Below are 72,089 nucleotides of genomic sequence, written 5' to 3'. Positions count from 1 at the left end.
CCCATATTCCAACTTCACCTAAAGCCACCTATTATTAGCATTTTATCACATTTCCTTTATTTCTCTCTTTCTCCACATACACACTTTCTTTCTTGCTATATGTTTGAGAGTAAGTTGCAAACACACGAACCTACATCCCTAAATATTTTAGTTTATAGCTCATAAGAACAGGATATATTCCTACATAACTATCATACAATCATCACATTCAAGAAATTACACATGAAATGATGTTATCTAACATATGGTCCATATGCAAACTTCCTCAGTTGTTGTACTGATTTCCTTTATTACTTATTCTTTTTTAAATCTGCGATCTAATATAGACACACACATTTAGTGTCCTTTAATCCTCAACGGGTCCCCTGCCTTCTTTGTCCATGACAGTGTAGAAGGGTCCCAGGCAAGCTGTTTGGAGACCACCTCTGAGTTTGTCTCATCATGTCCTCATGAGTAGAGAGTCAGACATTTTGTGCGGGAATACCAGTGGTGAATGGTGATGCCATGTGGCTTCTCAGTACATCGCATCAGGAGGCACGAGATGTCAATTTGGCACATTCTTGGTGATACCAAGCTTGACCACGTAGTCAAGGTGGTTTCAACCAGGTTTCTCCATTGTAAAGTTATGCTCTTCCCCTTGTAATTAATAAGTAATCTGTGGAGTGATATTTTGAGACTGCCATCTTCACTTTAGCAACTTTTTGGGTATTTGGAGAACACAAATTGAGACACTGGTACAGGGGTAACCAGATGCCTGGGTTCTCAAACACTAATCTGAGGCCAGCTGCTTTGGAACCCCTGGGGGCCTCAGCAAGCTGCTGGCCTCTGAGTCTGAGGACTCTGTAAATATTGGAACTGGGGACTGTGCTCTTCACAAAAAGCAGAGCACTGGCAGTCTACAACACGCATGCAAACCAGCACAAACCTAAGCTCTCTGATGCAGCTCCATGGGGAAGAGCCCAGCCACTTTCTTCCACCTGGTCTCAGTTTCCTTCTCTGTACAGAAGATTGTATTACATTATTTCCCAAAGTCCATTTCAGCTGTGATTTTTTAAAAAATGATTGAGCATCTACTGTGTGCCATGAGTTTTCCCATACTGTATCTCATTTAAGTTGTCAAGAGCTCAGGTTTTACATATGAGGATTTGGAGGCTGAAGAAGGGTGAGTCACAAGCCTAGGCAACAGGTGAATCAAGGTTTGGGGGTATTCCTGAGTACAAGGATAGTGGGCTTTAATCCATACAGGCAGAAAGCAGATTCGTGCTTTTAGAGTTTGGGAGGAGTGCAGGATAGAAAGGGACTGTGTGACGGGTACAAGGTGATGAGAATATTCTGGAAGTAGACACTGGTGATGGCTGTACAACATTGTGCATGTACCAAAAGCCACTGAATTCCACACTTGAAAATGGTTAAAATGGTGACTGTGATGTTTTGTGAATTTTTCTTCAATAATTTATGAAAAAAAAAAGAGAAAAGTATGCTTTTCTCTAAATTATGTTGACTTTCTGGTCAAAGATAAAACTAAAATTCAATCAGAAATGTGAGCAGATTGTGGACAGATTTTTCTCATTATTCTTCACTAAAGTGAAAACTTGGAAATAACCTAAATATCCAACAATAGGAAATTAGTTAAATAACTTGTGAGATAGCCAATGAGGGAATGTTATGGAGCTATTCCAAATTATGTCTTAAAAGAATTTTTGATGACACAGAAATGTGCTCATGATATAATGTTAAAGGAAAGAGAACAGGATGCAGCATCATACATAATTACATACAGTGCACGTGTGTGTGCTTAAAAAAGAGCTTTGTATGGAAATATGCCAAACTCTTAACATTGGAGAGCTCTGGGTTCGGGGATTATGGGTTATTTGTTTTCTTCTCTATACTTTAGTGCATATTCCAAGTTTTCTCTAGTAAGCATTTGTTACTTTTATAATTAAAAAAAGTACAGTAAAAGTTATTAAAACAAATTTAGCGAAATTTTCCCTGTACTCTCTCTGGCTCTGGGCATAGTTCCCAGGACCTCTCCTCTCCCCCGCACCCTGCCCAGATAAATAACAAGCAGATAAATATTTCCAAAGGTCCCGATCTCAGATGCTGCCCAGTTCCAGCAGCAAATTAAAGGGACACTGCCCCGCTCCCAGGCCCAGAACTAGTTACAGCCCTGGAATGCCCTATTTTTCTGGTTGGAAGGCCTAGAGCTCCCCTCAGGGATCCAGATGGGCCCTAGGGGAGGCAGCTAGTATCCAGAGCATAGAAAGGGGCGTGGGTGCAGAAGCCTCCCCCCCCCCAACCCATCACCTCATGTTCAAGGCAAGGAATGTCCTGTCAAAAGGCTAACACAAGACTGATCTCAGTCATTGACACCTCAGTGTGACTAAGCTTGCCAGTTTCCTGAGAATGGGTGGATAAGAAGAGACGGAAGACATATCCCCAACAAAAATGACAAAATCCAAGTTAAATTTCTTTAGCTCCTTGGGCAGTGACTTTTATAAACAGGCAAAATTAGCAAGGATTGAGGTCATTTCAGAGGCAGAGATACTCAGCCCTAACTGCGCACAGAAAAAGCTGGGAAGCTTTTTAAAAAGACTGATGCCCAGCACCACCCCCAGAGGGTCTGATATGATTGATCTCAGGTGGGACCAGATGGTCAGGACTTTTTAAAATGCACCTGAGACTCCAGCCAGGCTTGAGAAGCACTGGATTTTTCTTCTTCTAACCACTCTTTATCGTTAAGAATAATTTAAAGAGTGCTGCTAATAAGAGCATTTATAGCACCTGACAATAATTGACTCCTTTTCTGAGAAATAATTCAAGATGGGGAAAAAAAAAAAGAAAATCTATCTTGCACTTGGGCATAATCAGGATTCATAGCCTTAGACCCAATCACCCTGCTGTTACGAAGAAAGCCAAAGACAACATCAGAGATGCAAAGAAAGACTTATTTGAAAATACGTTATCTGTAACATAAGCATTTTGAAACAGCATTATCTGTTGTTTTTGATTCCTTGAAACCTCGTTATGTGATGTGAATTTTAGTTTTATCTTTGACCAGAAAGTCAACATGATTTAGAGAAAATATACTTTTTTTGTAAATTATTGAAGAAAAATTCATATAACATCAACCTGTATCAAAAACAACATTATCTTCTGTTGTTTTTGATTCTTTGAAACCTGGTACAAGTTGAGGTTGGTCAAGAAACCAGGGAGACAAATAACCTTAAACTTAATACTGAATTTTTAGACTTGGCATGGAGGGTAGGTTTATACCTCTCTTTAGTTTAGGTCCTTCTATTTGCAAATAGAGGAGACATATTTAGGCTTTTCAAAAACCTAACAGGAAAAAACCTCAAATGAACTAAAAAGCTAAGTCTCAGGGAGCCTGAACCATCCAATGGAAAATATTTCACTGTTTAGGATACAACATAGCTACAGTGACATGATCATGTAGCCATCTCCCTGGCAAGGCTGCTGAAGCTCCTCGGTCAAATGCCATTATTATGATGACTGGGCCACTCTCTGTCCTCTGGCCATATTGACTTTCTGAGGCTTTCCAGGGTAGAATCCAAGGAAGGACTCTAGCAGGTTCTAATCCTTTTCTAACTCATTCATTCAGTAAACACTTCTTAAATACCTACTTTGTACCAGGCTCTTTCTAAGCACCAGAGATATAGCAGTAAGCAAAATACACAAAGTCTCTGTGTTCAGCTGCTAACATTTAGGAGAGGAAGACCAAAAAAAAAAAAAAATTACACCCTCACATACATCCCCTCCCACACACAGGTATGTATGTATGTATCAGATATCATATGGTGCTACATGCAGAGAGGAATAAAGCACCATAAAGGGAGAGAAAATGAGAGGAGGTACCATGTTCCATAGAGCAGTAGGGAAGACTTCTCTGACAAGGTGAACTTCAAGGTGAGATCTGCAGACATTAAGGGAGGGAAGCAAGATGACAGCTGGGGAAGAGCTTTCCAAACAATGAGAAGAGTAGTATAATACCAGGTTCCTTGGCTGGGGAGGCAAGGAAGTGTGTTTGCTGATTGGAGGAAAAGCAAAGAGGCCACTATGGCTGGAGCATGGCCATGAAGTGAGGGAGAGGCTGAGGATGAGGCTGGAGACCCCATCTCAGGGGGTCTTGTGGGCCATGGCAGGGGCTTTGCCTACCCACTTCCCCTGCTGTGAGGTGGAAGTTCCTGGATGATATAGAGCACAGACGTGATTTACTTTTCTCCCTAAATAAATAGACCATTTTTTAGAGTGGTGTGAGGTTTATGGGAAAATTGATTGCCAATTACAGAGTTCCTACATACCCCTTCCCCAAATTTTCTCTACTGTTTACTGCTCATATTAGTGTGACATATTTGTGACAATTGGTGACCAAAATTGATACATTATTATTAGCTAAAGTCCAAAGATTTCAGTAGGGTTCACTCTTCCCATTTTGACAAATGTATATCATGATCTACTTGTATGTTTTAAAAGGGTCTGGCTGCTGGGAGTGAAGCATGGGGACAGGGACGGGGATGGAGCAAGTAGAGCAGTGGTGGGGGCAGGGGGCTGTTGCAGGTCTTTGAGTGACTTGGGCAAGCCGATGGCTGTGAGAATGGTACAAAGTGGTTAGGTAGAGCTAACAAGTGTTGCTGATAGATTACAGGTACAGAATGAGGGGGGAGAAGAATCAAGTCTTTAGCTTGAGTAATTGGAAGAATAATGTTGCTAAGGTAGAGGTAGAGAGATATTCAAGAGAGGGGACAGGGGATGTCAGGAGTTTGGTTTTGAACATTTTTAGTTTGAGATGCCATCCAAATGGACATTTTGGATGGGTATTGAATAAATGAATGGTATTTAGGGTAAAAGTCTGGACTGAAGCATACATTTGGGATTATCGGCATATCCGTGGTTGAATGTGGGGCTGGATGAGCTCAGCTAGAAGGCAAGTATGGATGGTGAAGAGAAAGTCCTGAGGGTAAACCCGGGATCTTCAACATTCAAAGATCAAGAAAATGAAGTGAATCCTGCAAAAGAGATGGAGAAGGAGCAGCCAGTGAGATTGGATGAGAACCAAGAGAGAGTGGTTTTGGACATCAAAAGCCAAAATATGTCCAGGAGGAACAACCAACTGTGTCACCTACTGTTGAGAAGTAAAGGAAGATAAGGCTGAGAACTGACCATCAATTTTGCAACATAGTGGACAGGGGTGGCTCTTTCAAGAGGGGAAGGATAGGGGCATAAGTTGAACTGGAATGAGTTTGAGAAACTGGCATGAGTTTAAGAGAAGTTTATTCCTATGTATTTTATTCTTTTTGACACAACTTTAAACAGGATTGTTTTCTTCTTTCCCTTTCTGGTAGTTCATTATTAGAGTATGGAAAAGCAAAGATGTCTGTACATTAATTATGTTTTTGCAACTTCACTGAATTCATTTATTGGTCCTAATAGTTTTTTGATGGAGACTTTAGGGGTTTCTATATATGGTATTATATCATCTGCAAATAGTAACAGTTTTACTTCTTCCTTTCCAATCTGGATAAATTCTTTTTCTTGTCTAATTGCTGTGGCTATGACTTCCAATATTATTTTAAATAGAAGTGGCAAGACTGGTTACCTTTGTCTTGTTCCTCATTTTGAAAGAAAGGTTTTTCACCATTGAATATGGTGTGTTAAGCATGAATTTGTCATAAATGGCCCTTATAATGTTAAGATATGCACCTTCTATATTCACTTTAATAAGAGATTTCCTCCTCACAGGGGACAGTGAGTTTAGTCAACTCTTTGAAGGAGTTCCGAAATAAAGTGGGGCAGAATAATGAGGCCATGGCAATTCAGGGTTGTGGGGTGGAGAGAAGAGTTTAGAGACGGGGGTAGACCTACATGTGTTGTGGATCATTTGGTCAGCATGCACCAGTGCACGGCCCTGGGGGGGGGGCAGTGATTTCATACTTTCTACTTTGCCAGCCTAGGGTTGCTGACACTTACTCCTTGTACTTTCAGCTGTCACCAAAAGGAATATCACATGGTAACAACCTGATGACCCCCTAGATGGGAATCTCTCAGGGCAGAGCATGGCAGAACCAGCACCTTGTGTACCCAGTCTGGAATAATCTCTTTCTTTAAAGGAAATGATATGCTTTTAAATGAATACAAAGAAAACACCTCTTCATTCACAAAATTGGATGTCTGGAGGGATTAGAGCCCCCCCTTCACAGCTGTATAGTAATATCAATATTGGTCATAACATCTTGCTCTTTATATTCTTCCAAGTCCCTTCACCATCATGTGCCATTAAAATCTCTCAACCTACATAGGGTTGTAAGGGAAAATATTACTTTCCTCATTTTATAATTGAAGCCTAGAAATGTCAGAGACTTGGCCAAGGTCACACAGGAAGCTGGTCTTAGGACCCAGGTGTGCTGACTCAAGGTCAGTGATCTTGATCTTATCAGGTTGCCTGGGTGGCTAGCCTGCTCCAAACTCTGAGGTGCATCAGAAACTGTTTTGTCTACACTTGGATTCCTGGCAGAGTCTGGGCCTCAAGAACCACGTATATGGTCCGTACACGGTGGTGGGATTGATGTCACTGGGGGTCAAGTCAGTCATCATCAGGAAGCTTCAACCCAGGCAGAAGATCCTACCCAGGGCTTGAAGAGCCTGAGAGAATAATCAGATCAACACCTATGTGACACATGGGAACTCTGAGGCCAGGGAGTAGAGTGACCAGACTAGTGTCTCTGTTCCAAACCACCTGCCTCTCTTCACAAATTCTCCCCAGTCTTACTGTGGAGTTTCTCAAAATTTTGAGAGCAGAAGTGGTAAGACCTTGGTTATTTATTTATTTACTTATTTATTGGTTCTTTGGGCCCTGTCACTATCTCAGGCCTCAAATCTCACTCTAGGGAGTTTTCCTCCCTCACAGGGGCCCAGCCACCTTCACACTCCACCCTGGATGACTTCTAGCCTCTGGTGTTACCTCCTTCCTTCTTCTATTTTCCAGGCCTTTCCAGCTTGCTTCCCAGGACTCTGGGAACTCAGGACCTTCCTTTTGCCCTGAGGTCCTCCTGCCCCAGCTAAGAGCAGCTGCTTTTTCTCTTGGAGGAAATCAGTGCTCAAAAGGGAATAGCAGCTCGGCAAGGGCATACTTTCTGAGGAGGGCACTTTGGCTGGCTCCCAGGGCTCCTTGGGGGCAGAGGGCCTGCGCTGTAGGCTTGGCTACACTCTCCACCCTCATACTTCCTGGACCGAGTTCTCCTCCTGCTACCCACCCATCATTTCTGAGCTCTCTGTCTCTCTTTCCTCTCCTCTCTCTCAAGCTTTCCCTGGCACACCAACCCATCAAACTAGCTGAGTCACTAGGAAAATGTGAGAAATCACTTCATAAAGAACTGCCCTGGGGAAATGGACAGGTAAAGGCTTTAAATAAATGATTTCATCTTACGCTTAATTTAATAAGAACTATGCCCACAGTATCTCCACTAGTAAGGAAGATAGATGGCAGATAAGTGGACAGGCTGAGCAAGCTGTCAGCGCCGGGGCATGTAATCTCCACGAGCCCAAGTTTCCCTCTCGGGATGCAAATGGGGCTGTGCCAGGGAAGGCGGCTCTCTGCCCTGCCCTGTGGAGAGGAGGGCCTGGGAATCAGGCCAACCTGATGTCATCCAAGATCTGTGTGACTTTGGGAAAATTGCTTAACTTCGCTGAGTTACATCCAGGAAGTGGGGCTGAAAATACATGTTTAATTTTATCTATTTCACACATATCTCTATCTGTATATCTATCTAGATATCTATACAGGTAGATATATATATACAGATAAATACATGCCAAGTGCCAGGCCCGCTAAATTTGCAGATAGGGTTACTCAGTAGGACCAGCATGTCCAGGACTGCCACAGGCAGAGGTGGAATGGCAAGCAGACTGCCATGGTAATGCAGGAGCCAGCTCACAGAGGGGCTGGTCAACCTTCACCGTCAAGAGCAAAGAGGTGCTGTTGGCAATTGATGACACTGTGGTTAGGAATCCTGGAAAGTCAGAATCCTCCTCTATCATTTCTTTTTCTCTCTGCCTCACAGCCCCAGAAAGTTCCCATTGAAAGGAACAGGAGCCAAACAGGGATCAAAATGACAATTATTAGCTGTACCAGTGCAGATCTTGAACAAAAGCTGTGTTGAAGAATGACGCTTAGACTCTAAGCTGAAAAAGACTTTTTTGCTCCTCCCCTAGGCCCAGATTCAAAGTTTGTAACCTCACCAACTTCTGTCTTCTTCTGCGGTTGTACAGAAGAAGTCAAGGACAGAGAGGAAAAAATTGTCCGGGTTTGTAAAACAAGATATGGCCTAATCTACTAAGTCAATGCACCTACCCAGCTGTATGGAGAAATACAAGCCGTGCACGTGACCCATTAATACTCAGCACCTCTGCCCTCTTCTCCGTGCAGCCAAGTCAGCAGTTCTCCACTTTAAGCGCTCAGGATTGTAACTCTTCTCAGCAGAGAGTTAGGAGGAGGGTAGACATGGAGGTTATAATTAATTCTTCCTTTTCCTGAGTCGAGTTAGGAATCCAGAAGCCCAATGGAAAACCACTAAATGCTCTTCTGCCAGATGAGGGACAGAGTAAGATTTGCATCTCCAAGGAGCACCACTGCTGACTCTTTTCCTACAAGATCAACTCAGAAGGAACTGTGAGATAGAAATCAGTGAGAACCCCCTGGGACAATAGGAGCTATTTTTATTTGTTGTGTCTGGTGGTGACTTTGGCCTGAGGCTTATAGCACACCATGGAAGGATCAAAAAAGCAGGAACTGTTGGCAGCCTGCTCTTGCTTCTCCATCACAGTTCCCTTGAGTCAGACGGTGCCTGTCCCTATCCCGGTGACACCAAGGTCAAATCAGGGCTTTGCAGGAGCTGTGGGCTTGAGAGGGGCTGACAAAACCAGGTGGGGACCAGCTGGCTTCCTTTCTTATCCCATCTCCTTCCAACCCCCAGGACTGGTAAACGACTTTCTAAGGAGTGTCTTCTAATGCACTTCTGTCTCTGGGGCTGGAGGGGAGCATGAGGAGTGATTGACTGTGTTTTATGGGATGGAGATGGAGCTGCATAAAAACTTTGGTGGGCCCTGGTCACCTCTCTTCATAAAATATAGTAAAAATTATATTTGGTGACCACATTAATATAAAGATGAACATAATTCAAGTTAGACTCATTATTATGTAGTCATTATTATTATATTCATTTTTTTCTATTAAGATAAATTAGAAGTAATATATTTTCATGGGCCCTTTAAATATCATGGACCTTAGGCACCAGGCCTGCTGTAGCTAATGCATAGGGAACTGTGGTTTTCTGGTATGTGAGGCTCTTTCCACTGTAAGGTTTACTCATTGGCCATCCCTTGAACCTTTGGAATCTTCCTGGACTACCCAATACCCCTAGGAGAATATGAACCCCAGCCAAAACAGCTGGCCATTTGAATATCTCATAAAAAAAAAACTAAGTAGGAATATTAGTCATGAACAGAAAATGTTTAAATTAAAGAACACAACAGATGGATAAACAGCAGGATGGTTACAACTGGGAAATGAATTCACAAACCAGAAAATGAAATGGAAAAAATAAAGAAAATGCCCAAACAGAAAAAGCAAATAAATAGAAAATATGCAAAGAAGGTTAGGAGATACAGAGTCAAAAAGATACATGCATCCCTATATTCATTGCAGTACTATTCACAGTAGCCAAGACATGGAAACAACCTAAATGTCCACTGACAGATGAATGGATTAAGAAGATGTGATATGTACATACAATGGAATAGCACTAAGCCATGAAAAAGAATAAAATCAGGCCATTTGCAACAATATGGATGCACCTGGGGATTATCATACTAAGAGAAGTAAGTCAGAAAGAGAAAGACAAATACCATATGATATCACTTATATTTGGAATCTACAATATGGCATAAGTGAACCTATCTACACAATAGAAACAGACTCACTGACATAGAGAACACACTTATGGTTGCCAAAGGGGAGAAGGGAGGGAGTGGGATGGATCGGGAGTTTGGGATTAGCAGATGCAAACTCTTACATTTAGAATGGATAAGCAATGAGGTCCTACTTCATAGAATAGGGAACTATATCCAATCTTCTGAGGTAAACCATGATGAAAGATAAGAAAAGGAATGTATATATGGCTGGGTCACTTTGCTGTACAGCAGAAACTGGCACAACATTGCAAAACATCTATAATTAAAAAGTAAAAAAAAAAGATTTAAGATTATTAAAGACAAAAATTGTAAAAGCCTAGAAAGTTGATAAAGGTACCTGGATATACTCAAAAGTCAAATACTCAAAATCAGCTGCATTTCTATATACTAACAGTAACTGACTAGCAAATGCAATTAAAGGGAACCTATCATTTACGATAGCATTAAAGAACATCACATTCTTAGGAATAAATCTAACAAAAGATATTGTGCACTTATTTGCCAAAAAAAAAAAAAAAGATTCTCACATAATGGTGGTTACAAAAAAAGATATTGAAGACTAGGACAATATCATTGAGAGATATTTAAAGAGCATAAATAAATGGAAAAAATACTATATTTATTGACAGGAAAGATGATTATCAAAAAGACCTCAATTTTCCCCAATTTGATCTGTAGATTAAATATGATTTCATTGAAAATCCATTAGGAGATTTTTAGGGAACTTGAGAAAATAATTCTATTTGGAAAACTATATGGCCAAGAATAGCCGGAGCAATTTTAAAGATAATCAGGGAGGGATTTACCTTACTGGATATCAGGACTTATTTTAGAGCTCTCATGGCTGACAGTGCAGTTTACCTGTGGGTCAGTGTTGGAGAGATTGATTAATGTGATAGAACCAAGAGCTCAGAAACAGATCCATGCAGCATGGGACTCTGGTATGTATGTGGTGGATGTCAACTAGTATGGAAAGAGGGCTCCTCAATAAAAGAAACTAGACAAAAATCTATTCTAATCAGAACAGATCAAATCAGATCCCTTCTTTATAACTACACGAGAATAAGGACTTCAGTGTCAAAAACAAAACTTTAATATGCTTAGCAAAAATATGTGTGAATGTTTTTCAATACCTTGGGGTAGGGAAGGATTCTTAAAACAAAAAACATTGGCTAAAATATGAAATATTTCAATATAATATATATTAAAATTAAGAGTTTTTGTTTTTCAATATTAAAGAGGGTATCGAAAAAAGGGAACACCCCCCCACACACTGTTGGTGGGAGTGTAAATCCTGCAGCCAATATAGAAACAGTATGGAGCTTCCTCAAAAACCTAAAAATAGAAGTTCCCCTTGTGACTCAGTGATAACGAACCCAACTAGTATCCATGAAGATGTGGGTTCAATCCCTAGCCTTGCTCAGTGAGTTAAACATCTGACATTACTATGACTGCAGTGTAGACCAGAGGCTACAGCTCTGATTTGACCCCTAGCCTGGGAACCTCCATATGCCACGGGAGTGGCTCAAGAAATGGCAAAGACAAAAAAAAAAAAAAAAAGCTAAAAATAGGCTTGCCACATGATCCATCAATCCCACTCCTGGCATATATCCAGAAAAAAATTATAATTTGAAAAGATACATGCACCCCTATGTTCATCCCACTATTCACAATAGCCAAGATATGGAAACAATCTAAATGTCTACTGACAGATGCATGAAGATGTGGTATATGTATACATACAATGGGATTACTCCTCCATGAGAAATAATGAATTAATGCCATTTTCAGCAATAGGGATGGACCTAGAGATTCTCATACTAAGCCAAGGAAATCAGAAAAGAGGAAGATAAATACCCTATGATGTCACTTATGTGTGGAACCTAAAATACAACACAAATGAACTTATCTATGAAACAGAAACAGATTCACAGATACAGAGAACAGACTTATGGTTGCCAAGGGGAAATGGGGTGGAGGAGGGTTGGAGGGAGTTTGGGACTAGCAGAGGCCAACTATTATATATAGAATGGATGAACAACAAAAGTCCTACTATATAGCACAGGAAATATATTCAATATCCTGTGATTAAACCCTAATGAAAAAATATGAAAAAGAATATATCTATGTATAACGGAATCCCTTTCTATACAGCAGAAACTAACACAACATTGTACATCAACTACAGGTCGAGAAAAAAATTTTAAAAAAGAAATTTTGGTTTTTCAAGAGACGATCTAAAGAGAGTGAAAAGATTTTACACTGGGAGAAGATACTCGCCGTATCACAACGGACAAGGGTTAGTATTGAGAATATATTCATATATAATACGAAATCATGATAAACCCAGTCAACCCAACAGAAAGATGGACAAGAGACATGAACAAGATTTCACAGAAAGGAAGCACCAATGGCCGATAAAGCCAGGAAGAGATGTTCGGCATCACTGGGGGTGGGGAAACACAAATCAAGACCGTAATGAAACACCATTTTGCACCTATTGGACTATTTTTTAAAAGTCTGGCGATACACTTTTTGGAGTATGTGCATCCACAGCCCCATGGTCGCTTGTACCCTGCTGGTGGGTGTGGTGAAAACATTCTGAAAAAAACAGCCTTGCATTATTTCCTCAAGTTGAAAATTAACGTAACCTATGCCCTAGATTTTCACTCACACACATGTACTCAGGAAACACGTGCAAGAGTATTCATAGCAGCCCTATTCACAATAGTAAAAACTTGGAAACAAACCAAACATCCATCCACAGAGAGCTGAAGATTATATATTGTCTCCCTATGGGAGATGATACTGCAGTCTAAATAAATAAACTGCAGTGACAACGATATGAAGAAAAATCAGCAAAATGACATCAAGCGAAAGAAATATGTCCCCCAAATCACATGCAGCATGACTTTTTACAAAGTTACAATTTTTTAAAACAGCATTTTAGGAATTATAAGGTACAGTTAAGACTCTTATAAAGGAGTGCAAAGAAATGAAGAAGGTGGGATTCAAGATTATCACCGAAAGGGGGAGGGAAGAAAGAAAGTTATTTTTTGAAAGGAACCATATCATTAGATGTAAATTCATAGAGACAGAAGTAGATCAGTGCTCACCAGGGACCTGGGCGGGCGGGACGGAGCAGGGGTGACTGCTAATGCATACAGGATTTCTATTTTTGGTGATGAAATGTTCTGGAATTAGACAGAGGTGGTACTTATGCAACTCTGTGAGTACATAAAATCCACAGAAATGACTACTTTAAAAGTGAGTATTATAATGAGTGAATTATATCTCAATTAAAAAATAGGAAAAATCTTATAAAACTACAGTAATATAATGTGTATTGGTTTAAAGATTGACAAATAAATCAATGAACAATGTAGAGTCCAGAAATAAAAGTAAATCCACAGAGAGGAGGCCAATTGATTTTTGACAAAGGTGGAGAGAGAAGAGTGTTTTCCACAAATGGTGCTGGGAAAACTGGATGTATGTATACAAAACAAAACTTTGAACCTTATCTTGAACCAAATATAAAAGTTAACTCAAAATGGATCATAGGCTTCAATGTAAAATCTGAAATTATTACGAAAGTTCTAGGAGAAAACATAGGAGAAAGTCTTTATGATCTTTAGGCATAGATTAGGCAAAGATTTTTTAGTTACGACCCTGAAATTGGCAAAGATTTTTTAGTTACAACATCAAAATCATGATTGCTTTTATTTTTAAAAAAAAAAAAACTATTTTAAAGGGAGAAGAAGAAAAATTGGACTTCATTAAAATTAAGAACTCCCTTGAAAAAAACATTTAAAAGTATGAAAAGATAAGCCACAGTCTAGGAGAAACTATTTGCAACATTTCCTAGGTGAAACTTTTATGCAGCATATATGCAGGACTCTCAACACTCTAAAGAAGTAAACAACCCAATTAAAAAAAAAGGCAAAAAATTTCAACAGACATCCTACCAAAGACAACATATGGATGGCAAATAAGCATATAAAAAGATTTATACTTCATTAGTCATTAGTGAAATGCAAATTAAAACACAATGAAATGCCACTACTAACTTCAGTGTGCCTAAAATTAAAAAGTCTGATCATATCAAGTGCTGGTGATAATGTGGAATGAATAACTCTCCTATGTTGCTGGTAGGAATGTAAATTAGTACAACCACTTTGCCAAAGAGTTTGGCTAGTTTCTAAAATATTAAATACAGCCTATCCTATGACTCAGTCATTCCACTACTAGATATTTGCTTAAGAGAAATGAAATCATATGTATACACAAACGCTGTACGTGAATATACATACCAGCCTCATTTGTAGTTGCCCTAAACTGGAAACTGTAAATGTCCATCAACAGGTGAATGAATAAACAAACTATAATATATATATCTCCCTACAATGGACTACTACTCAGTGATAAAAAGTAATGAACTGGGATTTCCCATCATTGCTCAGCGGGTTAAGAACCCTATACAGTGCCCGTGAGGATGCGGGTTCGATCCCCAGCCTCACTCAGTGGGTTAAGGATCTGACATTGCTGCGAGATGCAGCTTAGGTTGCAGATGCAGCTCAGATCTGGTGTTGCTGTGGCTGTGGCATAGGCCAGCAGCTGTAGCTCTGATTTGACTCCGAGCCTGGGAACTTCCATATGCCGCAGAGTGTGGCCCTAATAAGAAGGGGAAAAAAAAGAATGAACTATTGATACACACAACAGAGACAGATTTCAAAATAATGAGGTTGAGTGAAAGAATCCAAAAATAGGAGTGCATACTTTATAGTTTCATTTACGTAATAGTCTAAGAAATGTAAACAATTTTATAATGACAGGAAGCAGATCAGTGGTTGCCTGGGGATGGGCTGAGGTGGGTGAGAGGTAAGGAATAGACTTTAAAGGAGCACAAGGAGACTTTTGGTCATGATAGATGTGTTTGTTAGCTCGATGATCCTATGGGCACCAGCATAGGTCAAAACTTATTGCATTGGGCACTTGGAATATGTGCAGTTCATTGTATGTCATTTATGCCTCAATAAACCTGATACAAGATATTGGCCTAGTTTATAATTATTCACAATTAGTTTTTGGATGGTGGGTCTATGAGGGTTCATTATACATTCTCTTTGCTTTTGCAAATGTTGTATATATTTCTTGTTAAAAAGAAAAACTGCAATGGCTTTAAAATATTTTCACAAATTTTTCGATACTCTTTCCTTCCACAGGTGAAGTTTTCCATAGGTGAAATTTCCCTCCCCTTTAAGTGTGGGCTGTGCCGAAGAGTGGCTTCTAATGAGTAGGAAAAGCAGAAGTGATAGCGTGACTCATCAGAGACTAGGTCATCAATGGCAGTGCAGCTTCCTCCTTCCATTTGGGGGAAACCAACCACCACATTGGGAGGATGCTGAGAGGTACACATGGTAAGAGACTGAAGCCTCAGGCTGACAGCTAGTGCAGAGCGGAATCCTCCTGCCAATAGTCATGGCAGAACTTAGAAGTGAACCCTCCAGCCCAATCAAGCCTTCAGATGACAGTGTAGCCCTTGACAACTTCATGAGATCAAAGCCAGAACCAGCCAAATAAGCCCCTCCAGACTTCTTGACCCATAGTTTCTGTTAGATAACAAATGCCTTTTTTTTTTTTTTTTTTTTTTTAATGGCCACACCTCTGGCATATGGTAGTTTCCAGGCTAGGGGTTGAATCGGAGCTGCAGCTGTTGGCCTACGTCACAGCCACAGCAACGCAGGATCCAAGTTGCATCTGTGACCTACACCACAGCTTGTGGCAACACTGGATCCTTAACCCACTGAGGGAGGCCAGGGATCGAACCCACATCTTCATGGGTACTCGTTGGATTCATAACCCACTGAGCCACAATGGGAACTCCCAAAATATCTCTTGTTTTAAACCATTACATTTTGGCATCATGTGTTAGGTGGCAATAGATAATTAATATACTAACATCAAAAAATCAAAAGACAAGCAGAAAAATCACTCATATGAAACATGGCTGGACATCTTAACCACTCAAAGCTTCGTTCAAGTGTCAGCTTCTACGGCAAGTGTCTCGTGGCTCCTCCAGGCCTCCTTGGTGCTCCCCTTTGATGAGCTGGTGCAGCCCCTGCCCTCTGGCCCATGCAGTTAGTCCACATTGCCCTGGCCCATGCTAAGGCACAATCCTGTCTCTACAGAGCCAACCTTTGTGTTTCCAGGGAGGCCTAACCATGCCAAAGGCCCTGCTTCCCTCATGACACACAACACTGGGCGGAGCTCATAGAAATCAATATTGTTTGAGAGATAGAAATCAGGGAACCCACCTCATTCAAATTAGAGGAAGAACAGACATTCCCCTTGAGAAGACTATCTTAGCCCGAAGAATGATGAAACAGAAAGTAAACAGTCTTCAGAGATAAGACTTTTCATCACTGTTTTACAAATGAGGAAACGGAGCCTCAGAGAAGAGAAGTAACCACCCCGAGTTTGCACATCTAGAAAATGGCCATATCAATCCCGGAGGTCAAGTGAGGCTACGGTGCGCTTCTCTGCACTGGAGGGGGAAGTGAAACCCACCAGTTAGGGACCGGTGTCTACAGTGTCATCACCCTGACCGCGTCGCTCCGCCCTGCCAAGGGTAACCTACCTGACCCCCTGAGCCTCGCCCTGCTGAACTGCCACCACCACTTCCTCTCCCTGCATGGCCTTCCCAGAGCCCTCTGACCCTCCACGCTCTTCCCTCTGAACATAATGTGGCGCCGCTGGTATCCAAGGACCGCTTTCAGAATTCATTACCCCTCCCCTTGTGTGAGCCCACTGGGTGCGCTAGCCCCTCTATCCACCGGGCAGGAAAGGCCTTGCAGAGATCTCGCCCACCTCGTGTCAAGTGCTTACCGTGTCCTTGGTTATTTGAGGAAGCTGCAGAGAGCACGGCCCACAGCCCCCACCTCTGGCCCTCTCAGATGGTAGGACTCTGATTTCAGGTCAACTGAGACGTCACAGTCCAGGCCCTGTGGCTGCTGTCAGGCACCTCCAAGGCGGCTCCCAGGTCCAGACCATCCCGCTAGGCTGCCCTCAGGGTGGTCAGCTCCACCTGGTCCCTGCCTCTGTGGGGATGGGATTTCTGAACTTATAGGAAGGACCACATCGTTTTTCACCAGCGCTGCAGAGGCTGGGTGGGAAGCCCTCCTCCTTCCCACTTCCTCCCCACCCAGACCCGCAGAGCCCAGGGCCCCAGTTGGGGAGGAGTGTGTCGATGGGCAGGGGGCCTCACCAGAATGCAGGCCCCAGGAGGAGGGGCAGGGAGCTGCTGCCTCTGCATCCTCAGGGCTGGAGAAGCCCTTTGGGATACCTAGGCCAGAGGCACAGGCTCCCCTGAGCGTCTCCCAAATCAAGAAGCTCTTCTACAAGGAGGAAAGCTCCTCCAGGTCACACTAGGCCATCACCATGACCTTGTTTTCCAGGAGGCAGGCTGGGAGCAGCTGTATGCAGGGGGCTCACTCACTACCAGCACCATTTCCATCCACCATCATCACTGCCACCATCAGCATCATCCTCGACAGTAACATCTTGTTACTGAGCCATGAGGAACCAGAGAAACAAAGGGGTGAAAGGACAGTCCCTACCCTCAGAAACACACAATCTAGCTGGGGAGGTAGTTATAATTTTTTTAAGGTTTTTTTTTTTTTTTTTTAGGGTTTTTGTTTTTGCTTTTTAGGGCCGCATCCGCGGCATATGGAGATGCCCAGGCTAGGGGTTGAATCAGAGCTCCAGCTGCCGGCCTACATCACAGCCACAGCAGCACCAGATCCTTAACCCACGGAGCAAGGCCAGGGATCGAACCTGCGTCCTCATGGGTGCTAGTCAGATTTGTTCACGGCTGAGCCATGGCAGGAACTCCAGAAAGTATTTTTAAAGTATTTTTTAAAGTAGTTATATTTTTAAGACAACAGTTAGGGGTATAAGTTTAGATGGCCAGGATACCCACTAGGAACTCAGAGCAGGGGGAGTAACTGAGCTGCAGAGGTCAGAGGCTGACCTGAGGTTGTGAGCACGGGAGCCCGAGGGGCAGGCAGATCCGAGGCCAGTCCTGATGGTTTCGGTCAGCTAGCGGGGCATCGTGACCTTGGGCAAGGTCTCAGACATTTCTGGCCCTTGGTTTCCTTGTCTCAAAACCTGGGATGTCACTACTGCCTACTTCGTGACACTGTTGTGAGATTTCCATGAGATGGTGTGTATGATTAGTGTCTAAACACCAGAGTCCACCACGTGAGCAATCCATGCTTCTACCACGCTGGTGCCCAGGGAGCACGCAGTAGTAGTGGGTCGCTGTCACTACTGTTCATAGCAAAGGTGGCCCTCGGTTTTGAAGGGTGGGAGGGCAGCCCACAAGAGTGGCCTGAGCAAAGGGGTGGAGACAGGACCGGACAGAACTTGTCTAGCAAAGAATGAACAAGCCTGTCACATTCCACGTGGGGCAGTCTTTAGAAGGGTTAGGGATCTGGCTGGGGGCTCCCAGGGATTCCCAGGCAGAGGGAGCCTCAGCCCTCAGGTAAGAGCTACGCCCTTTTCCCAGGGCCTTGCTGGTGCCAGAGGGGCCCAGTCTGTCCTTCCAGAGAAGGGAACGGCAGAAACAGAAGGTTAGGAGGAGGGCTGGGCCCAGCACTGATCTGCTCGCTCCTGAGAAGTAGTTCTGCGCTGCTCTGCTAAGGAAAGACTTCACAGAGCGTGGGGTCCACTGGGAAAGGAGAACAATTAGGGAAGTGGAGAAAGTCACTCTGGAGAGACGAGCAGGATGGGGAGGAAATAGCCTTCAGTGCTGTGGGTGCTACGGGTGTGCACACATACAGGCTGACACCCACACAGAGGTTCCCCGCCTCCCAGAAACGGGTACATAGGGCCACTGCAGCAGGGGCAAATACACAGAGGGGCACGAGGACATTGCATGCGCATGCAGGCCATAGAGATGCACAGACACACACAGAGCTCCTGTGTTACCTCCACGGGTAGGGGGGAGCTTTTCCGGGCTGCTATCTTGGGAGGTGTGTTTTGTTCAGTGCCCAAGGGTGCCTGGCTTGGCCAAGGGAGGTGAGTGGGGTTGAAGTCCAGGCCCTACCTCCACCTCCCAAGCTGTGGACCTCAATTTGGGGCTGTGCCTGCCAGGAACAAAAGGCTCTTTTGCTTTGTGTAAAAGCATCATTTATGCATCAAGCCAGGCACCCACGGGACTGCATCTTCTAATAGGGGTAGCTTTTTCTTATTCACACAGATGCCCAATGGGCTAGTGATGGCCCTGCATCTGCCTTGTTCATGGCTGAATCCCCAGCACCCACTGTGATGCCTGGCAGGTAATAGGCATTTGATAGATACTTACTGAATGAATGACAGGTGCATTAGGAGGGCAGGCTCAGGTGCACACCAGGGGCGTACATAGCACATACACAGACTTACAAACGGGCACCTTCATAGAAGCAGGAACAGAGAAGGAGAGTTGCAGGCACAGTGGACAATTGTGCCAGAAAGGCATGTGTGCGCCAGGCATGGAGGCCCTCGGACATGCTGAGGAATAGGGAGCCCTGGGTGGCTTTGGAGCCCCGTGAACCCCACACCGACACTTTACAACGCAATCCCCATGCCACCAGATGCCTGGAGACCAAGGTACCCCATTTCCACGTAACAGATACAATAAATCTTAGATGACTATTTTACAAAACAGATGCTCTGTGACAGGAACATATCCGCAGACACAGACCCACAGGAGCCCACAGGGGGTCACATTTACAGAGACTCCCAGAAAACTGTGCTGTCCCACAGAACCTTCTCTGCCATCACAGAGAGGCCTGACAGATGCTCAGGGGTGAACAGAGAAGCCCCCTGGCAGACTGCAGACAGCAGAGCTGGGGGCCCTTTGGTTTGAGTGACAGTCCTTCTGTCCCAGAGGGGTCCATGGGGAGGCTTACAAGGGGGTCAGCAAGCCAGGCCCTTGGCCCTGGGCTCCCTTGGGTGGGGCCGGGCCCTTCCCTGCATCACTGTGTGCCTTGTCACAGTCCCTCGGGCTGAACGTCAGCTTCTGCTTTGCCAAGTCCTTTCCCCGTCTTGGTATCATCTGAGCCTCGGAACAGCCCTGGGAGGCCGTAATATTATCCCCCTGGCAGGAGAGAAGACAGGCCTCGGCCCAGCCAAGGTCAAGGGGTGAACTAGCAGGCCTGTATCCCTGAGCTAAACTCCCAAGCACCAGGCCTTTCTCCTGAAGGACTTGCCCAGACCCTTTGCTATCTTTTCTCCCAAACCCCTCCCTTGACAAGCTTTGCAGAAATGCCACAAGGACATGGGGTGAAGTCTGGGGCGGGTGGAGGATTCCCAGGAAAAGGAGCCAGACACAGGGCCTCTGAAGGAGCTGAGGAAAGCCAGCTCAGGTACCCTCTCTAGATCCCTTTCATCCTTCCTTTCTACGCCCCCATCCCCAGAGAAGCCCTGCAACTCACATGCTTAGGACGGGGAGGGGACTGGGGTGACCAGCCAGCCCCCTCAGGCCTCAGCACATTGGGGTGCCCTGCAGGGCAGAAGCTGATGAGCCCTTTCTTGTACACATCATGGTTTGTAATAAGACCAGTGATGAACTTGATGTTGACTCCACAGCAAGCGAGACTGAAGTTAGACAGGAAGAAGGACTGTCTCTAAAGTGGAAAGGCAATAGTCTGTGGGTCCAGGGAGAAGAGGCTAGAGTCATGTTCTGAAATTTATTAGGACAGACCAACCAGACCAACCACCAACCTGTGGACTGTCATCTAATTCTCTGGCTCTTAAAATGTGTTGATAGGAATGATAACAAAGAGCATTTGCATTGCATGTCTTTGTTGACAAACGGCTGTCTGTCGGCTATAGCTCTTTTTTGGCAATTACGGGATTGTCTGGGAGGAAGAATGGTAGAGCCACCTGTGAGTCGGGAGTGGCTGCCTACGCCAATGCTAAAACCATCGCGTTCTTCCTCTTTGGCTTGGGGCCTGTCTCTGAGGCGCAGTTTTCCCATGTGTAGAATGGGGGATAAATTATAGTAACACCGCGGACTTGAAGGTTAAAGGAAGTTGTTAGCATGATGTCTGGCCCCCCAGAGATCATGTTAGCTACTGAGTCAATTAATTGTTTGATCGATGCCTGGTTGCCACCTACAAAGTTGGCTGCAAAATTGGCTTCAATTCTCCCAGAGGTCCTGGGGATGTCAGGGTGGGGGGGTGACTCCAGCATATAGCCAAAGAACCCCAAACTCCAAAAGAGCGAGTGCCTTGTCCCAATCACATCGCACAAACCCAGGGCCCTCACTTAGATCCTCTGGCGCCAAGTTCCGTTTTTCCCTGCACTGTTTGTGGATCCTGCTGCCCTGTTATGTAGCACCTGGGCAGGTGTGGGGTGCGGATGCCCAGGAGGAGGGTTGGGGAAGGACAGGGCCCTTAACCTCAGAACTGGATGCTGCTTGGCAGTTTCTCTTTTCACACAACCGGGGGCTGGTGATGTCTCCTCTGATGCAGATTTAAAAGGTAGTCAACCTCCAAGCTGATCTATGGTGATATAAATCAGAACGTGGTTGAAAGGGGTATGAGGAACTTTCTGAGGATGTGGGAATATTGTAAAATTGGGGTGACAGTTGCACCCAAGTTGTCAAAAATGGTGAAACCATATGTGCGGGTTTTTTTGTTTTGTTTTGTTTCCATCTTTTCTAGAGCTGCACCCGCAGCATATGGAGGTCCCCAGGCTAGGGGTTGAATCCGAGCTGTAGCCGCTGGCCTATATCAGAGCCACAGCAACGCGGATTCCGAACCGCATCTGCAACCTACACCACAGCTCATGGCAACGCCGGATCCTCAACCCACTGAGCGAGGCCAGGGATGGAACCCGCAACCTCGTGGTTCCTAGTCGGATTCGTTAACCACTGAGCCACAACAGAAACTCTGATGTGTGCGTTTTATTGCATGTTAATTTATCACATGATATCAAGTTTTGATATGGGGGCTCTTTGAGCTCAATAGGGGTTCAACTCCCTCTGCAGCTCTGGGGCAGGGGGTGTAGGGACCCCCACGGGGTAGAGACGTCATGCCCATCTGCTGGTAGAAGGCAGGCACTTCTGTACCCACACAGGGGAGTGAGAGGAACAGGCCAGGGGAGGGTAGGACACTAGAAGCTGGGCTCCCAAGGTCTGCTCCAGGCTCCTTTTTGCCCTGTAAAGCTGGGCACTGTTGAGGGCACCAGAAGAATGTGTGGGGTGGGGAGTGGGGGGCAGAGGAGAACGTGCCCTGAGCTGCAGCTGGAGCGAACTGGCCAGCACTCCAGCTTCACTGCCCCCCAGCCATTTTCCGGGCTTCCCCCTCCTGGGAGCCCTCCAGAAACCCTGCTGGGCTGAATCGGCTCTCTGTCTAGGACCAGGGCATTCATCCACAAATTGAGATGCTGGAGCTGAGTCAGAGGACAGGGGAAGCTTCAAGGACGTGAGGGAGAGCACGCTGGGGCTGCCCACGCCTCCCATCTCTCCTGGGCCCCCAGCAGCAGGCCAGCCCCATCCTGGGCTGCCCTGGCAGGCTCTCCACGCAGAGCCCATGACCGCTCAGGCTCCTAGGTGGCCCACGCTGCCCTCACCACAGCCTGCCGGCTGGGACAGAGGGAAGGACCCTGGGTCTGGCTGAGGAGAAGCTGGTGCAGGGTGAGATGCAGCCAGTGGGGTGGGGTGGAGGTTAAGCTCCCAGGGCTTTAAAGTCTGTTCTTGGTGTTCAGAAGATGCATCATGGAGGGAAAAAAATTAAAAAATGGGGGCTCCTCTGCCACGCCGGTTTATCCAGATCACTTATTCATTTTTATCTTTTTTTAAATCCATCGCAGTATGTAACTGGAAGCTTATCCTAGGTGGTATTCTGTGCTGAGCACTTGGACTATGTACAAAGGTGGATAATGGAATCTTCATTTTCCATAGTGTTTACAACCCAATTAGGGAGACAGGTGACAACTCACAGAAATAAAAGCAAGAGGGAAATTAGCGCTATAAGATATTATAAGCAGCTAGCAACAGGGGCCCAGAATGAGGTGTTCCTTTGAGCGGGAGGGGTTTAAAGAAGGCTGGAGGGGAAGCGGGGAGGGGCAGCATGATGGGGGCCAGGAAATCTGAGTGTACCTGGTGACGGGACCAGCATAAGTTGGCAAAGCAAAGATGAGGAAGCTTTGGAAGGACACCGTGGGATCTCAAGGAGGGAAACCTCTGGAGATGGTGGGTTGGGGTCCCACTGATGTGCAGGCCAGGCCAGGCCAGGAAGCCAGCCAGTTCACCCCAGGATGGGGAGAGACCAACTCACCTTGGGAGCCCCATCTCCCTGCTCTCACCTTGATTGGATCGGGCCAAACATCTGCTCCAAATCCTGTCCATGAGGTGGTCTGGCAAGAACTCTGCCCAAGGAATACTGGGACTGGTTGGGTCAATAAATTGTTTCCCTGGACAGTCAGGGGTGGGGGTGAGCGGGGGGTGAGCGGGGCTGGTAGAGTAAAGATAAAAAAAAGAAAGGTTCCTGTTGTGGCTCAGTGGTAATGAACCTGACCAGCATCCATGAGAAGGCTGGTTTGATCCCTAGCCTCCCTCGGTGGGTTAAGGACTTGGCGTTTCTGTGAGCTGTGCTGTAGGTCACAAATGTGGCTCAGATCTGGTGTTGCTGTGGCTGTGGCTGTGGCTGTGGCTGTGGCTGTGGCTGGCAACTACAGCTCTGATTAGACCCCCAGCCTGGGAACTTCTATATGCTGCAGATGCGACACAAAAAAGACAAAAAAAAAAAAAAAAAAAAAAAGAAAGGTATTGGTTTGTGGGGTAAGAGTAAAAGTTAAAAAAAGGCAGAGGGGAAATTCCCATCGTGGTGCAGCGGAAACAAATCTGACTAGGAACCATGAGGTTTTGGGTTTGATCCCTGGCCTCACTCAGTGGGTTAAGGATCCGGCATTGCCATGAGCTGTGGTGTAGGTTGCAGACATGGCTCAGATGTGGCCTTGCTGTCGCTGTGGCGTAGGCTGGCAGCTGTAGCTCCGATTTGATCCCTAGTCTAGGGACCTCCATGTGCCGGCGGGTGCAGCCCTAAAAAGACAAAAGACCAAAAAAAAAAAAAAAAAAAAAAAGGCAGAGGGGATGAGAAAGAGAGCCTGGCCTTCCATGGTAAAACCCAGCTGCAGAGGCAATGAGGTGGCCCGGGTGCTAAGCCCCTAAACCATACTCCTGCGCCTCAGGAGCTCTGACTCTGCTGTCCACTTTGGTCTTTCTGAGTGGCTCTTCCTGGCTCCTGCCAACCGGATGGTTGAGGTTTACATGGCCGGATTTCCCCCTAGCCCTCACCTGGCCTCCCCACCCCTGCTGCTCGAGGAGGCCAGGTGATCTTTCCAACCAATATCATGATGAACTAAGCACTTTGAAGGGCAGGCTGAGAAGCTGGAGTTCTAGTTTGCAGGCAGTGGGGCACTTGGACTTGATTTTGAACTGTTTAGGAAGCAGTATGGAGAGCAGGACAGAGCAGAGCAAGGCTGGAGGCAGGGAGAGCAGTCAGGATGCTCTCTCTGGCCCCAGCGGGGAGGACCGGAAGGGCACTTGGGGGTGGCTCTGGGGTAGAGCGCCATGGTTGGGGGTGAAAAAGATGGGATTTGGTGGTAGGTATATGGTGTTTGGGGGAGAGAGGAAACAGAACAGACTCCTGGGTATGGAACCATGAGGAGGAACAGGTTGGGGAGAGAGCCTGGCTCGTGTCGGAGGACCTTATAAGATATTCTGGGGGAGCTCAGGAGCTCACCAGGCCCACCTAACATTTATGGGGCCCAGAGCTCATTTGCCTAGTGACAGCCCAGTTGATATAAATTTCAATATTTCAGTTAAAATTGAATCAATAAACACTTAAGTAAAATATATTTTGTCCTCCTAATTCCACCAATGCCCATGCACAGATGACCTAGAAGGCCCGGTTCACATCGAGAATTTTCAGATTCCTGGGAGTGCACATGCCTGAAGGTGGGGGTTCTGGCAGCTGGGGCCCCAGTTCCACACCCCCCCTCCGCCGGTCCACTCTTCTCTTCTTCAAACTCCCAGCAATGCCCTGCATTACAGATGACCTCACACTCATGTGGGGACACTCCAGCCTACATGTCCAAGGTCCACCCACAACTAGCGAACTTCTGCCCCGTGTCCACCCTTGTGACCAGAGATTGCATACATGCGTGGTGTGGTCCACTCTAAGAAATCAGGCCTGGGGAGGTGGTCCATGCTGGCACTGGAACCTGGTCTGGGGACATTATGGCAAGAAATTCCAGAATCCTAAGTAGCAGCTTCATTCCTGACTGGATGAACTTAACCTCTACGAGCCTCGGTCTGGTCATTATAAAGACTCAATAAAACCTCTTCTACTAGACTGTTATGAGGTAAGAACATTATGTAATGCTAAATCCTCATTCAAATGTTAGTCCAATAAATTTAATGGTGCTAGGCTGGGCACTAACCTGACAGCTTGCCTGGGGCTTTGAGGTGTCACCCAGCATAATGACAAGCTGACAGGGGGCTGGGCTCCAGCTGAACCCTTCCTGCAGCCCCAATGGGGAAGAGGAGGCAGCAGCTGACCAGTACCAGCCATAGCCCAAGGGTCAGATGGGTGGGAAGCTCAGCGCCCCAGGCCCCCTCAGGCCCATACGTGGCCTTGGCTACGAGGCCTGACCGGGCTTGGAGCTCTGGCACCAGCCCTGAGTTGGGTAACAGGATTCTGGCCCCCGCAGTGTATCTGCCAACTGGGCTGGCTTACAGTTTGGTGTGTGTGCCAGAAGTGGGGAGACCTATTTTTGCTCCAGCCACAGGCCAGTGGGCCGAGAAAAAGGTTAAATTAAGATGACTGGGTTTTTTTGTTTTTTTTTTTTTTCCTTGGCATCTGAAGAGTGCAACTTGCCTACTTTTTAACAGATGTGATTAAAGAATCTCTCCAGGAAGAACAAGGAATCCTGAACGTGGGTAGGTCTGCATGAGGCAGGCAAGGTGGGAGACACAGTGAGTGCTGAGAGAAGAGGCCAGGGAAAGGGGAGGGCGAAGGAAAGGAGGAAAGAGAGACAGTGTGTCAGAGATGCTGGGCGCTGGGGGTGACCGGGGGCGAGAAAGCCATGATGGACACACAGCAGAGATGGAGGGACAGAGGCAGACCAGGAGAGGCAGCAGGACAGAGAAAGGAAAGCCTCAGTGGGTCCGAGAAGCACATCGCAGGAGGTCTTGAGGTGATGTGTATTTGGACTTCATCCCAGCTGACCACTCTTCAAGCCCTGAAGTCACCACTCTGCTCTGTGGTCCCACAGAAGGACCATTTTCACTGGACAAGCCCAAGCAGTCCATCAAAGAAGAAGCTTTTCTTTATCACCCCAAATACTGCCTCAAGCCAAGGGGCACCTTCTCCTCTGGTGTCCCTGTCCCTTCCTTGAACAAGAACAAGAAGAATGCTAACATGGAGAAGACCCTGGTAGACAGTGCCCAGCCCACCTCGTGGTGAAGACACTGAGACAAGGAGGGGCATCTCCTTCCAGAGATTTCCAGAACAGCAGGGCCCCAGGCCTAGCCAGGACAGGTCTGACCCCCGGGCCCAGTGGGCAGCTGCTTCCCGAGATGAGATTTGAGAGGTGCCAGGGAGACAGCTCTACCCCAAAATATCTCCCCCACTGCCTATGAGGGCTTTGACCTTGACCTCAAGGTAACAGCCCCCAGTGGAGCTGGAGACAGGAAGCCCAGCTGTGGAGTCTAGCCTGGCAAAGCTTTGCACATCCTGATTTCCCATCCTAAATTGGGGTAATGTTCGTTTATTGCCCATTTCCCAGCATTGCTGTGAGACCCGCGCTGTCAATGAATGTGCAAGATCATAGCTGGAAGTTTGAATGTGACTCTGCCACTAGCTAGCCAGGTGATTCTATTCCCTCACCTATAACAAGAGAGGAAACAAGGTCGTTGTGACAATAGAGAAAAGGAACATTAGTAACGATCTAGCACCAATTGTAGTTCTTCCCCTAGTGTAAGCTATAAATCTAAAACCTTACTGAAAAAGAGACATACACCCTTATGTTCACTGAAGCACTATTTATAATAGCCAAGACATGGAAAAAACCTAAATGTCCATCAGCCGAGAAATGGATAAAGAAGTTGTGGTACATATATACAATGGAACACTACTTAGCCATAAAAAAGAACAAAATAATGCCATTTGCAGTGACATGGATGGACCTAGAGATTATCATGCTAAGTGATGTCAGACAGGGAAAGACAAAGGTAATATGAGATCACTAATATGTGGAGTCTGAAAAAATGATACAAATGGACTTATTTACAAAATAGAAACAGACTCCCAGACTTCAAAGACAAACTTATGGTTACCAAAAGGGAAGGGTGAGGGGAAGGATGGATCGGGGGTTTGGGACTGGCATATGCACATGATTATAAATGGAAGCCGTATAGCACAGGGAAGTCTATGCAATATTTTGTGATAACTTATATGGGAATGGATATGTGCATGTGTGTTAATTGAATCACTTTGCCATGCAAAAGAAATTAATACATTGTAAATCAGCTATACTTCAATATAATTTTTCTTAATGTGCATTACCAAAGCTACGGTGTTAGCAATTTTAATACTGGAGGAAGTAATGTTAAAACTCAAACATCAAAACTAACATTAACAAGCCAAATTCTTTCTAATTACTGCAGTTATCCATATGGGAAGATGGGGGGAAATGTTTAAGATGATTTTCTTATATATTAAAAAATCTTTAAAAATAAATAAATAAATAAATAAATAAATAAAAAGTTTCTGCAATATAAAAAAAAAGTCTATGATAGCTACTGCATATACACAATATAAACAGAACCAGTAAGATACAGATAGATACATGTATGGATATAAATATAGATACAGGTAAGGGAATTTTTAAAATGGAAGTCAACTCACAATTTTGAAGGCGGAAAAAAAATCCCATAATCTGCCATCTGGAAACTGAAAAATTAGAAGTGACTGTGAGTTGTGTGAGTGTGACCCCAGCAGCCACTTGGCCCCTGGCCCCACCTGGGCATGACCGTCCTCCCCACCACAGGTGTCCACCACCACCCTCGGCTCCAAGCACCACACCAAGGGACGGACACCGAGTCCCCAGCGACACGGCGGCTGCAGAGGACCCCAGGCAGGGGCTCCCCGACACCCTGCTTACCTTCTCTGAGCTTCCCATACTGGAATCTGCTACCAACATCCGCTCTGCTCCCAGGGATGTCTTCAGATCCAGTAGAGAGCAGACGGCTGGCCCTTCACTGTCCACAAGATGGCGGACTCCCAGGAGCCCCTGCGGCACCACAGAGGAGCTGAAGACCTGGATTCCGGCTGTCTCACGAGAATGCCTGTCCTCCTTGGGCTGCTGTCTTGGGGTCCTCCCATCGTGCAGAGCTGTTATGGAGACTCTCCCTGCCCGGAGGAAAATGAAGAAAAAATACATTTTGGGGGGAATAGAGGACTTCAGGTAAAATCCACGACAGTAAGATTCAGCCTACACCAGAGCCACAGCAATGCAGGATCCAAGCCATGTCTACAACCTTCACCACAGCTCATGGCAACACCGGATCGTTAACCCACTGAGCAAGGCCAAGGATCGAACCCGAAAACTCATGGTTCCTAGTCGGATTTGTTAACCACTGCGCCACAACAGGAAATCCTTTTTTTTTTTTTTTTTTTTTGTCTCTATTTAAGTCTTTCAGCCATTTTGAGTTTATTTTTGTACATGGTGTGAGGGTGTGTTCTAATTTCACTGATTTGCATGCAGCTGTCCTGGTTTCCCAGCAATGCTTGCTGAATAGACTTTCTTTTGTGGTTCCACGTAAATTTTTGGATTGTTGGTTCTAGTTCTGTGAAAAATGTCATGGGTCATTTGATAGGGATTGCATTGAATCTGTAGATTGCTTTGGGAAGTACGGCCATTTTTACAATATTGGATTTTCCAATACATGAACATAGAATATCCCTCCATTTCTTTACATCTTCTTTAATTTGTTTGCTTAAAGTTTTATAGTTCTCAGCATATTAGTCCTTTACCTCCTTGGTCAGGTGTATTCCGAGGTATTTGATTTTTTGAGGTGCAATTCTAAAAGGTATTGTACTTTTGTATTCCTTTTCTAATATTTCATTGTTGGTATACAGAAATGCAACTGATTTCTGAATGTTAATCTTATATCCTGCTACTTTGCTGAATTTATTAATCAGTTCAAGTAGTTTTTGGGTTGAGTCCTTAGGGTTTTCTATGTGTAGTATCACGTCGTCTGCATACACTTTTCTCTCTTCTTTTCCTCTTTGGATGGCTTTTATGTCTTCTGAATGATTTCTGAATGTTAATCTTATATCCTGCTACTTTGCTGAATTTATTAATCAGTTCAAGTAGTTTTTGGGTTGAGTCCTTAGGGTTTTCTATGTGTAGTATCACGTCGTCTGCATACACTTTTCTCTCTTCTTTTCCTCTTTGGATGGCTATTATGTCTTTTGTTTGTCTAATTGCTGTGGCTAGGACTTCCAAAACTATGTTAAAGAGCAGTAGTGAGAGTGGGCATCCCTCTCTTGTTCCAGATGAGTGAGAAGGCTTTCAGTTTTTCTCCATTGAGTATTATATTTGCTGTGGGTTTGTCATAAGTGGCTTTGCTTATGTTCAGGAATGTTCCCTCTATACCCACTTTGGCGAGACTTTTGAACATGACTGGATGTTGCGCTTTGTCAAATGCTTTTTCTGCATCTATTGAGATGATCATATGGTTTTTGACTTTTCTTTTGTTAATGTGGGCAGGGTTTCCTGAGTGCAGTGGTTATCACATTCACCTCACACGACCGTGTTTTAAGCTGTGCATCCTTAAAACAGGATGTGTGCAGTCTGGGAGGGCAAGGGTTGCCCTGGGCCAAGCTGCTCGGGTGGAAGGGGGTCCAGGCAAGGGATGGTGGGGGCAAAGCCAGCTCTGTGGCCTCTCCTTGGCTTCTGTCCCTCCATCTGTAAACTCCTAGGAAGTCCCACATTTGTCCAGCCTGCTCTGGGACTTGCAGGAGAGTGAGGTCCACGATTGGTTGCCTTCACAAGGGTTCCTGGATTGGAACAAAGGGGCAAGACCTGCTCCAAAGAAACCAGGCCCAGTACAGAGCCCAGCCCCCCAGACACCTAGGGACATTTGTTAAGTGGGGGGTGGCCATTTCCATTAAACAGGAGGGGACACTGAGGCTCAAAGTTGTCCTACACATGTCCAAGTACCACAGGGAGGGTGTGACAACCCCCAGTGGGGGGCAAACACCACTGCCCCACATTGGCACAAGAGTAAAAGGCTCAGAGATGCTAGGCTGCCACCCAGTGTTTGAGAACAGAAGTTTCCAAACTGGCATGTGCCCCCCAGGAGAGGGCAAGGAAACCCCACCCAGAGCACCCCAGCCCCTTACAGGCACTGAAGCACCCCATCTGGACCCTTGGTCGGGGTCTAAGGAGAAGCTAGGTGCAGGGGGCTGATGTCACACCTTCCGCCCCCAGGTTCACCATGAATGTGGCCTGGATTCCCCCTCCCAGTATGGAGCTCACCCCCCAGACCCCTTCTGTGAGGAACTGTTTGTGGAGGGAACAGTGCAGCATATGGAGGTTCCCAGGATAGAGGTTGAATCTGAGCTATAGCTGATGGTCTACACCACAGCCACAGCAACCATGGGATCTGAGCTGGATCTTCAACCTACACCACAGCTCAGGGCAACACCAGATCCTTAACCCACTGAGTGAGGTCAGGGATCAAACCTGTGTCCTCATGGATGCTAGTTAGATTTGTTTCTCCTGAGCTACAACAGAAACTACGAGGGAACGTAACTTTATGGCTGAGCTTTCTCTGTGTGCCCCAGAGCTCTGTGCACAAATAAGGAACTCTGTCAATCTTTTTGTTTTTTTCTTTTTACAGATGCACCCATGGCCTATGGAAGTTCCCAGGCCAGGGGTGGAACTGCAGCTGCAGTTGCCAACCTACACCACAGCCACCGCAATGCCAGATCTGAGCTGCCTCTGCAAACTTGCCATAGCTTGTGTCAACAACGGATCCTTAACCCACTGAGTGAGACCAGGGATTGAACCCACATCCTCATGGACATTATGTTCTTAAGCTTGTCAGTTTAAATAGGTCCCAGTGGTTTATTTTTGCTTTTATTTGTTATTTTGGGAGACTGACCTGAGAAAATATTCATAAGGTTGATGTCAGAGAATATTTTGCCTATGTTCTCTTCCAGGAGTTTGATGGTGTCTTGTCTTATATTTAAGTCTTTCAGCCATTTTGAGTTTATTTTCATGCATGGTCTGAGCATGTGTTCCAGTTTCATTGATTTGCATGTACTATCCAGGTTTCCCAGCAATACTTGCTGAAAAGACTTTTCCCATTTTATGTTCTTTCTTCCTTTGTCAAAGACTAATTGACCATAGGTGTCTGGGTTTATTTCTGGGTTCTCTATTCTGTTTTATTGGTCTGTCTGTCTGTTTTGGTACCAGTACCACACTGTCTCAATGACTGTGGCTTTGTAATATTGCCTGAGGTCTGGGAGAGTGATGTCTCCTGCTTGGTTTTTGTTTCTCAGAATGGCTTTGGCAATTCTGAGTCTTTCGTGGTTGCATATAAATTTTGGCTTGTTTGTTCTAGGGCTGAGGTGCCCTGTGAGAGGCAGGACTGAATTACCACCATGCCTTATCCTGGCACTGAGAGCCCATGGTCCTAAGCATGTGACAAGGGCTGACTGGGGAAAGTGACCATCTTCCTCCTATGCATGCCCGAAAGGGTCATGGGTGCACATGTCTGCTGAGATCATGATGCCTCTAATGACGTGGAAGCCACCATTAAAAGGTGGAAATGAGCATCATCTGAAAGTCTCCATAAAACTGAGAACAGGTAACAATGTGGTTAAGGAGGATGGAATCAGGAAATGTGATACAGTGTAGAGAGGAGGGAAACCCAGAATCTGACCATGCGTCCCACCTGTTCCATCACATTCTAGAACCCCTTTCATTTGTGATGAACTGGGGTAACTGTGAGGGTCCTGAGAGTTCCTGTGTGGCCCCTCACTGTTCTTGGGGGGCAGGACCCCATTGCTGGTCACTGGGAAAAAGGCTGTGACAGGGTCTAAGACTGGTGGTTCTGACACAGCCCCTGGGTGAGTGGGAAGGGCTCTGCTACCCCACATCTCAAAGTGGGGGGGAGGCATTTGCAGGACTGAGCCCCCACTGCTCCATCTGTTCTTGGGGACAGGACCATGGGAGTCAAATGTCATCAGAGGTTCAGAGTCTGTGGAACTGATGTCATCAGTCTGTCCTCCCACCCAACCTCACGTCTGGGTGCCACCCAGCCCTCCACCTTTCACCAGCTTGGCCCCTCCCACTCCCCACAACCCTGGGAACCAGTTCAGGATGTTCCTAACTTCCAAACCCTTTTTCCACATCAGCTTGGACTTAAACTCCACTAGCCAGAACCCCCCACCCAGGCGATGGACCAAGTAAGCTGGCAATCACACACAGGTGTCAACAGCTGGTACCATATCTAAACCTCAGATCTCAGCAAACCCTCATGGAAGAGGAAGCTCAGAGCAGCAGCAACAGCCCCCATGTGGCTGGCAGCCAGGCCTGGCAGGGATGAGAGTGGGATGTCCAGAGGGGTAGACCCAGGATGGCCTTGTCAGTGAGGATGGCACAGGTCTGGTTGCTATGGAAGGAGGCAGTTCTGACCTGGATCCCAGGATGGCATCCTCCTCTTTCACCTACCCACAGAGTGACCTGGAGAGCACATCAACCTATTGTCACCTTCAGGAGAACAGTAGGTGATGCCTCCCTCTCAAGGGGCCCTGAGACTGACACCAGGGATGTCACTTGGTGCTCCCTGATTTCACATCCTCAGCACAGGAACCTTTGTGCTTGCCTGGTCACATGGTTTGTGTAATGGTCCACACTTTTTCTTCTTTCCTGTAGTTGCAGTAGCTGTTAAAACACCATCATCTTTTCACTAGAATCTAATACATTGTCACATTTCTATATTTGCAAGTCAAAACTGAATTTTGTATTTTTATAATCAAACAAAGAAAACACCTAGTAGTGTCATAAGAAACCTGGGGTGGGGGATTGGAGGGACTCTTAGACCACATCTATGACCTGGTAAACCCACAGCAATTTCTGCTCTGAAGAAGTGTCTCTTCTCTCTGTTTCTTTTACAATTTTTTAATTGGTTGTCTATGTGCTTGCCCACAGCCTATTTTAATGAGTAGAAAGAACAATGGTGACACAACCAGGTCTAGACATTGAAAGAATTAGAAGGTGCGTCTCAGACAGTTTTTAGAGACAAACTATTAAATCTAGCTAATGCTTGTATTTATAAACTTATAATCCACAGAGTTCTAACCACATCAAATTCTAGTCATAAAGCTACAGAAAAAAAAAATGCCCTACCTGACTGTTTTTTTAAGGATTTTTTTTGGCTATCTAGTTGTAGATCTTCAGCATAAATTGTCTATAAAAATCCAATTCAGATCAGATAAAATTCAGACCTACAATGTTTCACAGGACTCAGGTAGGAATCCAAAAACACCCAGAATCGTAGTGAAAACTAGGTTTGTGTTTGGCATGGAGACATTGCCCAGGGCCCGTGACTGAGCCTGGGCGCCACCTGTGCTTTATGGGCTCCTGTTCCCCAACTGGGAGGGGATGGTTCCATCTCTAAATTCTACACAGGTGTAAACATCCCCTGAGCGCCTCCTGAAGGTGAGCCCTGGGCTGCACCCCAGGAGGGCCTTCCTCTCCTGTCTGCCTGAGCTTCTCTGTGAAACAGTTTAAAAACAGTGCTGGGGGAGTTCCTTGGTGGCTCAGTGGGTTAAGGATCCAGCATTGTCACTGCTGTGGCTCTGGTTTATAGCTGTGGTGCAGGTTCAATCCTTGGCCTGGGAACTTCCACATGCAATAGGTGTGGCCAAAAAATAAATTAAAAAATTTTTTTTTTCTAAAAATAGTGCTTGGAACCGCCTCTTAGCACTGAGCGGGTGACAAGTAAAGTTCATGAACTCTTAGAAGACCTAGTCATGCAATGAATCTAGCATCTGCTTGGACTGTAAATCAATAAAGCCAATATTAAAAAGGTAATTCTTAAATTCTAGCAGTAAGGGGAAGGTAACACTTTACAAGTATATTTCCCACATACCCTGGTCTCCTGCACTGCTGACCAAGGGCACTCATGGCATGGGGCGGGAGCTCTAGGTGGACCGCTGTGCTCAGCTTTGGCCCTGAGTGGGCTCTGTGGGCAGACCTGCTGTGGGATAGCCCAGTGCCAGCCCACGGGCAGGATGTGGGGAGCATGCCTGTGTGCATGTGGGGCCACCACAAGTTCGAACCACCTCTCCTTGCAGAAGGCCATCAGCTGAACAGCCACAATCTGCACCTGATGCAAGATGCAGAGAAGGATGACAACAAAAACAATGAGTATGACAACTATGATGAGCTGTTGGCCAAGTCCCTGTTGAACCTGGGCAAGATCACCGAGGGCACCACCTTCTGTGCCTGCACCAAACTGGAGATGAACAGTAGCACCTCTCACAGCCCGGAGGATGTCAGAGTCAAGAATGAGTCTCTGGGCAGCAAGACTGAGCTGAGCCTGGACCTGGACAGTGATGTGGTCAGGGAGATGGTAGACTCACTGAAGCTCCTGGAGCAGGGTCATGGTGTGGTGTTGAGGGACAGCATGGGCAATGCCAGAGCCTGAACTATGTGATGCTGGGCAAAGCCAACAACCAGTTGGCTGAGAAGCTGGTGGAGGAGAGTGATGAGGAGGTGTGTCTGAGCAGCCTGGAGAGTCTGCACAACCTGGTCTGCAAGCTGAGTGAGGGCAGCCTGCAGGAGCATGCCCATAGCCCAGTGCTGGCCTCAGCCCACACAGCCTCCCAGAAGATGACTTTAAGGGCAGGACACTGACCATAACTATTCTGACATGATGAACCTGATGTGGCTGGAGGACCAGCTGAGTCCCAGGTCCAGAACATTCTCCAGCTGTGCCAAGGAGGACGGGTGCCAGGAACAGGACAAGGATGCCACCTCTGTGACCTTGGACAGGTCAGAGGAGGTATTCAACATGACCAAGGGCAGCCTGACTTTCCTGGAGCAGACCATTGCCCTGGAGACAGAGATGGCAAAGGCCATGAGGGAGAAGATGGCCCTGGAGGCCAGAAGGCAAACAGTCTGAGGTCTTACAGGACCAGTTGCCAAGGCAGGGAGGAGAGGAAGGCTAAGTCCAGGGACAGCCATGTCAAAAAGCCATACCATGGTAAAGGCAATATTTCTACCTACCGCAAGTTGCCTCCTGAGAGCACCAGCTAGAGGGAAGGCCAATAGGTTGCAGGTCAAGTCTGCATCTAGCTGACCCCAGCAGTGCATGTCTTAGAGCTGATTCCAGAAGGCCATTTCATGGTCAGTTTCTGAAGAGCAGATGAAAGTCTGAGAAACGTACAAAGCAACTCAGTGCCCTAGTGTTAGAGCAAATGAATCCTAAGATGTGTCAATGGGGAGCTCATGCCTGGGAAAAACGGTGAGGGCAGAGCCCAGCACAGAATGGAGAATATGAGCTTGAGCCTGTCTTTCTGCAGGTGAACCACAAGCCGTGTGGAGTGGCAGGGTCCATGACGATTGGTCAATGGGGATGAAGCATTTATTTCACAAATTGCATTCAGTAGGTGGCATTGTGATTTATAAAATTATCATCAAATGACAGTTATGGATGTAACCTCCCCCAGAGAAAACATCCCCAATAGAAATTGAACAGTAACAGGATGACCAATAATGTCAAACCAGGGCAGTGACTTCACACTGATTATCCAAGGGGAGCCATTTGCTATGCAGGGCATGGAGTGTCCCAGGCCGAGATCAATAGCACTTCCTTCAGCATCTGGACCCTCTCACTGCTAAGTTGCATTGGAAACAGTTATGGCACTTGCTTTATTGCAAGGCCCTCAAAACCATCCACTACAATAGTTCCAACCAGGTTTTCATTTGTGAAGTACATAGGCCTGTATTTGTGCAAATCTGTACACTTAACCACATACAGTATAGTCACTGTGTCTAATATGTGTGGGTGGTATTTCCAACCTGAACAACTGACTTTATGCAGCCAGTAATAGCTGTGTCCTCTTTCCATACACGGTGGGCTCCAGTTTTATCTTGTGTAGGACCTTGGCCCTGTGGATGTTTCCATCACAAGACCCTCTCAGAACAAAGTGAGGAACAATTTCAAGAAGGGAATTGGTGATTTCTTGTAGTCTTCCATATTATTACCAGAAAAGATCTGTTTTGCATATTGTTCTATTTCTTATGAATATTGAGTTTCAACATAATGAGGTTCAGGTCTGAAAATCCATTGTTACAAAAACACCCAAGATCAGAATGTCCTGTTTTGCCCTGACTCAGGGGTGTGTTCTCCTCTCAGTGTGTGCACATGCCTCCAGAGGAAGGTTGAGCATTGCTTGATCCAAACCCCACATGGAGATGAACCTTAGGCAGAGGCTGTGTGGGTTCCCATTGTGGCAGATGTTTGGGTGCTGACTGTGGTTTCAGGAAGGCAAGTGCAGGCCAGACCCTGTCAGGTGCAGGATATGAGAAAGGGTCATTTCTTAAATGCAACTGAGTGGAGCTCAGTGGAGCACAGGGGGTTGCACAGACCAGGAGATCCAGAATGTATGTTTACAGCTGAGGTGCAGTTGCATAGAAGCCTTCAGGTGGGTGGGTACTTGAGAGGAAGGGAGCACCCTTAGGAAGAAGCAGAGTCCTTTCCCTGGAAGGCTGAGGGGGACAAACACAGTAGGCACCTCTCTGTAATTCTGCAGAGTGTGTTTAGGGATGGAGTCTGGGCCCTGAGAAACCCATCAATGTGTTTGGACACATGCTGTCCCCTTGGATCCTGCCTCAGTGTGCTTTGTCCCATCCCTGTAGCTGTTGACTCCTTTTGTTTTGTTGTTGTTTTATTTTGTTTATGACATGAAATGGAACTCAGATCACTGTTTCCCCAAAATTAATGAGGACAGAGTGGAGACAAGCAGTAGAACCCAAAAGCTGAGGATGTGCTTTCCCTGCAGTGGGGGAGGGGCTGGGGATTTGAACTTTGCACTGTGGTCACTGCTATTGGCCTCTCCCATCTCCTCCAGATCTTCCTCCTCTGACCACAGCTCTGCCCCATTTCTTATCTGTGGACTCCACATGGCTCCCAAATTCCTTTTGAAGGTGTGTGTAGTTCTATTCAGAACCAAGTAAGAACAGCCCAGCAAGGACAGCAAAGTGGGGCAGAGTGACCCCTCCCCTCCTTATTACACAAAGCTGTGTTCTCTGCCAGCACACCCTGTATAGCTCCTGTGACCACAGGGTGTGTTAACAACCTAGGATCAGCTTCTCTGGTTTTATTCAAAGTGGAGAGGACTGTCTTATCAGTTCTCACTCATACCCAACCTTCTCAAAACAGCTTAAACTACAAATGCATAACCTTTGCAAAATCTTGGGCTAAAACAGAAGTTTATCAGGGAACTCCCTCTCTCTTCCTTCTCTGCAAGCATCTGCTTGGAATGGGGGAAGGGGAACAGGCTAAAGCCAGTACACAGCTTTTTCTAGATATTGTTGCAAGGTTTTCAGTTGAACTGTTGGCCTGTTTGCTTGTTTGGTTGTTTTGTGTTTGCTTAAATATTTGTTTAAGTCCCAAGATGATTTGGAATTGCAAGAAGGGAGACAGTAAAAGGGGGTATTGATAAGGCAAAAGACACATCCTCCCCCAGGACTTGCACATTGAGAGAACGCCCTTGGTATCCCGAGAACTGAAGTAGCTGGAGCCACATGGTGTTCACACAGATCTGCACTCAACTTCACACTTTCAAAATCATGAAGTAGTGTAATTTGTTAGGAAATTGTAAATACACTCATTAAAAAGAGTCACTTATTGATTTGTAATAGTTATAACTTGCTTTTTACCCTGTAAAGTCCTTTATATCTAGTTGATGATTTTAGATTATATCTCTAATTTATGGTTTTAATATTTTCCTTTGAAACTGTTACTATGCACATACTGTTTTATATTTATATTCATTAAATTGTACCAACGTTACTATGAAATTACCCAAAAGTCAATAAAACATTGTGCTTTGGGATAGCACATATAAGAGGAGCTGCAGTAATATATTTAGAAATTGAAGTCAAAACACCATAGGCTTGGCTTTGTCATCAGAGTTTATTATCTATAAATAACTGCAGGAAGGAGCTGACACATATCTAGGACCTGCCCCTCAGCAACAGCACTGGTTGAAGGTTTTCTCGGACCTAAAAGACACATTTCAGAGAATAAAATGTGAGCTAAAAAATAAAAGGAAGGATTTTTATATAAACATAAAAGTCTTCATCTCTTCCTGTGAGTCCTTTTTCTATTTTAAGTTCACATGAATGACTTAAGAAGAAAGCCCATAAAAGTTCCAAAAATCTTTAAACCAATCTTTTTTCTTGATAGAAAATGAATCCTTAGCTGAAAGTGAAACATTTGTTTTCTAGTGACCATGATTGGCCTGATGAATGAGATATCAATATAAAAATATTAAACCCCTAAAGAAGTTTTACCTGTCTCATCGCCTGGACCAAATTCATACTAGCCCCCATCTAGTGACCTTCTGTGCACTGGGTTTTTAAAACTGCCCCCAAATTGGTATTTCACATGGTCACATGACTATCTGGCTTGGGCTTGCTCTTAGAAATATTTTATGGAGTTATCTGCACATTTGTGAACTGTAGTCAATTCTGACTACAGAAATAATTTTGTCAGCAATGTCATTGCATTCCTGGCATCTGGCATCAGAGTTCTGACCAAACTCTGCTTCTCTTGATGGTACCACAGAGCCCCAGGCTGCCTAGATGTGTCACCTCTTAGCCTCATGCATGCAGCACAGCTGGGAGAGCTTCCTTGGGTTCCAAGGACAGACTTAGAGATCAGAACCAACTTCTGCTCCAGCAGCTTTGGAAATATTTTTGACTGCCCACCATGTCTCTGGATGGGATTTCCACCATTCTGGGCATCTGCTTGCAGTGCCTTCTGTGTGTTCTGCTTGTCTTGAGAAAAATGCTGAATTGGTGTGTTCAGGAACAGGAACCATGTTGCATGAGGAGAAATTTCAATACCAGTCAAATTTTATAGCTTTCATCATATGCAATCTGAGTGCTTGATTAAAAACTGCTCAAGTGTGTTTAAATGGCACTAAGTTTCCTGGTTCGATGTCAGGAAGCACTTGCTGAAGGATCACAGAGATCATTATTGATGTTGATTTCTTTGAGCAACACAGCTTATCATGTAACACATGGGAAAACAATCAACCAAGAGGTCAGGTAGCGAGAGCCTATTTGTTTCCTTCAGTATGGAAAGTCAAATATTTTCTAATTTGTGATTATACTGTTTAAAGGTCAAAAAAATTACCCCAAACCAAAGAACAATCCACTGATGTCACAGTCTGTCCCAAACACTGCTTTGTTTATGTCTCAAGGTCTCTTCAGATTGTTAAATACTCACATTTGTCTTTGGTTGGTAAGAAAAAGAAATTCTTTCTCTTGATGCCTGTTGTTGCTTTTAGATCCCTTAAGAGCAGAAAAGAACGAAAGCAAGTCCCCCACCCCAGGGTGCAATGGATCTGGCCACATAACTGGGTTTTCTCCGCATCAATGCAGTTTGTCTGAATGCCTGCACAAAGATAGGGTCCCTCCAGAAAGAAAGTCCATGTCTCACCATGCCCTGGAGCACACACCTGTGACTCATTTCTGCCATCCTCCTTTCTGTCATCTCTACCTCTGAGGCAGTGCCACCTAACAGAGGCAGCCCCTCTTGGTCAGCAGGGCATCAGAGCCAGGACCATGCCCCAGCCCCCCTCCAGCCTGCAGTGTTGCCCTGGCCTCCCCATCCAGTGCTGCTTCCTGCAGTTTGCCTGCCTCCCCCCACCACTGTTCACAGGTGGGCCTGGGCACTGGGCCTTAATTCCTCTCTCACTTGCTCTGTCACCCAAGATAGGTCACCTTTCTCCTTTTCTCTTCCCAAATCATAGAGCTGAACCTAGACAATCTCAGAGACATCTAGCCAGCTCCAAACAGCTGTGAATTCCTAAGAAAAAGGCCTGGAGGTTTCTTTTGCCCCATTATCTAAATGTCTCTTATCATGTGAACAAGTATTCATGGTTTGGTTGTTTGTTTGTTTCTTTTTGTCTTTTTGTCTTTTCAGGGCTGCACACACAGCATTTGGAGATTCCCAGGCTAGGGGTCCAATTACAGCTGTAGCCACTGGTCTAGGACACAGCCACAGCAATGCCAGATCTGAGCTACATCTGCAACCTACACCACAGCTCACAGCAATGCCAGGTCCTTAACCCACTGAGCAAGGCCAGGGATTGAACCCACATCCTCATTGATACTAGTCCGGTTCATTAACTGCTGAGCCATGATTGGAACTCCCAGTATTCATGTTTTATTGCATTCTACTTATAAAATCTGTTTCCTGGCATAGTTGCCCTGATATTTCTAAAAGTCATAATCTTAAGTAAGGATGTTTAAGGATGTTTAAGACCTCACACTCCCACTTTCCATAGATAGAATCTTCAATAAATCAATGAAAACAACTAAATTACTTTTAGAACTGAATTGATGGACACTTTTTTTTGGTTATCTTTCTCTCAGCACATAAAAATACACCAACTACTTAGATATCATTACAATTGATTGTTAGGGGAAAAAAGGCACATTTTTGGACACGACCGTGTGCATTAAGATCCTGATTTTGAGTCTAAGGTATCAGGGGTTTTTTTTTTCACTCTGAGACAGTTACCTGCAGGGAAGACATCATAGCCTGGCTTGAAATATGACAATGACCAGCTGGTTGTTGATAGGATCTTCTGAGGACTGAGGCCATCCCATCACAGTGGCCCACTTGTGAAGAACAGAGAAAAGTTTGAAAGCATAGTTGAGCTTAGAAAACAAGGGTAGCAGAATGTTTTCAGGTAAAGTATTTGCAGGAGCTACTGTGGTTCCAGGTTTTCAAGTGGCTCCTGGAAATAATAAGCCTGTGTTTCCTGGCACCATCCTGTGAGCCGAGGTGCAGATCTGTTACAGCAAGGGGACTGGAGAACAAGGCTGTGCCCATGTGTTCAATGAGCTGGAGGCCCCATGTTTGCCCCATGCAGCTTCCTTCCCCAAGTGCCCACCACCACCTTGGGCCCCCAGCTTGCACCCAGCCCACACTGTCTCACTGATCCCAATAAACCCTGAAGGGTAGTATTGACCCTATTTCCTAGTGGGGAGCTTGAAGGTCAGTCAACTCCTCTTCCTGGGATTTGGCACCGTGCCTGATACCCTGAAGACACTCAGTGCTTTGTGAACTGAACCAAGAGCAGAGAAAAGACCAAGACTACCTCTGTCCCAACCCTGAGCCTGCCTATCTTCATGGAGACCTGAGTCTGATGCTCAGTCCTAACAATCTGTAGGTCTTGGGCAGATGACCTGTTCTCAGGGCTTTGTTGCCCTCATTTGCAAACAAAGCATTAGGACCAAGCACTAATGTTTTAAGAAGAGCTTCTTTCTGCAGTTTTTCTTTGAGGCATCAAAGTAGAACATCTGTTCCTTTTCATGGTTGAGCAGTTCCCCATATTTTCACAAGAAAATTCTGAATGCCGTAGAGCATGGCCTGTGTCCTGCCAAGCCGCACCCTGAACCTGCTGACACAGACACCAGTCAGGTCACACATGGCCTCATCTTTGCCTTGGGAATAAGGAGCTCAGCTCTGACACCAGCCTTACAAATCCCTTCTAGGGCATCCATAGAAATCACTTGCAAAGATTTGCTCCTGTGTGATTTGTTAGTGACACCATAACATGTAAAACAGTACAAGGCTCCAGAGAAGAAAAGTCTCTTGTTCTCCACATTCTATGTTTTAGCTTCTCCTGGACCAGCTCCCCCAGTCCTTGTTTCTGTCCAGTTGAACTCCATAAAGTAGACAGCATCCCAGTTTGCAACACTCTGTTAGAAACACAAAGGACTCACCATGGGTGAGAATCAGCACTGGTCCCTCGAGCATGCCCAACCCAGCTGAGGAAGGGGCACTGAGCACAGGACAGTGTGGCCACTGCAAGACTAAGGCCCAGCCCCTGCTGCCAGCACAGGGTCGGGGTAGGTGGAACAGTACATGAGCTGGTCCTGCGTGAGAGAGAATCCACAGCATTTCTAAAAGCTGCCAGGAAGTCCAGCAGGAGGGCAGGGCAGGAGGAAGGCAGTGCAGGGGGGATGGAAAGAATGGAACAGATTGAAGGACCATCCCAGAGATAGTCTGGCAGGATGGGAGGAGAATGGGAGGGAGCCCAGGTCAAGGGTCAGGGTGATGAACCAAGAGTGGAGGTAAGGAAACAAGAACTAGGACCACATCCTACAAGGGGACTAGTGCCTAGGATTTTACAGTTTAAAACCTGGAAGCCCCAAATGATACTCCCACTGGACAGTTGGAGGACTAACCTGGAGACCCAAAGTCCAGGTTTAGGGGTTTACAGCATCAGCTCCTCCATGACCTCTGCAGAATCACATGGTTTTGAGACCATGTTTAGGGGGATTAAGCGTCTGTACTATGTAGGAATCCTCACCTGCATTACTCTTACATCAGTGTGCATTTTTGAAGTTCCCTGCAAACCCTCATCCACGCAAAACCATGACAACCCCCATAACTTCTGCCTTTTTAGTGGGTGTCACACCAAAAGCACACTTCTGCTTTTCTGTATGAAACATAATTGTCATCTTATATCTACATGTATCCTGTGGGGCAGGGATCAGCAGTGCTGGAACCGGCTTCTACCCCTGAGGTAGGTAGGCTGGTTCCAAATTTACTATCAAAGGGAGAGCAGTAACTGTGGCGTGCACACACACACACACACACGCACGCACACACACACACACACACAATTTAGCTTCAGCTGAGTTATTTCTTTGGGATAAATCATTTGGAAAAATATTGTTGGAAAATGACAAAAATTACTCTTTGGTTTTGTCATGTATTACTTCACCCCTTTCCAAAAGGATTTTACCACAGTCATGAAACGCCCTTTTTTCTCTCAGTAAAGAAGTTAAAATCTTTACAGAAAATGGAAATATTTAACTAGACAAAAAAAAGAAAATAAAAACCATCTATGATCTTACCTTTTAGAGATACATCCTCACTACATTCTGGTGTGTGTTCTAGATGTTTCTATGTGTGGGTGTCACCCACCTAATGTGCCCACAGTGCCTGGAATGCACCTTGTGGGAGAGCTGACACCAGATAGATGAGTCCCTCTCTCAGCCCGCTCTTAGTTGTGAGGAGCAAGCTGGCCTCCCCCAGAAGCCCTGGGCTATGTGTATTTGAGAAGGAACCATTATTAACAAAGGAAAGTTGGAGCACAGGGAGAGGGGTTGAGGCTGGGGGCTCCTGTTGGTGTCCCTCCCCACCTGAGATGGATCCCCAAGAGCTGGGAAGACCCTCATGCCCATATCCCTCTGAAAGGCCACAGGGTGGCCACCCCCTTTCTTGGGGTCGGTGCCCAGCTTGCCTTCCACTGAGGGCTCTGTCGGCCACTTGACAGACAAGATGCATCCAAAATGGCAAACATCCCCTGCTTCAGGCAGAGGCCTCAGTTCTAATACAAGGACCCCTTTCTTCATCAGATGCAGCAAAACTACATCAGATAGGGACAAAACAGGAGGCTCTGTGAGAGTCATGCATATGCGTTCTCCTGATGAGACTCCCTCTGGGGGTAGGGAGGCAGTGTGGGCTGGCCCCCTCTAACTGAGGACTTCAGGGCTGTCCCAGGCCTGGAGCTCATCTCTGCATCCCCAAGGGCTCGGCTTAGGCACAGACACCCGAGCTGTGAATGAGGCCACAGGCCTGATGTCCATCCCGGTCACCGTCTGCCTTCACCTCTGCCCATGACCTTAAGAGAGAGCATCTCTTTCATTTCCTCCTATGTTGGTCTCTTATTAGCCCACTACATCTAGGCACGTAGATGATTCGGGGCTATGTAATTACAACACACATGGTCTCTTCTCAGGAAGAGACAATTGTAATTTTAGTCCAAGGTTCTGATTCCTTAATGCAGCTAAGAAAAAAATGATCTAATTTTAACCTGAGCCACCTCTCTCTCATATGCAGCTGTGAGAAAGCAATTACCCATTGATTCTTGACTGCTTCCAGGCCCATGTGCTTTGTAAAGCAGCTCAAGATCCCTCGCTATGGCTACAGAAACAACGCCCCCATAACCATACCTCACTCCAATCTGGCCAAAGAGCTGGAGAAATATTCCAAGACTTCATTTGAGTACAGCAGTTACCACAGCCATATGTACAGCAGTCAGGCCATAGCCCCAAGGTGCAAACCAGGGAAATATCCCCCAAAGGATTTGATGGTAGGAGGTGCACATACTTATGCCCCAGAGTCATGCTTGCCATTATCATTGTGATTGTGTATATGTACATCCCCCAAAGACTGGTCCAGCATGTGGTTCCTTTGGCCCCCTAGGAAAGCAGCCCAGGGTCGGGGTCATACAGGTGCAGGAGCTGGCCCTGCAGGAAGGAGGGAGACCCCTTCACTCTGTGTCCCCAGGACCAGGTGTGCTGGTAGCTTGCAGGGCATGGGGACAGGCTGCTGTGGGCTGGTCGCTAAGACAGTTCCTCCTCTTTCCTGATCCCCTTGACAGAAGACAGACACAGACCAGACCAGGGGAGCTGGTGTCACTGCCAGAGTTCTCTGCTTTTAGGGGGTTCTGTGTGCCCTTCATGTGCATTGCAGTCATTGGGGGAGATTTTTAAATTCTGATGCCCAGGGCTGCACCCCAGGCCAGTCAGACCTGAAGCCCTGGAGTTCCTCCCTGTGTGTGGCATCTTTTAAAGTCACCAATGATGGTAATATTGAGACAGGGACACTGAACTTATGCTCCTCCCACTGCCTCCCTGCAGCAGGCACAGCCCCAGAGTGCAGCCTGGGTCCTGACTTTGTAACTCTGTTACTGGCCTCACTCATAACAGCCACCATATACACCCACAACATAGAATCCTGGAAACAAATAGACACCATGTAGTTCACAGAGAAAGGTAGTTTATTTCTGCTCCTACATACCCACTTGCAGTGGCATCAACCCTAAACTTACTAGTTCCGATGACATTACAAAATTAACTCGGTACGTAGTTGAACCACATAGGGGAAGGCTGCATTTCCTCTGTTTCACTTATTTATCTAACCATGTTTCTATTTTAAATTCTAGGCTATGTGGCCTTAGTGGGTAGATTTTCCCAATGGGGATGTGGGTCTTATAAGTTGGATGGTTTAGGAATCTTATCTTGGTTTTCTTCAGCAGAGGCGAGGAGAGAAGGTTTTAAAGATTGGAGGTACTCTCTGAAAAAGATATTTCATTAAAATCACAGCACACCAAAAAGAAAAAATTAAGTAGAATTCCGGGGGAGTTCCAAAACCTTTTTACAATTCTGTATGAGTTGCTGCACATCTGTCTACATTATTTTAGTCATTCCTTGTTATTCATACAAATAACAATTCATATGGTGAATGAAATTTAATATTTCTTTGATTTATCTCATATTGATTATCCTTGTCCATATTGACTATAAATGTATAGGAACAAAGGTGTTAAGTGCAGGAAAGGGAGTGGCTTAGGGTAGAACAGAAAATAGCTTGGCTTTTTGTAATAATAATTTGCCAGTTTCAGGCTTTGTTATAGCTTCATTCATTTGCCTGCAAATGAAGGATCAAAAAATTTGAATCCACATAACTAGGGATTCTGCTTATGGGATTTCTGCTTCACTGACACATTCTAGTGATCACTCTTTGCTACACTCCTCTTGCTGCTGATGCTCTGTGAGGCCAGACTGCCTTCAGCCCATGGTTCTGGTGGACCCAGGGTGAAGTCGTGACCGGGAGAGTATGTTTTCCTGGTCACAGGGCCCTTTCTCAGCTGTTCCACTCAGGCGCTGTGTGACATTGGATGAATTAACCTTCCTGTGCAGTGGTTTCATCAAAGGCAGAAGCAGGGCTCATGCCCCCCCTACCCCCCCAGGAGGCTGGGGGTTGGGGGGGCATGGAAAGCTGTGGAAAGCTCAGTGGACCAGGCTCAAGAGGGTCCTCACACATGTTCTTTCTGGTCATTGATTCTCACCTGCCCAGAAAAAACACCCATTGCTGGAAACACTGCTCTGCAGCTAACCTACAAACACACAAGGACAGAGAACAGAAACTTCAGTGCTGGGTCATCTAGGAACTAAGAAAAGGGAAAGGCAGCTGCTACCACCAGCTGCTGAGGACAAAGCAGAAGCTCCATTTCTCTCCCACCAGATTCACAGGTTTTTTAAAAACATTCAGGAATGAGCCCCACAATCTGAGGATGCGCTGGGCCAGGTTTGTGAGGGGGTATGAGTTGGGAAGATCCATTTCTGTTCCCCAGGGGGACAGCAGTGGACACCTGGGTTTGGGGGGCTCTGCAGTGACCCAAAAGGAGACCATTCCCAGTGCCTGCCACAGGCTCAGGGCACGTGCTCTTTCTCCTAAAGAAAGAGTGACATTGAGCATCCTGTGGGGGGAGGGGAGCATAAGGCCTGGGGATGTGAGCAGGGCCCTCTCCCCAGGATCTGGGAGTCATCCTTTAGATGCCACCAACTGCCATCAAAAACACTCAGCAAACATTGGCATTTCCATCTATGTTCCTTCAGACACTCAGGAGTCACTATATGTCCATCTGTCCATCTACCTGTCTGTCCGTCTTTCTATCCACCCCTCCCTCCCTCCATCCATCCATTGACCCACCTATCTACCCACTCACCTCTCTGTCACCTATCTTCTTTTTCCTTCTAACAAATCTCAAGAAAAAGACTATAGGAGTTCCCATCATGGTACAGCAGGAACAAATCTGACTAGGAACCATGAGGTTGTAGGTTCAATCCCTGGCCTCACTCAGTGGGTTAAGGATATGGCATTGCTGTGAGCTGTGGTGTAGGTCTCAGACTGGGCTTGGATCTGGTGTTGCTGTGGCCCTGGCATAGGCTGGTAGCTGTAGCTTTGGTTGGACCCATAGCTTGGAAACTCCATGTGCTGTGGGTATGGCCCTAAAAATCAACAACAAAAAAAGACTGGATGAGGAAAAGACAGTGAAACATGTGCCCACACACAGAGGCAATGTGTCCATTTGCCTGCAAAAATTAGCATGAGCTTTACCAATGTGGCCAATTTTAAACTTGATCATGAGGCTTCATGGAAATTACAGGCAGTCAAGAAAACTACATGTGAGAGGGAATGGCCAGTGGGCTGGAGAGGCTGAACCTGAGATGTGTGAGGGGAGGGGAAGGACCACCTAGATATGGAGGGGGGAAGACATAAATGTGTTTGCAGAAAATGCCCAGGAGGGAAGCTGGGAGAGCAGAGGGCCCCTCCTCTGCCCCCAGGAGCCCCAGGGGGCATCCCCATCCCCTATGGTATCTGGGTTTCAAGGTGAGCTAAGAAGGGCCTTAACATTTCAAAAGGGTTGGAAAACTGAAAGAAGAATCACATTGTGTGGCCTGCAAAAGTGACCTGGGGTTTGAATTTCAGTGATCTTAGAGGCTTTACCCACACAGGCCACTCTCATCCATGTGTTTCCCAGGGCACCATCCTGGCAGAGATCTTGTGGCCACCAAGTATAAACCACTGCCAGGGCCTTTACAGAAAAAGTTTCCAACCTGGTCTGTCATGCCCACTGCATCTCTGGGCAATTTATCAGGGTTTGATTAAAGCCCCTCATTCCCAGCCTTGAACGTGCCCATATCATGAGCCTCCTTTTGGTTATTCCCAACTTCAAAGTTCTAAGCTTAACACTTCTCGATCATCTTTGAAGCCCAGTTTGCTCCTCCAAGGCCTTGTCTCTCTGATGTGTGCACCCCGTCTCCTGCCCCTCCCCCATTCCAGGCCTTCTCCATTCACAGGCACCTGCCTTAAGCAGCCTTCCCCAGGGGCCTCTGAGACCCCAGGACTGATCCTCTTGAGAAGGGCCCCCTGCCCCCACAAACCCCTGTCCCTGGAGGACCTGCCTCCCCCTACGCCTGCCAAGCTCTCCTGAATCATTCCCTGCCCCTAGAAGCTTCTTCCTGTCTAGTTCTCTCTGACAGATGCCAGCCTGCACTTGGGACCACTTCCAACCTCCTTAGAGCTGCTTGTGCAGAATGAGGCACCCAGGCCACTGGCAGCTCTGGGTCCCACCTGGGCAAGTAGCCATCTTACCTCTTCCCAACCCCAAAAGCCCACAGGCTGGTGCCAGCTGGGCAGGCAGGAGCAGTGCAGGGAGCACTTGGTGAGGGAGGCAGGCAGGTGACAGCCACGAACCCTGACTTGGATGGAGTAGGCATGTTAAACCACTTGAGTAAAGAATCTAACAGGACACACAAGGAGACTCCTTTTTCTCCCTTTTGGCCACTCCCTCAGCATGTGGAAGTTCCCCGACCAGGAATCAGCCCTGTGGCACAGCAGTGACCCAAGCTTCTGCAGTGACAATGTCAGATCCTTAACCCCTTGTGCCACCAGGGAACTCCCAGGAAGCTCCTTTTCTTCCCTTTAGGACTCTGCTTCCAGATTTCAATTTACTTATAGGAAAGCACAACCCTGAACCCATGTGAAGACTTGGAGTCAGTGCCATGAATTACAGGTGGGAACCACTGAATCCAACCAGACCTAAGGGTGCAGGTCCCAGGGTGGTGGGGAGATCCTAAGGAGGTGTATCTCTGGGCTGTATTCTTCTTTGTCTGCTTTTAATGGACACTCAGATGGAAAGAGTTGTTCTTTTCCCCACAGGAGAATGTTAACATTCCAGAAGGTGATTTCCCATTGTGGCACAGCGGAAAGGAATCTAACTAGTAACCATGAGGTTGTGGGTCTGATCCCTGGCCTCAGTGAGTTAAGGATCTGGCATTGCCCTGACTGTGGTGCAGGCTGGAAGCTGTAGCTCTAATTAGACCTACTAGCCTGGGTACCTCCAGGTGCAGCTCAAAAAAAAAAAAAAAAAAATCCAGAAGGAAGTGGGCATTCTAGGGGAGAAAGACTTAGTGAGACTCTTACAGGCAGAGTAGGTCACTAAGTTGGAAGGTGATCACTAAGTAGATCCCTAAGTTGGAAGCTATATTTTCCTAATTTATCATATTTAATCGCTATAGATCTCATAACATCTATGAGATGTTATGCACAAGAGGGTCGAGCACATGAAGAGGTATTTCTCAATACGGTTTAAGATTCAGTGGGATTCTGATGTTGTAAATGCAATGGTTAAAGGCAAAACTCTAAAGAGCTAAACTGTCCTGTAAATTCGGCAATGCGCTGACATGCAGAGGAACATTAATATAGTCTGGGGATTGACTGGAAAAATGTTTCAAATGAAAATAGCATTGCTTGTCAACAGAAAAATTGCATTTGACTTTGTTAAGGGGGGGTTCATCAGTGCTGGGGAGGAGGGGCAGAGGTAGGCTCCCTCCCTGACACCACCTGCTCCACAGCACACCCTGGTGCAGCACAATTAGCCCAGATAGGTGGTATATATTCAAAACAAAGACCTTCACTACTTGAAAGTCTGAAGTTAGGTTTTCATTGGGAGCAAAACTATATGTGACTGATGGTACTTAGGGAGAGGATGCCTGTGAGATGATGTTATACTACCTTTCCTCCTGGTTGTGTGAGCCCACAGGCCCATCAATAAGTTGTCCACAGTTCCATCTAAACTGCCAAAACTCTGGATGAGTTCCATCATCTTGGCATAACCCAGGGGAAGGAGAATCTTTGGATTAAAATATTTGGTAAAGTAGATTCATTTTACCAAAAGCTTGCTGTAATTTTTGTAGAGACACAGGTGTCCTGTTTACTTTCCTTTAGAAATTGAAATTCCCTCATTTCACTTTTTTTTTTTTTTTTTTTGTCTTTTTGCTATATCTTGGGCCGCTCCCGCGGCACATGGAGGTTCCCAGGCTAGGGGTCGAATTGGAGCTGTAGCTGCCAGCCTACGCCAGAGCCACAGCAATGCAGGATCCGAGCCGCGTCTGCAACCTACACCACAGCTCACGGCAACACCGGATCGTTAACCCACTGAGCAAGGGCAGGGACCAAACCTGCAACCTCATGGTTTCTAGTCGGATTCGTTAACCACTGTGCCATGATGGGAACTCCTGAAATTCCCTCATTTCAAAACAAAACCTTTTTCTTATTTATGTGGCCCACCTTTCTTTTCCTGAACTAGTGGCTGGCCCTCCCTGGGGGAAAAATCCCTTATGAGTATGATTTCATCTCTCCCACAGTTTTTGTATTCCTATTTTTATAACAATATTATAAACAATATAAAGCAATAAGCATCAGTCCCTTTGGACAGTCCCATGAGCCACAGAGCAGTTGGTTTATAGAACCCACGGGGCATGTCCCCTGGACATGCCCTGTGTCTCTTCTCAGAGTGAGACCACTGCTGCCCACACTGCTCCATCTGTTGCTTTGATGAGGGCCTGTCACATGGGAGGGAGGGAAGGCAGGCACACTGGCATCTGGGAGCACTTGTCCTCAGGGCTCAGTGGAATTGGATAAGAACATGGCTGTAACTTCCTGGCAAGTTACTCCTCCTGCTTGTGTGTTTTGAGGGTGTGGAACTGAACCCCTGGTCCACATGAGGGGCTGGGACAAGGCTGGGCAGTGGCTTACCTAGGCTGCCATGATGCACTCAGAGAACTGCCAGGACACACCCTTGGTGTCAGGAACCTTGGTCTTTTGTCTAGAGTCATAAGGTATCAACAGTGAAAGCTTAGTTCTTCTTGCATTTGTACAGGAATAGGGTGTTCTGGGTGGTTCTTGGTGCTGTTATGACCAGCCCTGTTGGCCATGAGGCTGTGGTCACTTCCTCTAGTCAGAAAGCCTGAATAGGGTACCCAGGTTGCAGACTCAATCATGACAATATTGAGGACAGGAGAGCAGTGCCAGGCTGTAGCATGCCTCCCTCCCCACTCTCAGCGAAGGGCAACTGAATTAATTCCCTAGAATTATCCTGATCTAAAGCACAGCTGGAGCCCCCCGAGTCCTTTCCACACCTCAGCCTCTTGAGGGAATGGCTGCACGGCCTTCAGGAAGGTTTCAATATGCCTATTTATCATGAAAGCCTGGCTTGCTGGAGGCAGGGGGTTGTCAGGACACTGCAAAGGGGTCTCCTGGCTTCTTTCAGGGCTTCTCCCACTGCAGGGTCAGGTGAGCTTCTGACCCCTGAACAAAGAGTATCTTGTGCTTCTAAGGACCCGGGCTCATTCTGGCCCACCATCCATCAATCACCTTCCCAACCTTGTGCTCAAGGACCTTTGTAAGCAGCTATAGAAATCACACTTGCTCCTGTGGGCCTGGTTGGCTGTTAGGGAGGCTGGGTGTTCAGAAGGATCCTTTGAGCAAGCCTGGTGCAGGCAGGATGCCATTCCCTCACAAAGGGCAGGGCATTGGGGGACTGTATGTGAGTGTCTGTGCATCCCTGAGTGCTTTAACATTTATCTAGGCTTAACTGAGTCTACAGGTGTGTGTGGTTCTATCCCCTTCTCTGTCCCCCTTCACCTGGGCGGCTCTTTATTAGGATTGCAGAGGGAAGGGGTTTTAGCGGTCTGGCCTGCACCCTGACTTGAATGCAACTTCATAAAGTGCAGGGGCCCCACCTGTGCAGCTGGATCACCTGCACAGGATGGTGAGCCTTGATTGGCCACCACCACCCCTCCTGGCAGGATGGATCATCAGATCTGTAGAGGGATGAGCAGTCTTCAGTGTCCCAGTCACCCTGTGAACAGATAAGCAGTCATGGTGGGAGACTCCTTCCAGGGTGCGACCAGGCTGGTGAGGCCAGTGACCCCAGACATCCTGGTAGCCAAGCCCAGGAGGGCACCTTGATGAGATTAGCAATGTGCCCTAGTGGGCTTCCTGCATGTGGCCTAAGAGACTTGTGTACTCTTCCTGCTATTTCCCAGCTCAGCCCATCAAAACACACAATGTGAAAGTAGGACAAAGAGGGAAAGCCAGACTTTCTTATAGGAATCAGCTGGATGGCACCATGTCCCCTTCCTTACCTAGCCACAGGTGTGGATGCACAGTGCTGCAGGCAGCATGGGGGCTCTTCTGCTGCTGTGGCCCAGGGGCAAGGGCCCTGAGTCATTCCTGTCTGTCTCCCCAGCAAAGCGGTACTGTAAGGATGCCAGCTCAAGCAGCAGCACCACCAGCACCTGTGCACCCACTAGCAGCAGAAACCTGAGCTGCAGCAGTGTCAGCAGTGCCAGCAGCACTTGCAGCAAGAGTAGCTTTGATTACTGGCACGACATGGAGGCGGTGCACATGGCGGCCACCACCATCCTGAACTTGTCCTCGCGCTGCAGCTAGATGCTGCAGAATCTGTCCAGCAAGCCTCAGGACTTGTGCTCTGAAAGGGCGTGCAGGCCATGCGGTGCACCTGGTGGGGCAGGGTTGGGGAGGCGAGGCCTCTTCCGGGGTGGGGGCCCAGGCATGAGGGGGCATGTCTACTAGCTGGTGTTTCCTCAAGGGGCGGGACCGCAGGAGGCGTGGGATCTTGAACAAGGTGGGCCCAGGGACGTGGGACCAGGGTGATCCTGAGGGCGGGCCACCCGAGGGACAGGGTTTCTGTGCATTCCCCCAGCCCTGAGGGCACGCTGGCCGTGTGGTGCAGCCACTGCCTGCAGCTTAGCCCCCCTCCCAAATGCTGGCACAGACTGTCCACCTGCTGGGCTCTGCTTGGAGAAGGCTTGACAGCACATTGTCCTAAGGGCTCATTTTTCCAGACTAGTAGAAATAATTAGGTCTTTTAGATTAACATGTCCATTTCTAGAAAGTACGGACCCTATGCTTCCCTCACGGTGGTTCAGAGGACTGCACAGAGACTAGGAAACTCCATCAACTGTGCACCCTGAAGCTTAAACAGAGGAGGGTGGGCTGCACAGCAGTGAAGTGAAACACTAGACTGCATCCTCACAGTGCTATAAAACAAAGGTGAAAAATCCAGTTTCCATCAGGCTCCCAGCCAGGCAGTTACAGTCAGCTTCCATTAGTCCAAAACACCATAGATGCTAAACCTGTGAGCAGTACTTACATTGGTTTCCCATCAGTGGGCTCCTGGCAGGTGCTAAGAGCAGGAAAGGGAGCCCCTGAAATGCTGCAGAGCTCAAAGCTGTCTGCCAAGGATACTAGTTGGCTGAAGAAGCAGGTGGCACAAGCGGGTTATGTTCTCAGAGGATGGAGGACAGGAGCAGGCGAACAGGCTGGGTGCTTCCTCTCCAGAACAAAGGGCTTCTCCATTTCCTAGGCATGCACCTGAGCTCACAGCAGTGACAGTAGTTGTTAGAAATAAGTGTAATTTGTAAGACTGGAGAAAGGTCAGTAATTCTATGTTTTCCAAATGCTTCCTTTTCTTTCTTTTTTTTAACCATTCAGGTTTTATTGATAGCTACAGAGAGAGCAATACAAGCAAAAACTATTTTATTTTATCAGAAGGTGCTATTTTTTCCCAATTTGATACAGAAAGTATTACATATGATAGCTACAGAGAAATAAAGTACCCAAGTTTTGAATACCCAAAATTATTTCTTTCTTTCTTTTTTTTTTTTTTTTTTTTTTTTTTGTCTTTTTGCTATTTCTTTGGGCCGCTCCTGCGGCATATGGAGGTTCCCAGGCTAGGGGTCGAATTGGAGCTGTAGCCACTGGCCTACGCCAGAGCCACAGCAACGCGGGATCTGAGCCGCGTCTGCAACCTACACCATAGCTCACGGCAACGCCAGATCGTTAACCCACTGAGCAAGGGCAGGGACCGAACCCGCAACCTCGTGGTTCCTAGTCGGATTCGTTAAGCACTGTGCCACGATGGGAACTCCCCAAAATTATTTCATTGCCCTTTTTTGGTGGAATTCTATCATCATCTGAAATACAGATGTGTTTAGCAAAGGAATGTTATCCCTCAGTCTTTAGCTGTTAAATACCCAGTTGTTTCAATGTTATACAAAGCTAACAAAAACTAATAGTTCATGACTTGAAAATAAAAAAGAAACAAATAAAAATAATAATTACTTTTGATTGGAGAAGGAAATCACCCAAGGAAAATTCAGGTGACCTCCATAAGTAATTATTATTAACATTTATCTAAAAAAGGATTCAACCCAAGACCTTTTTAATTAAGATAAAGTACTTCATTATATGGTCATAGGTCCTTTGAGACCATCATTAAACTACTAGTACTGGCTTGCCAAACACAATGAAAATGCAATCAAATATAAATTTAGAAATTCAACTTATCTTCACCCTTCAGCCCAAAATGGCCTAATTTTTATATGGGTTTCAAATGATAAAAGAGCATAAAGCTTCATCAGCATGAAACTGGGCTGCATTTGACAATAATTGTCACTTGTTAGTAGCATCAGGAAAACAAATAATAATTCTTTAAGATTTACTTTACAACCTGAGTAAAGAATATAAGGAGGCAACTCATATATAAATGCAACAGAATTTATCTCCAGCTTACTCTCTGCCCAGCACCTGACTGGGGAATTTCATGTATTATCACAATTACTTATTTTCCTTCTCCTCCCTGAAAAATTCATAAAACTACACATATTTCAATCCTCAGTTCCCTCCAAATTGGGGAGATGGGGGGGTGGACAGGCAAGAATTATTAGAAACCAAAGAATTTCTGTGATAAATCTAAATAAGTGTTTAATATAAAATCAGAATGTGCAATAATACACAAGAGATTCTTTCAAATGTTTGATTGTTTCAAATTACCTATGTTTAATTCCATCTACAACCTCTACAAGAATTGTATCATTGGTTCTGATTCCATTAAAGAGAGGTGACCCCAAGTGTCTTAATTCACAACTGCAAAAATATTACCTTTCGACTTCCTATGTTTCAAATTTGTGAAGCGCATTTGTTTTCCACTCAGATGCTGAAGTATCTTTAAAAACAGGTATTAATCTTAGTATTTTTCATGTTAGTTAGGAAAAAAAATGGTTTCATTTAGTCAATTAAAAGGCACCCAAAATTCTTCAGATCACCAAGAAATTTAAAAAAATCCAATGCCAGTCAGATGTCAGTAAAATGGACTGTTCCTTAAACTCTAATGATCAACCGAAGCATCATCCAAATAAAACAACACTATTTCAAGTAGTTACTCTTTGAAGACTAAGAATTGAGTCATGTTTCAACTCTTAAAATAATGTTACAGTTAAAAGTTAATCTTACTGGAATCCTCCTGGTAGTCACAAATACTGAAAAAATACACTAATATCAGTTGCCAAATATAATTTTTTCCTCAGAAATAAAATAGTTTCTGAGGACACATTCAGTTCAGTTATACTGTATATGGTCATTTGAGAATATTAAACCAAGAAATAAAAAGGGTTTTGTTGTTGTTACATAGTTTGGTTTATTAAGTCCTAAGACTGAATTCTAAATCTTTACCATGGAATTCCACATAACAAGCAAAGGATATTTGAAAATAAGCCTTAACAATAGATCATCACCATCTTCAAAATAGAAGTATTTACATTTTGATTCAGTTCTGACAACTTTGTATTAATGAAGAATAAACAGGCAAATATAGTAATAATAGCTTGACTGATAAAGAGAAGTGGAATGATGGTCATTAAGATGGTTAATGGCATAACTGAAAATGAAATTCAGGCATACCGTAAGACTACACATAACCAAAAGGTTGAAGAAATAGGATGAAATTTAAAAATACACATGTAAATGTAAATCAAAAAGAGAGCCATGTTCTTACCAAAAAAAGTGGGGGTAGGGGGAGGAAAGGAAAGATCACAGACATTTTAAGGCAACTGGACAGAGGAAAGGATTGCTTTATTCCTCCACTGTTTACTAAAATACTACCTTTTCCAGCCAATACCTGGGCTTGGAAATTGCAGTGGCACACTTAAACACTGTCCTTTGCAATGTCCACCCAACAGGACATTCCGCAACCTTCTGAATAGTAAATATATATATATATATATATATATATATATATATATATATATATATATATGTTCTCTTCTTTAGTCTTATATATTTATTTATTTATTTTCCTTCTTTTTTTATTACTCAAATGAATTTATCACATCTGTAGTTGAATAATGATCATAACAATCTAATTTCACAGGATTTCCATCCCACAGCCCAAGCACATCCCCCACCCCCAAAACTCTCTCTTCTGGAGACCATAAGTTTTCAATGTCTGTGAGTCAGCATCTGTTCTGCAAAGTTCCATCTGTCCTTTTTTTCAGATTCCACATGTCAGTGAAAGCATTTGATATTGGTGTCTCATTGTATGGCTGACTTTACTTAGAATGATAATTTCTAGGTCCATCCATGTTACCAAAAATGCCAGTATTTTGCTCCTTTTAATGGCTGAGTAATATTCCATTGTGTATATGGACCACATCTTCTGGATCCACTCCTCTGTTGATGGACATTTAGGTTGTTTCCATGTTTTGGCTATTGTAAATAGTGCTGCAATGAACATTGGAGTACAAGTGTCTTTGTGAGTTGTGGTTTTCTCTGGATAGATGCCCAGGAGTGGGATTGCTGGATCAAATGGGAGTTCTGTGTTTAGTTTTCTGAGGAATCTCCAAACTGCTTTCCACAGTGGTTGCACCAATGTGTAATCCCACCAACCATGTACTAGGGTTCCTTTTTCTCCATAGCCTCTCCAGCACTTCTTGTTTGTAGACTTTTTGATGCTGGCCATTCTGGCTGGTGTAAGGTGGTACCTCAAAGAAGTTTTGATTTGCATTTCTCTAAGAATGAGTGATGTTGAACATCTTTTCATGTGTTTTTTTGGCCATCCTGAATAGTAAATATTAACCTGAATAAAGCATTGTTCATATATTTCTATGTTCACCTACCAATGTGATTAAAAAAATGAGGACCTTTCTTTCTCCCATATATTGCCCTAACCCTTCTCTCCCCTCTTTTATTTACTGCCCTTGTCATGAGGTTAATGAACCCTAAACTTCTTTTCCTTCTCCCCATTAATGAAAATGAAGGGGGATAGTGCTGCACTATTCACAATAGCCAGGACATGGAAACAACCCAAATGTCCCTCAACAGATGATGGGATTCGGAAGATGTGGTATATATACACAATGGAATACTACTCAGCCATAAAAAAGAATGACATAATGCCATTTGCAGCAACATGGATGGAACTAGAGAATCTCATACTGAGTGAAATGAGCCAGAAAGACAGACAAATACCGTATGATATCACTTATAACTGGAATCTAATATCCAGCACAAATGAACATCTCCACAGAAAAGAAATTCATGGACTTGGAAAACAGACTTGTGGCTGCCTGATGGGAGAGGGAGGGAGTGGGAGGGATCGGGAGCTTGGGCTTATCAGACACAACTTAGAATAGATTTACAAGGAGATCCTCCTGAGTAGCATTAAGAACTATGTCTAGGAGTTCCAGTCGTGGTGCAGTGGTTAACGAATCCGACTAGAAACCATGAGGTTGCGGGTTCGGTCCCTGCCCTTGCTCAGTGGGTTAACGATCCGCGTTACCGTGAGCCGTGGTGCAGGTTGCAGACGCGGCTCAGATCATGCGTTGCTGTGGCTCTGGTGGAGGCTGGTGGCTACGGCTTCGATTAGTCCCCTAGCCTGGGAACCTCCATATGCCGCGGGAGCGGCCCAAGATATAGCAAAAAGACAAAACAAAAAACAAAAAACAAAAAAAAACAAAAAACTATGTCTAGATACTCATGTTGCAATAGAACAAAGGGTGGGGAAAAATGTAAATGTAATGTATACATGTAAAGATAACTTGATCCCCTTGCTGTACAGTGGGAAAAAAAAAAAAGTGTGGAAAAAAAAAAAGAAAATGAAGGGGGAGGGGAAAGCAACAGCAGAGGGGATCCCAGATGATAAGAAAAATGGGAGATTAAAAAGATTCGCATTACTAGCTGGATGTAGGCTCAGAACTCCCTGAAGGTTTAGCGTGAGGGGGACAATCATAGAAGAACCCCCCGCTTCAGAAATACTTTACCCCAAGACTACACCATTTTTCATCTGTTTAATTTCTGCTCTTGCAGGGAGTGGCAGTTCTCACGAATGAACGTTCCCTGGTGCTCGCCTCCCTTCTTCTGCCAGGGTCTCCAGCCACAAGGGTTGGGGGACGTGGGCCTCGGCACCCAATTTGCAGCGAGGCCGGGAAATTGGTCCCGTTAGAGCAGATTTCACCCATCAGGAATGCGCTGGGCCCCCGCCGCCTTCCTGCCACGGCCGCCCTCTACACAGACTGCTCCAGGGGCCGGGGAAATGCAGGACAGGAGCGCCACCTCCGCCGGTCAAAACACCGCCAGGTCAGCCGCTGTTGCCCCAGACTGCCCAGGCCAGGAGGACAAGGCTCGGGGCAGATCCCAAGCCTCACCTCCGCCCGCACCGCTGAGAGGACGCCAGCGCCGGGTCGGGTGGTGGATGCGGAACCCGCCCAGGGCCTGACCCCCATGGCCGCCCCAGCCCCGCCTGGAGCAAGGTAAGGGTACCCCGTCTCCTGGGATTTCTGAATCTATTTTCATCCGGAGGAGGGGCGCGAGGGCAGTAGCCAGAGCATCCTGGGTCGGAAACCGGAGCCGCCCCTGCCCTCCTGCTCTTGGGCGCAGCCTCCCTTACCCGCCCTTACCTTCAACTCCTCAGCAGTGCGGCGGACGAGGAGCTGTGGACAAGCAGACTGATCTCCTGGCAGCTGCTGCAGAAGCTGGAGGAAGGACGGAGGGCGGTTCCTCAGACCCGCCAAGGCGCCTCTCACCTGGGGCGGGGGGAACGGAGAGGATGGATCCCTAAAGCCGCTTTCCCCACCTCCTCCTCTGCAGTTCTCAAATGCTTCCTTTTCTATTGATATTTTCACTTCTAGATTTTGGAGGAGTGTCAGGGGCATGCAATTTCCATGGCTGCTAAAACGCGAGGAGGAGATTCTGTGGCAAGGGGGGAAAAGACAGTAGCCCCTTCCTGTTTTCTCCATGTTATTAAACTTAAAATAAGATGGAGAGAATGGTAATCCAACATTATTAAGACTAAATTAGCATGAAAGCTTGAAACCAGGAGTGCACTTTGACAAGAAGAGTTCAGGCAGAATAATTTATCAAGGTAACAGCCCAAAGGACAGGGCTCTCTTTCCAGGCACCCTCCTTCCCTCCCTCTACTGTTACATTCAGAGGAAAGCACTGCTAGACATCTGAGTAGGCAGTGGCTACTCAGCAGCTCGGAAATCACATTTTCACTCAAGTGAATGTAACTCTCTGGGGAAAAAAATAGAGGATTGTTGAGGGTATTTGGATTTTTCTTCCTCTGTCCTCCCCCCTTCCACCCTTCTCTCCTTCCTCCTGAGAGGCAGGCTCTGAGGAATTCTTGATCTGTTTAAAGCATGATTAGAGTAGGTCATCCCAGGGTCACTGCAGCAGAGGTGTCTGAACTGTCATTGCACATCTGTCTTAAAATGGAAAATTCTCTTCATCAGAGCATTTTGTATTAGAAAGTAAATTCTAGTTCCTCTCCCCCATCCCTCTAAATTCTTGTGTTTTCTTCCCCTTGGAAGCCTTGAAGTATAAGCATCAATGAAACTAAAGGAGGATTTTAAGTATATATACACAGTAAGTGTACATATGTCTAATCTGTACACATACACTCATATGTTTCTGATCCTTTAAGAGGTAAGGGAACTAGAAGAGAATTGAAATGAGGACTTGTTTTTCTTCTGGCCAGACTTAATTTCTGTAAGCAGAGGTATAGTAAGAAAAAAAAAGAAGATATACACCTATGACATATAAATGATAGATGGATGATAGGTAAGAAGATAAGAGACAGAGAGATTGATGGTGAGTAATAGATAAGTAGAGAGATGGATCTGCCAAGCAGCTTCACAGCTAAGCCTGGGGTAGCAAAACCGATGGAGGACCACTGCCCCTCACCTTGGAGCTTATGCAGATGAGATTGCAGTGAGGGAACTGACTTTGAATCTGGTTCTGGAAGAAGGCAGGGCTGTGCTCTAGGGGATGGTTTCTCATGATTACCATCCATTCTATCCAGCAGAACCCTGACATGGATGTGGACAAGAACAGGACCCTGGACCTGGACATGAACAAACAGTGGCTGTGAGAGGGCTGCTGCCCCATCCTGACACCCCTGGAGCCCATGTCCCCCAGCAGCAGGCAGTAATGAACAGATGGTGTTTCCAGCTGAGAGAGGAGGACGGCTGGGACTTGCCCATGGACTACACCAAAATGAAGTCCTGGAGGATAGATGAGGATGAGTCCAAAAGGATTGCTGTATGTCCTTGTCATTGCCCCCACCTTTGTCCACACAGCATGTGAAGTTGGCATCACTGAGGAAAATGCACTTGGCACACACCTCAGCAGAATTGTCTTTTCTCTTTGAATATGACCTTTAGCTGATCAGGGCTTAGAGGACTTAAGTTGACCCAGGAGATATTTGGATTGATTTGAGTGAAACAAACCATTGACTTTTTTAAATGATGGATTTCATTTTCTAACAACTGTGTTTTGTAACAAACTATTTCTCTAAGAAAGTGTATAAACAGCATACCAGTTCATTTTTTTTCTGGGTGACAGAGCGATATAAGGCAGAATTTTCCTTTCAGATGGAGAATGGTAATGAGAGTCTTAAATATTTAAATGGTTAACTATACGCTGTTAATTACCTAGCTTTTTGAGGCTAAGGACAGGGTCTCTTCTCTAAGAAATCTAAAATATTCAGAAGAGTAGACTCTAGCCTAGAATGTCAACTTAGTACTGCCACCTAAATCTTTGTTGACTATAATATTACCAAAGCACCTATGTCAAGAACATATTTCTAAAGTAGTTACAATTTTGCAATTCAGATTATTAAAAGTTATCCTTTAGGCTAAGAAAGAAGTGAAAAAAAAGTTTTTTGTTAGCCTGAGTCAATTCTGAAAATTATGGTATCCTCTTTATTCCCTGGAAAATGAACATTCTTTTTGAACACAATAGGGAGACCCTGATCAAAGCAAGAGCATCTTACAGAAACTGGCAGGCAGAGAAAAAGGAAACATTTGCCATTTGTAGGAACTGGCAGGGAAGTCACCTATCTATAAGGCTGGTGCTGCTAAAGCCTATTATCTTTGTTCTTCAAATTGATTTAAGTATTCAGGCATCTTAAAGAATAAAATCTGAATGGCCATCTAAAATCCATAGTATTTTATTCTGTCATACAGTGTTAAGTTGCTACTACCAAATAACACACAGTCGTTGAATCTCTGGATTTATTTTTATGTATTTATTTGGTCTTTTTGCCATTTCTTGGGCGGCTCTCGCGGCATATGGAGGTTCCCAGGCTAGGGGTCCAATCGGAGCTGTAGCCGCGGGCCTACACCAGAGCCACAGCAACGCAAGACCTGAGCCGCGTCTGCAACCTACACCACAGCTCACGGCAACGCCGGATCGTTAACCCACTGAGCAAGGGCTGGGGCCGAACCCGCAACCTCATGGTTCCTAGTCGGATTCGTTAACCACTGCGCCACGACGGGAACTCCTGGATTTATTTTAATTAAAATTAGTCCCGAATAAACCGACAGGAGTATTTCCACCACACAAGTGAAAACTGCACTCATGAAACACCTTTGCTGAACACCGCCACCTAGAGGAAATTTTAGGTTACTGCACGTTGCTGCAGGGGCCCCTGCTTAATCAGAGTAGCTCCTTTTTTGTTTGTTTTTAAGAGTAACTCTAAATTAAGGCATTAATCTCAGTTTGTCTTACTTTGCCTCGGGATTCAAGGCACATAGGTAGAATACTTACCAAAGATTGGGTGCAGCATTTAGGCTCTGCCACAAGGTGTCAGATAAAGTGCCCCAGGTGCTGATCTGGGGTGAGTGAGATCAACTGAGAAGCAGTCCAGGATGCCTGACTGCTCCCTTTTGCATCCTGCCTGCACAGCTGCAGGAATTTGAAGAAGGAATCTGGACCTGCCCTTGGGTCAGTTACCAGATTTGGGGAACCAAATGAAAGCAGGTGATGAGAAATCTGAGAAATTGATGCCCTGTGGGGGAGGGCTACTCTTTGAACAAAGTGAACCTTCAGGACCAGGGTCTCTGGGTGTGGAGGGGAAGGTTGGGAGAAGTGACCCTGTGGGCAGCCCTCCCCCCAGGCATGGGTGCAGCCCAGGGTCTGTGTGTGGAACCAGCCTGGGTATGGCCCAGAAGCTGTGTTTTGCCCACAGCCCAAAGACTCGGATCCCTTCCAGGAAACACTCAAAGAAAGACAGTATCCAGGGGAGGTGACCAGCCCAAGCCACGGACCCAAGTACCCCCAGTGCAAGGACAAAATGGACGTAGGAACTTAAGTGCAATGCGAGGTGAAACTCTCATACTTTGGAAGTTCCCTTTCACACTTCTTTCTAAACTGGATCTGTACATGCCTTGCGGTTTGAACATGAGACACATGACACACACAATATTCAGGTGTCCAGACCACCGGTAGTAGGGGTGAGAATTGCCATGGACGTGTTTGCTCTTACCAATGCTCTGTGCTATGGAGATGCCATTGCCATGTAATCCCATGCATTTTGCAGCTTTTCTCCAGGGTGCTTAAACCCCTGTGCAGACATTGCAGCTAAACTGAAAACAATGAAACTTTTTAAAAAGTTTTTTTAAAAAAAAAACATACTCAGTATTTTGACTGTTTTTATTTGGTGGCAGATGTCCAACACCAAGGTGTGATGGGAGTGGTCCTATGACTGGTAATTAGCCTCACATAGATGTGCCTTCATTTTTTCTCATGGTGGATTCTGTCTTTCAATTTATTGTTTTCAGCTTGCCTCAAAAATGCTGTCCAAGTACAAACATTGAATTATGCATCATCCCTTTAAGTGTGGTATGTTGACCTTTGAAAGCATGCTGATTGATTAGCATGTGGTATAATGTCTATTTTGAAATAAACCACCTAAATTTGGAAAATTATTTATAAACTTTTAAACCAGAGAGTTCAAATATTTTAATCTTATTTTTAAGTGGTTTATTAACAGACATATTTCCTTACATTTATATATAGACATTAATCAGTTCATTCTACCCAGAAAATTAAACGTTCAGCACTTGCCCCATTGCTTTTCTGCATTAATCTTTTTAATTTCAGTTCTATGTTGTGTTTGTCTGGAAATTTAAGGTGGAACAAGGGGCTACTCACCTGACTGTTCTGAACTGTCTTACAGTATGTTGAGCTGCCCACTGGTGGACAAAAGCATTTGAAGTATGCTGGCCACCAGCTCATAAGAACTCAAGTGAGACTTCACAAAAATCTTTCTCTTTCTGAAATCTATTCACTTAATAGTAACAAAAAGGGTGTGTCATGTGAAAAGAAAAATGTCTTTAAAAAACCACCTTGGAGTTCTCTTGTGGCACAGCAGGTTAAGGATCCTGGCTTGGGTTGCTGCTGTGGCTCAGGTTTGATCCCTGGCCCTGAAACTTCCACCTGCCATGGGCGAAGCCAAAAAACAACACCAAAACACAAACAGAAAACACCTGTGCTCATTGGTCCTGTGCCTGGATCCAGCATGCAGGACTGGTCTTCAGGATCTCACTCACCCTCCAGGACAGTCATTTTCCTTTTCCCTCTCATGTACCTCTAGCTTCTTCAGATCATATCCTTTCTAGCCTGAATTTTCTAAAGCATAGGTGTTTTCTCTCCAGATATGCATGCACATGGAAGGGAAGGTTTACAGAGTCACTCAGATTTTTAGGAAGTGATTGTAAAGTAAAAAGTCAAAATTTGATTTTTTAAAAGATAGTCATTAAAATGATAAAGTTGGATATTTAAATAGCATCAGTGATAAAAACCCGCCATGATCGTAGCTAATTCCTTAAGTACACTGTGGTCAGAACAATTCATACTCTTTAAGACAGCAGGAACTCCCAATTAACTAAGGCTTTCACGAGCACACAAAAAATACAGCCACTCTCTCTCCTCTGCACCTGAAATTTTCTCTATATTTTAAGTGTGAATCTGGTCGGCCATGTTTACACCACCAAACTCAGGTTTTTCTTCTTTGTGTGTGTATGTATATAAACACTTTCAGTTCCTATACAGGCTTTGGAAGATAGCACAGGCCATAGACAGCACAGGAAAACCTCCGGTCATCTGGTTGGAATAGACCCTCAGGTGTGCATGAGGAAAGAACAGCAGGAACACAAAGGACAAGGTTCCATAGCACAGTGAGAACCTTGGGCCCCAGATTGGTGTTTTAATTGCCCAGCCTGTTATAAATAGTGGCATGTCAAACTGCTTGGCTTCTGTTTTGTTTGGAAATGGTTTTAGTACCAAATGCAATGAAAATTCCATTTTCAGACCCATCTGGGTCTTTTCCCAAGGACCCTCCCCCAAGCCCCCACCCATGGCTCCTGCAGAGAGCAGGGTTCTGTTTCACACTGTGTCATCTTTTACAGTCTCTCTGTCCAAGGCCCTTGTGCCATAGATCGCCTGCTCATGTTCAGTGACTTCCTGAACTGGTCCCTCTGTCAGGAGACCCTGGGAGTTTTCTTCATGGCATGTAAACATCAGGAAGCCATCCTCTTTCTTAAGAGCATTAAAGTCTGTAGCTGTCCATGCACTGCCTGATAGACAGATAGCCCTTAGAACCTCAAATGGACATAATTAGCAAGAACCACCCAGCTGCCCTATTAAGACATCCTTTTCATGGCTTGAAGCCCTGTTTCCCTCATGATCAAAGATGGTTAACTGCACTTGGAACATGGATAATGCCTGGAACTTGGCAGCTTCCCTTTGATCTCTTGCTGAGGAGGGCTTTGCATCTCTGCAGTTCCAGCAGGCCAGCCATAAGCAGGAAGTCAGCCTGTGGACAGCTCCCATCTAGTATGGCTTCTCCTTGGTTGTCTCCAGACACAGAGACCAGAGTAGTCTTCTGACAGTCTGGCTTTTGTGGGTTCAAACCCCTTGACTTTGGGCTTAGAAGTCTGTGTTGGCAGACTTGCTACTCCTCAGGTGCTGGCACTTTCTTTCTGTCCTATCTCTTCTTGGAGGATGGTGTGCAGTCCTTGCCATCTGCATCTTCAGAAGGGCAGTGCCTGGTGACTTGTTCCTTCTCCCCTCCTTCTCCTGGAGGGGGGCCACATCTTCAGTGGCCTCTCCTGACTTAAGATGACCTAAAAGCCACAGTTACCTATAACTTGTCTTTGCAGCCAGTAAATCCCCTTTCAGTGGATCCTTTTTCTGGGAAATCAAAACTTGACATGTTTTCTGAAATGGTTTGTTTTTACTTATGGATCTTCAACACTAGGGATTTCACTTAAATGTCTTCTATGGCTAGTCTCCCATCTAAATGACCATTTTTAACCTGAGAAAACCATAGAATAGGATTATGTTGTGCTCTTTTCCTTGAATCTTTTCATTTATGACACCCCTCCATCCCTGGTTTGTTCATGTGGGTTGCAAAGGCTTTCCCTGCACAGGAACACAAAGTGATCCCTGTAGGATTTGCACCTGCTTTCTCTGGAGTAGCTCATGCATGTACCCTTCTCAATAGGTTATTCATTGCATACATAGTCTTCAAGCTTCAGTCAGTTCCCACTGCACGACCTCTCACCTGACTGAGAGTGACATCACAATAGTCCTTATGAGATGAAATGATCCTATCTCTTCAGAAATGCTCATCAGAAAGGGGGTCCCAACTCCCCAGAAATTGCTGTCTTGTTCTGCCTCAGCTGAGACATGGGACCATCTGAGAATTGTCCTCTTGTTGCTTCCAACACTGAAAATTTTTACTTGGACATGGACAGGGCCTGCTTTATCTCAGATGAACTCTGGGTCCTCAATCCTCCATGCCCTTAAAGTTCCTGAGATAAGACTTTGTTCCATTCTTATCCATAGTAGCATACATGGGATATGCTTTGAAAGATGATTTTGTCTAATTATGTACAACATATAAACTGACCATGCGTTAAAAATCTAATGTGTTTGTGAATATCATTCAGACTCTGGAACTGTTGCTTTCTCTGGTTCCTGGTCCATCTGTCATAGAGACCAGGTTGGTGGCTGAGCAGTGAGGTGAGCAACGGCCCTCTGGGGGACAGCGAGATTCCCCCAGTGGGTGAGGAGAACCCAACACTCTGACCCCTCCCAGGCTGATGTTTATTCTGCTGCATAGACATCCCCCCTCCATGTGAGGATGCCTGACTGTGAGACATCAGTTCAGGAAAAAAAGAATAAACGTGTCCAAATTAGTGTGATTTTTGCTCAGAACTCTGCCTAATATCAGCTCTGCTGGTCAAAGGAAGTTTCTTCTCTAAAAATACCACTAAGACTACCTGAAAGCAGCAACTTAAAAGAACATGCAAATCACGTCACATGAAACTCAGCCTTAGAATTCCTTTTCTGCTTCCAGATGTGTACTCAGGGCACACAGGGCATTTATGTGGGTCTTGTAGGTGCTTTGGTAGCCAATCCCAGCCAAATCAAATCTGATTTTCATCAGGGGCAAATAGCTCTAACAATGGGCCCCTGGATGGGCTTCCTTTTAGTCCTGGGCAGGTCACAGTTAGACACCCCTTGTTAGTCACACCTTTCTCCTGTAATAGCTTGGTCCCTGTCCTCAGCACTCCTCCTTACCAGAACAGGAGTTTTCAGGCACCGGCTCATCCTCACGTCTGAATGAGGATGGTCAGAAAACATCATCATCACCAAGCAACACACACGACCCACAGCTCACTGTTAAAATGTTGGGTTTTGTGATGACATTAAGCAGATTTCCAAGGAGGAAAATGTAAGTGTTAATTCAACATTTACTGAATGACTGTCTACCTTTTGTGACCTCCCAGAAATAACTTTAATTTACCCCTAAATCTTCTGAGCCTCGGGCTTTGGATGACTTTTTTAGAAAGTCCTTTAATTTTGAAAGAAAAATAAAGAGAAGAAAGATTCTGAGGCAGTTACAGCTGTTAGAGATCATTCCATAAAGGGGTGCACATGTGCTGGCTTCTCCCTGCCATGTTCCTGCAGTGCCTGTGCGCCTGTGTGCATGTGCATCTGTACACATGCTTGTGGGTGTGCATGTGTGCACTCTGCGGTGCACAGTAGGTGTGCACGTGTGGGTGCCTTTGTGGGTGTGTGCTTAGTGTGCACTATATGTATGCACAGTGGTTGTGCATGTGTGTATGCACATGTTCTGTGGGTCCAGCACAGGTCTTCTCACAGGTTGTCCTGGTGGGTGGGTGTGTGGCATTTTGCTGCCCTGGACATCGTGTCTGCCCTTCTGTGCTAGTACCTCCTCAGTAAAGGAGGACATTCTGGAAAGTCCTTGAGCTTCTAGATGGAAGCAAAAACCAAGAGAGAATATTTCCAGGAAAACCGTACATACACCAAGCTGTCCCATTCTTTGTTTTAAGCACGTAATCTGCAGCAGAGATAAGACAATTTTTGCCCTCATTGAACTACTGTCAGTGTTTGCAGGTGGCAAAGACAGCTGTACTGTGCTAGGCATCCAGTAGGGCAGATGGCCTGGCTGGTGGAGGACAGTTGGCGGCTGGGGCCGTGTGTGGAGGGCTGGCACCTGAGCTTGCTGTGGGGGCACATGGACATGCAGAGGCTAGGGAAGGGTGGCAGAGAAAGGCAGATGCTGAGTGAGAGGGGGGACAGAGCCTGGGATCATGATGATGGGGTGGGGGGACTGGAAACCCATGCCCTGCTCAGCAGCCAGGAGGCAGGTGGGCCCAGGATTGCCATCCCAGGCCCCAGTGACTGGCAGTCATGTGCTCCATCCAAAGGGCCAAGGTTGAAGCCAGGCCATCACAGCCAGTCTTGTCATGCACTGCCCTAGGAGAAGGGGCAGGGGACAGTCACTTGGCCACCCCTGTGTGCTCTTTGCCTTCTTCTGTCAAAAGTAGGGATTTGCTGGCAGGACTTAGAGACTGCCCTGAATATCTTGTCTTTGTCTGCTCCTTAAAATGGAATTTTTAAGTTATTCGTTGGTGTTTCATCATCTATTTTCATCAAAATTATATGAAACATGATGAACGTGGAGAAGATCCCTGATCCACCAAGAGTGAAATCACGAGTAATTAAGTCTGGGGCAAAGCTCTGCAGCTCTGACCACCCTCATTTGTGCCACCTGTCAATGGGCTACACCAGGCAAAGCCCCTTGGCTGGAGAGGCAGTGGTCTTGGGTGGATTCACCCCACATCTGTTTCCTTTCTCCTCAGCCTGCCTTCCTCACTGTCCTCCTGGCTAAGCCAGAATCTCCTGCCACTTGGACAGGCCACACCCTGGCCATGGAAAGAGCAGCTGGCAGTGACCACCGTGTATGGACTAAGGGCCAGGAGCCCAGGACCTCCTCAGGATGGGGGTGAATTTCTACTGAAAGCAGCCTTGAGATTTTTATATTTTTATTGTGACAAACTTGGGAGTGTTTTAAGTCCAAAGTGAGGCCCTGAGGCAGAACTTTCCTAAGAAATATTTCTTAGTGGTCCATCCCTCCAGTTTTACACAAATATCAGAAAGTAGAGAATGATACTAGTTATTTCTAAACAAATAAAACACAATTTATCAAGTCCAAGTGAAAATAATACAATCTTTACAAGTTATTTAAAAATTGCTCTTTGAGGAGGCTTATTTTTTAACTGCTAGATTATTTGTCTTTATAAAATAAAGACTATGAAACTCATAGTGTAGTTGGTGAATGTGCACAAAAGGAAAAATTCTTTTCATTGCAATTTTAAATACTGCAGTTTTAAAGTTATTTTAAATATATACATATATGTGTGTAAATATACTGTATAGCAGTGTGTGAACACATGTGTGTGGATACATGTATTTTGTTGCCTGTGTCGTTAGGTCAGGAGGCAAAGCCAGACAGGAGTCCCTTCATGAAACATACTGAATTTTCTTTGAGTCTTCTTCGTATGCTATATCTAGTTCATATATCATATCTAGTTAAATTTGGCCTCTCCTAATTATTGGGAATTTCATCCCACTTCCGTCTTGGGCAATTCAGGGAAAGTCCTGTCCTTCAAGCTCAGCAGACAGTGTCCACTTGCAGCCTGGAGCTGCCTGAGAAGCTGCTTCTGTGGAGGAAATGAATGTTGGGCCAATAAGGACTGGGTTATGCTGGGATTTAATTGTAAATCTGAGGTTTTAGTCCAGTAAACACTAATTTATAGTTCCTTGGAGCAAAATGAGTGAAATTAGAAATCAAGGAGATGGCCCCTTTGGGAAATTATTGGCAAGGATTTTGGAGGGCATTTTTCCTGGTGATTTCAGGACAGAGAACCATTCTCTTTGGGTTCCTTTCTTGATGGGAAAGACTGATGGGGTATTTGATTGGCCAGGGAGCAGGGGATCTCATGAAGAGTTCACCCTGTCTGTGGATTTGACCCCTCTGTACCTGTGACCTGTCTGTGTGTTTAACCCTGAACATGGTCTGTAACCTGCCAGGAGTGACCATCAAGGAAAGGCGTGCCCCAGCTATTCTATTCCTTTCTTCATTTTTACCAAAAGAGCCGCATCCCAGTACCAGGGAACTCCATCTAGGAAGTCCCCAGGTGGCACAGGTTCTTAACCCTGTTGCCTGTCCCCTGTGCAATGGAGACTTCCCGTCTGCCTTCAATGAGAATTCAGGAATATTGTCATAGCAGAGAGAGATGAGAAATCCCAATCTGACCTGACATTTTTTAAGAAAAAGAATTAAGTGCTGATTCTTTATAATCATCAAAATGAAGGTGAAATTCAGCTTGATGAAGTGTTTCTGTTTTTTGTTTGTTTGTTTGTTTGTCTTTTTGCTTTTTCTTGGGCCACTCCCATGGCACACGGAGGTTCCCAGGCCAGGGGTTGAATTGGAGCTGTAGCCACGGCCTACACCAGAGCCACAGCAATGTGGGATCCGAGCCATGCCTGCAACCTACACCACAGCTCATGGCAATGCTGGATCCTTAACCCACTGAGCAAGGCCAGGGACCGAACTTGCAACCTCATGGTTCCTAGTCAGATTTGTTAACCACTGTGCCCCAATGGGAACTCCTTGATGAAGTGTTTCTATAAGACTGTCAAACAGGGAAGGTGGAGCTGGCCAGGACCTGCACCACCCAGGGCAGCAGCCTTGGCCACACATGGCTCCTGAGTGCCTGATGAGGTCACTGTGGCTGAGGAAACTCATGGTTTACTGTCTTAATTCAGATTTCAACAGCCATACATGTGGAATGGATACCTGTGCTGGGCAGAGCTGTGTAGAACCCTAGGAATCCCTCATGGCATTCTCTGTATGTACAGTGCTCCTACATTTCAGTCACACTCAGGAAGATTTTATTCCTACAACTGACAAGTTTATGACTTTTTTTTTATCATCTGTGCCCTCCTCAACAGTTTTGTTATATTGTTAAACCATTGACAAAATGTTAATCCTTTTCTAGCTACATACTGGCCTCATTTTAAATTTGATGCCATTTGTAGACAGATTAAAAAGAAATACTTTGTTTCATAGTGTTTTTGCAGAATAGAATATTTACATGTTGCCTGGACACCTCACTGTTTGGAACCATTCAGGCAGCATTTAATACAAGGCAGTGGAGAGTCTCTGTTATTTTATTTTAAATGTGTATTCAACTTCATTGCTTTCCAACTGTAGGGAAATTCAACTCTGGTGAGGCAGGTGTGAGCAGAGAGGCCCTCAGTCCACCTCCACCAGTGACTAAACAAGCCTGGCTTATGATTATAGGTGCACTATTAAAACTCAGGGGTCCAACTCCTGAGAAACCTGCTCACCACCAGTACCTTGAATTTTCTCTGTCAGTCTCACTTATGCCAGTCCTCAGCCCTCTTGAGGTGTCTGCTAAGCTAGGTGGCCCCCAGCTCGTCACTTGTCCCCATTACTGTTAGTGTCTGGATCCTGAAGATGCCAGCATAACACACAGTTCACAGTCCAGGATTCAAATCAGTGATTTATTTTAGCTCATTTCCAACCCCAGGGCTACAGAGAAGAGCTCCCTCTCAGCCTTCTGTGGCTGCACACACTCCCTGCATCCCCTCCCTCTTCTGTGCCCTCCCAGACATGGGAAGGTGGCTTCTCAGTCCCCCCATGCTGCTGCTTCATCGATCCTCCTGTGGTCAGTGGCGAGGGTGCTCTATTACAACCTCTCCTTCGGTTTCATGAATCATTTTGCAGTGAGTGCTCACCACTGGCACGTGTGTAAAGGGAGATTTAAGCTGGGGAGAGTGAGCTCTTAAAAAAACAGGACATTTTTACATGACTTGTTGGAAATAAAGCTGATATAAGCTCAAAAAATTGAGAAAGTGGGAAAGAAAAATTATGTGTAGCCTCACCTTCTAATAAATGTTAAGTTCTTTATCAATCACATCTACTGAGCACCTTGAAGCCTAATTTTTGATGTGGGTTATGGAATCTTATTTTTAATAGCTGCATATTTCCAGGAGAGTGTTCCTGTAACTTCCCTCTCAAGCTAGAAGAGCAAGTGCTCACCAGGAAAGCAGGCAGCCAACGTGTGCACCATGGCAGAGTCTCCATCCGCAAGCTGACCACTCAGCATGGTGGGGTGATCACAGACTGGGCAGCTCTGTGAGGTGACAGGACCTGCACACACATAGCTCTTTTATATACCCAACAACTCATACCCAAGCTTGAAACAGGACAGCAGGCCAAGGTAGGTGTTGTCCCCTGTAATTTGCAGTGCCCCCATGTGGGAGAGGGAGACTGCTCTTCACTCCTGCAACCCCCCCCCCACCGCCCCCTGCCTGATCATTGGGACAACAGCAGGAGCACAATGCCACAGGATTGCAGGGATCCCAGGGAACCAGAGGTAGGGAAGCCAGGGAAGCTTCCAGAATCTGAGCCAGAGCTCCAGGGGTCAGTCCGAGTCAGGGCTCACAGGGCTGGACAGGACTCTGAGTCACACTCCCAGGGACAGCTTGAGGGATTGCAGAGGGGCAAGAAGGCTGGTGGGGAAGCCTG

General features: G+C 45.7%; 1 pseudogene; it reads left to right on the top strand.

The window, feature by feature from the left end:
* Window positions 1–34,360: 34,360 nt before the first annotated feature.
* Window positions 34,361–62,990, top strand: LOC146404476 (myelin transcription factor 1-like protein; annotated as a pseudogene).
* Window positions 62,991–72,089: the final 9,099 nt, after the last annotated feature.

This window comes from Sus scrofa, chromosome 3, assembly GCF_054392235.1.
Source record: "Sus scrofa isolate SSC_HxYL_T2T_F1_AM1 chromosome 3, Sscrofa_HxYL_maternal_Yorkshire_Landrace_v2.0, whole genome shotgun sequence".
NCBI classification, from domain to species: domain Eukaryota; kingdom Metazoa; phylum Chordata; class Mammalia; order Artiodactyla; family Suidae; genus Sus; species Sus scrofa.
The sequence above is the reverse complement of the archived record's forward strand: the minus strand, read 5'-3'. Positions and strand labels throughout refer to the sequence as shown.